Source organism: Sinocyclocheilus grahami, unplaced genomic scaffold (genome assembly GCF_001515645.1).
Source record: "Sinocyclocheilus grahami isolate Dianchi unplaced genomic scaffold, SAMN03320097.WGS_v1.1 scaffold63.1, whole genome shotgun sequence".
In the NCBI taxonomy this organism is placed as follows: Eukaryota; Metazoa; Chordata; class Actinopteri; order Cypriniformes; family Cyprinidae; genus Sinocyclocheilus; species Sinocyclocheilus grahami.
In genome coordinates, this window is record NW_015505242.1 from 263,301 (window position 1) to 315,603 (window position 52,303).

At 37.1% G+C, this 52,303-nt stretch overlaps 3 protein-coding genes across 5 annotated transcripts in view; 1 reads left to right on the forward strand and 2 right to left on the reverse strand.

Moving 5' to 3' along the window:
* Positions 1–1,367, reverse strand: part of LOC107584762 (serine/threonine-protein kinase 24) — a 37,047-nt gene extending 35,680 nt beyond the window's left edge. Inside the window, exon 1 of the mRNA XM_016271489.1 lies at positions 657–1,367. Coding sequence (XP_016126975.1) covers positions 657–698 — 42 coding nt within the window. The 5' untranslated portion in view covers positions 699–1,367. The remainder of the gene's footprint in view (positions 1–656) is intronic.
* A 12,632-nt stretch (positions 1,368–13,999) lies between these two features.
* On the reverse strand, positions 14,000–18,614 carry nr4a2b (nuclear receptor subfamily 4, group A, member 2b). Of its 3 annotated transcripts, none has more exons than XM_016271492.1 (8): positions 18,308–18,614; positions 17,892–17,977; positions 16,762–17,615; positions 16,004–16,133; positions 15,705–15,868; positions 15,311–15,513; positions 15,043–15,221; positions 14,000–14,958 (listed from the first exon to the last, which is right to left on the reverse strand). In XM_016271492.1, exons 3-8 carry the CDS (start codon positions 17,611–17,613, stop codon positions 14,723–14,725), a joined length of 1,764 nt encoding a protein of 587 aa, XP_016126978.1. In that variant the 5' UTR covers positions 17,614–17,615; positions 17,892–17,977; positions 18,308–18,614; the 3' UTR covers positions 14,000–14,722. The 3 variants fall into 3 exon arrangements, with proteins under 3 accessions (XP_016126978.1, XP_016126976.1, XP_016126977.1); XM_016271490.1 differs by having other exon boundaries at positions 17,882–17,977; XM_016271491.1 differs by having other exon boundaries at positions 17,857–17,977.
* A 1,058-nt stretch (positions 18,615–19,672) lies between these two features.
* Positions 19,673–44,034, forward strand: LOC107584813 (glycerol-3-phosphate dehydrogenase, mitochondrial-like). Its single transcript, XM_016271580.1, has 17 exons — positions 19,673–19,869; positions 21,834–21,938; positions 23,156–23,164; positions 24,493–24,664; positions 24,986–25,110; positions 26,152–26,249; positions 28,736–28,737; positions 29,620–29,784; positions 30,266–30,410; positions 30,526–30,719; positions 34,929–35,063; positions 35,711–35,886; positions 36,347–36,418; positions 39,159–39,271; positions 39,356–39,434; positions 42,756–42,854; positions 43,724–44,034. Exons 2-17 carry the CDS (start codon positions 21,840–21,842, stop codon positions 43,847–43,849), a joined length of 1,809 nt encoding a protein of 602 aa, XP_016127066.1. The 5' UTR covers positions 19,673–19,869; positions 21,834–21,839; the 3' UTR covers positions 43,850–44,034.
* The last annotated feature ends 8,269 nt before the right edge of the window (positions 44,035–52,303 follow it).

The following is a 52,303-nucleotide window of genomic DNA, read 5'->3' on the forward strand; positions in this document are numbered from 1 at the left end:
TTGAAACCGGCCCCCCGGTGCCCCCCCCCCCCCCCAGGGCCCCTGGGAGCACAAGTGAGTATAAGCGGGTTCATGAAAAAATTCGTTAGAAAAGTAAACGACATAACTAAATAAACATTCAAATAAAATAAAAAAAGATTTTAATAAAAACCATCTAAGAGCACAGCACTATAGTGAGCAGAAAAATGTAATGCAACAATATTTTAATAAATCTTATTCCAAATAATATTTCGCACATATTTGTAATTTAATCATTCCGAGTATAAATTGGATCCTTATGTATGAAAATACATAGCTGCCTTTAACATTTTTTTTAGAATGGGGGGTCCCTCGCACAAGGATGATCATATTTGGTGATCCAGTGGAATCTAAAAGACTGAAAAGCCCGAACAACTATAAGTTATCACCCCATCACCTCATCCTGCAAGTACAGAGCAATAAAACGAGCTTATCGATAAAACAATACACTGCATAACACATTTTTATGTTTACCATTATTTACAAAGAGGGAGTCAAACAGATTTCTGATATTCTGCAACTTATCAGAGCGTGAAAACTCTTATGCTAATAAAAGTGAGGGACATTACACAACACATATACACTTTATATGTTCCACGGTAGACCATAAAAGATGCTGTGCGTTTCTTTAACGTTACCTGCATCCCAGGCAGACTGCCCTGCACTGGAGAATGAGCCATGGCGTCACTTTAACCACTCAAACTGGCCAGCAAGTCAACAAAAAACACTGTTTCCGGACAAAATACAGCTAATGCACCGCTAGATCCCGTTTGCCCGGGTTTTAACGCGGTCTCAGCTATTTTACAGCTGGATAACGGAGCGAAGAGCATCCACGGGAGGACAGAAAGTGCATCTGAAAGATGACTGGCGTGAAAACCTCTCCTCCACTTCCGCAGCTTTAATGAGAACTGCTGCTCTTCCTCGCGGAAATCACCGCAAACACCAATCAAAACAGCGTCGATCGGACCGATCGCAGAGTTTCAGTCGATGTAGCGTGCGATCGGATGTTGAAAGGCTCTTTTTGATGACCCCTGGAGTGGGGTTTGGAGGTTCACGCAGGCCAGATCGCTCGTCGAGAGTTGATGGTCCTCTTTGCGCAAACGGATTTCCAAAACATAGCGCAAAAACATGCGTGCGTTTGCGTAAAAATGCCCCGGTTTCGGCTCCTAAAACAGATGCACGGAACATGAACTATATCGCGGATTGATCGAGGGGGTGGGTGGTGAAAATCCCGACTTGCTTGAGCTGAAGAAATGATGTTGACATCCTCACTTCCCTTCCCAGCTGGCCGCCATCTTGTCCGTGCTGTCATCGGGACATCAGGGCGGATCCGAACGCGTCAGATCCCGCCCCGGCAGCAGAGGGGAGGAGTTTGGGATTTTAATCATATGGCAAAGAGTACACGCAATCAGCATTCAGCACTGTATTTAAATTTCCTCTTTTTTTTTTTTTGCTTCACCATATTTTGTCAGGTGCGTCCACTCCTCTTTTCTGCACTACTTTTAGTGTACATCTATTTGATTGTCACGTTTAATGTACTTTCCTTGGTCACACCTTAGTTTAGGGACACATTCTCACTATTAACTACGAAATGTACCTCAGTAAACTTCTAATTTGCTGCTATTAATAGTTAGTAAGGTAGTTGTTAAGTTAGGTATGGGTATAGGTTTAAGACATCTAAAATATGGTCATGCAGAATACATGTCAATGCTTTTTAAGTACTAAACATCCAAGCATGCTAATAAGCAAGTTACTAGTAAGAATTGGTCCCTAAACTAAAGCGTTACCATTTTATTTTCCTTTAATATCCTCCTGAGAACCAGAAATAAAAAGCTTTGTGAATTTAGTATTTTTTCATGTCACTACACTGTTTAGAGCATAAGAAAAAAATGGTAAAATAACATTTTTGGAAAATTATATTTTATTCATAAGTTATGATATGTCCTCTGTAGAGGACACCAGGACTCAGTTTTTCTAAAAATAAAATGACAAGAGTAGACATGAAAAAGCTTAAACAATTGTTTCGTAACAGAAGCTCATATTTTGATTTGAAACCCCATAACATTTTCCTGAGATGTTGATTTATGACAAACAATTTGAAAATGAATCAGATTTAAATTATAATTACAAAATATGATCATATTTCCATAAGGATGTACAATTGTATCAAAAAATTAATTTTTAAAAACCAAGGAGAGGGAGTGGTGATGGTGAAACATCCAATCATTTTGCATCTCTGGAAAGCACTGAATGTGCTCTGTACAGGACATCCAGACTTAAAACTGTGACATGTGAGGTCTCAGAGAAATTCACTAAAATATAATGTCCACTACAGAGGCAAAAACTCCATAGCTGGGTCTCGGGAGCATATATGCTAATTTTTTTACTATATTTTTAATAGTTTGTATATTAAAATTAAATTAATATTATTTAACATTGCTCAAAAAAAGATCTCCACTGATTCTGCACAGATATCATATTTTTCTGTAATTACCTTTTTTCATTTATCACATTGCGAAATAGCGACACCTTTTGGCGACAGAGGAACAAGCACTTTAAACTGCAACAATCTTGATTACCACTAGATGTCGACGATGGTTTATTTTTTAAATTGATTCCCCATCTCTTCACAAATTACTGTGATTATTTTGTGCTCATACAGATATGAACTATAAACCCATTTAAGTCAATGACAGTTTTTTTTTTCCCAAAGAGTCACACATGAGCATTCCTCATTGTAAACACACCCATTTGATCTTTTACGTTTCGATTATTTGATTGATTCGGGATTAACACATAGAGAACGAACACTTTTCTTCCCCCCCTGCATTTCAGAATATCATTTGCTTTGCATAAAAGCTGAACTGTATGCCTACTCGCTTTGTCCAAGTCCATAAGCTAGTCAGTTCAACTCTTTATCTTCAGAATCTCTATTTACTGGAATGCTCGGCTGAGCTTCACCTCCTGAGGCATCAGATACTTCTTCAGCCGGGCCTTATGCTGAGAATAAAAACCTCCTAATCCTCAAACACTCTCAAATTCCTCCAGAGGGGCTCTTCATCGCAAATCTGCTCAATTTGCTTCAAAGCTCACCCAGACCTGTGAAAACTGGGTGGATATTTAGTGAGGACCGATCAAAACAGGCTTCAAGTGCACCACCCTCGAACCAATATACCTCCCGCACACACCGCTAAAGCAGCATGTGGATCTGTAAAATGCGGGTTTACAGGCCGATAATAAAATGTAAAGTTTTCCACAAACTGGGGTGTCGTGTCAATCACTTACAATGTTTACAGACCAATTCCCTGGGCGCTGCTTATCTACTCTTGGGCCTGAGCAAAATGCTTCTATTGCCCTCTTTCTTTCCTCAATTTCCCTCTCTGCCACACACCCTTAAGATTCACTCCCTCTCTGTGCGACAGTGACTGAGTCCATTTAAAGAAAATGGCTGCATTTAGCCCGATCATGTCTCTATTAGATTAGGGACATCTATAGTTCAATTTTAGACTCATTCACAGGCGTCACAGACAACAGAATGGGTATCAGAGGTTAATTATATTTTAGAAAGGCAGCATGAGGTGTACACTTCCCTAGAACAATTGCTGTGAAGACAGACTATGAAGATGTTGCTCTTTGAAATTCAAAAGCAGACAAATATGTCTAAATAAATATAAATAGAAAATACTGTTTTAAATGTATATACACTACTGTTCAAAAAGTTTGGTTTGAGATCCTTTTGTATTTTTAAAATGAGTCTCTCATGCTCACCAAGGCTGCATTTATTTGATCGCAAATATAGTAAAAACTGTAATATTGTCAAATATTATTACATTTTAAATAACTGTTTTGTATTTTAAAATATCATTTATTCCTGTGATGGCAAACCAAAGGCAAAAAACATTAAAATATATTTCAGGTTTTATAGGTTTTTTTTTTTTTTTACATAATGGCTATGGATATTCCAATAAATGAATAAAACTGAGAGGCAGAAAACTTTTTTCTTATATATGTATCCAATCTGTGGACCTCAGAGAGACAGCTGGTGTTGAATCATTTGCTTTGAGCTCATACTTTGATGTGTATCTCCCATCAGTTCTGTGACCCAGAAGTGAAACACAGAGTGACCTCAGTCACAAGAAGATCACACTCAATATTCTGTCACACTTCTAGCATACAACAGCCCTCCAGCAGTAGAATATACGTTGTAAAATAAAACCTTCAGTCATATTTTTAGTGCAAAATATTATTTTGTATACTGAGATTTGTTGTGCTGTTACACAATTCCACAGAATTTAATTAAAAAATGCTCAAAATATGTTTCTTATTCAATTACAGCCTTATTTGTTTAATCTCAAAACATGGTGTTTTTGCTTTAAAAGAGGCAGAAAAGCCAACTCTTTATATTCAGAGATTAGCCTTCCCGTTCTCTGCATGCTTAATTGATCTATGGTGTTACATTGTGGGCCATCAGTCTTCAGTAGAGCCTAATTTATTATGTTTGTGTGTATGTGTGAGTGCATCCATGCATATGTACAGGAGTATGTGTGAGTGTGCAAGATAAGTCTCTTACTAAGACACACTGCACCATGAATCACAGTGCTGCTATGCCGAGTATCTGAGATGTCATCGTAATTAATGGTAATACAAGGCAGTGGAAACAGTAGCAGACCTCCGAGCTCTTTAATTAGCTGCAGTGATGAAAGAAGACACAGAGCAGAACAAGAGGCTTGCGATGGTGATGAATAGACCGATGCTAGGAAACACCAAAAGCGCCAAGGATCCAGAAAGATCACACCGACAAGTCGTGTTGCATTGTCATGTTCTAAACAGGAAAAAATGGACAAGAGACCCTGGAAAGGACCAGAATCTCTGACTCAAAGCAATGTGGCATTGTTCATCAAACTATGGTTCTGTATCAAGGCGAAGGGAATTGGGAGGAAAAATTATGGATGCTGTGGTGGTATTTTGCTCAACAGAAGATGCACAGCTAAAGGGCAGAGGTACCGGTGTCTTAGCATGCTCATGTTAAGAGGCATTCGTCATTGCCAGGGGTCCTACAACTTAATTAAGCTCCCAGAGCGGCCCCTCTATGGGAGATACAGTTTAATCTGAATCACCAACCACACTGCACTGGGCTTTCCACCATCCTGGACTACACTTCAGTACAGTCAGAAAATGCCTACTGGGCAATGTAGTTCTGCTTTACTGCAGTGCACTATTTAGTCAGTTATATTACACAAATTGCGCTATAGGCATGTAAACATTTTCACCACAAATGGGATCTAATTATATCATATTTCATGTTGTACAATGGTTAGTTTTGGTCCTCGAATTTGATTGACCAAGCTTGCAAGACTTCTTTCAGTGCTGCCCAGAATCAGCTGATCTTATGCATATCCTTTTCCACAAAGCATGTTGAAGCATTGAGAAGATATATGTTAATTAATTGGACACTTGATGGCTATTTTTACAAGTTGACCCATATATACTGAACACAATGTCCAAGCACAAGTCAACTCTGCCAATAGGGGGCACTACAACTGAAAAACCCCTATAACTCCACAACCATTTGAAAAATTGGTATGCACTTTCTTTGTTGGATGTCCTATAATATCCTCTAATGCAACTCAGATACTTCAAAAAAACATGGCTGCCAGCAGCCAATCAAATTTCACATCTATAACAATGACTTCTTTTCTCCATCCAGTTATCTGAGCTAAATAAATCAGCTCATAATTCCAGTGGCAACCATTCCATACATTACTGGTTGCAACTGGGGATCAGAACATAAATCACTCCCGGTTTGGATTTTTTTCCCCCCTTAGTAAAATCACATGGCTTTTAATGAGATGCTTTTGACATGTTAGAACACAATTTCAAACTGCACACAAAGTGGTAGAATAATAATCAGATTTTCATTTTGCCAATAATTGTGCTATAATCAAAATTCTTATTTCTTATGAATCCCTGCGCTACAAATTTTTAATTAATATATATAAAATGTTGTCTGCCAATCTAATTTCTAATTACTTGTCTGATTGGCACAAAATTTAGTATGCAATAGTGAGCAAAAAAAAAACTGATTCATTTAGGTGGCATTTAACTGACACCTTTTTCAACTAAAAACTGAAAAGTCTTTATGCATTTTGCCTGTTAATTTACACAACAACAGCGTTTGGGGGGGCCTGAAAACACAAACTTTTGAAAATAGTTATTGTCTCTGTGTAAACTACAAAAATGTGAATTTGTGAAAACGGTGACATCATGCGCATGCATATTATGTGTTGAGTCTATAGGTGTGTGCGCAGGCGTGTATTGTTCTTTACAAAGGGACATCGCCAACTACTGGCCTGGCATTCAGACGTTCTCAGTCAGTATGCGAAAACTTGCAAACGAACCCTTAATCGTTGTGGAAATATAGGCCATTAGTGACCACACTGTTGTCAGCTTTGCATGGTACCTGCCCTTCAAGGTGACCTCTGGTGGACAGTACGCTTTTGTGCCTGAAGAAAATAGATTTTGTCTGTTGTTTCATACATTTCCACAGCATGTTGACTGTATATAGGATGCATTTCTGTGAGCGAATTAATAAAGCAGCTCATAACACATACCACTGAAGACTTTGTAGGCAAATTTCTTTATGAGCACACTGCACCCGAAGTCAATTAGTTTGACCTACATGGTGTTCTGGTTCACCAGGTTTTCCAGTTTATTGTTCCGATGAAAATTTGCTGCAAAAGTTACATGACATGTCGTGCCGTATCCTCGTCAAGGCTTCCTCCGTGGAGCTTCACGAAACTTTTCAAGTCCATGCAATGCACAGGCCGCTCCATGACCATGTGTCATTCTGCCAGTCCAGCAGTTTAATGATCTGAGGAGCACCGGGACCCTCATTGGCCACGAGTGTCAGTCCGATCTCTATGGGGAGGCTTTCAGAATGACCAGGCTATAAAGAAAATTTGACACTTAGATGAAGGTGGTTTCCTGAAAAGTGCTTTATTCCACAGATCAAAAGAGTTTGAAGACTCTTTTGTAGTCTGCGATTAACTTGAATATAAGATATATGGCATCAAAAAAGAGCACATTACATGTAATGCAAATGTCTGTTGCTTAACAATATTGACTTAGCTAATGATAGTGTGCTTCTTAAATCTTTGTCAGTGTAGTATTTAGTGCTTCACTCAGCCTAATAGCCTATTGCATTTTGATTGCTCTAGAAGAGATACCTTCATTGTTTTAAAGGACTCACATCATTAAAGATGCAATTAAGATAATTAGCAGAACCCTCTAGTGGAAGCTAATTGAATGGGTTAATGGCCAGGCAGGTGTGGATGTATAGTCTCTGTGGGGTATTCTGATGTTCATCTGGCCGGGAACAGAATCCCACTGTGCCTCTATTAAGGTTCATCTATGTTGGACAAGGGTTCCATTATGAAGGTCTATCGATATCCAAAACATTCATAGTAATCTACATACAGCATACCGTTCACCATCTTATCTTTGAATATTAATAATAGAGTCTTATTTAGATGCACTTATTTGTATGGTTTGCAGAGCTACAAGCTCTGCCCTCAGGGTTGAATTAGAGGAAAAAACTAAAAAAGGTTGCTTTCTAACAAACACTATGATTTCACACAGTGAATTTTGTTGTCTCATTGCTCAACTCCAGGTGGGACTCAAATGTCCCATGAGATTGAATGCATTTGATCCTAGCTTTAGGTTAGCTGATGGTTGAAAGCACAAAACACCAAGGCTATCATGTCCCTTGAGAAAAAAAGTGTGCTTAATTGTATTGAATGTGTAGTGTACTTTACAGCTTAAAATTATGTTTTTAAAATACTGTACTTTCAGATCATATAATAGCAAAATAAAAGGCCACTTAAGTGTATTTAAGTACGCTTTTATGACTATACAGTATGTTTCTTAACACAATTAAGTACTTTTAACACACTTTTAACACACTTGTAATCATGTCAAATTAAAAGTTTACTTTAAAAGAAGCCTAACTTTTAAATAATTGTTTTAATATTCTTTTGTCATGCTTTAAAGTACACTTATGTTTTGACTAACATGCTAAAAAGCACATGTAAAGTACTTGATTGTAATTTTAACTGTAGTGTGTTATTTGATATTCCTTAAATGTTCTAAATTGCAACTTCATCATTACAAATGTGTAATTACAAATATATTTATTTATATATTATATACTATATATATATATATATATTTATATATTTATATTTATACAGGACATACAGGTTTCAATAGAAATGACATTAAAGTATATTTTATTTTACCATAAATGCTTCTAAGTACATTCTGTAATACATTTGAACCATATAAGAGATAATTATGTAATTAAGTAATAATGAAATTATATATAAAGATGTACTTAATTCCTATACTTAAGTAAGACTTAAAACTCAGAAACATTCTTAAGTTCAACTAACTGCATTTATTTGTAAATGTGTCTGAAAACATTACATTCAGTTTGCACTTAAGTATATTCTTTTAAATTACGTTATATCTGTAATAAGTACTCTTTTTAAAAGAAAAGCTAAAGTGTACATTTACTCATTTTCACCAGTGGTCATTTCATCTCCAGTCAAAAACTCATTTTGTAAAGTTTTAGTTGTGACATAAAAATAGCATTTTAAGGTGTTCATTTATAATACACATTTTAAAAATGTGTCTCTGTACAAATGTAGATTCTGCTTATTCCTTATTTTGATGTGTACTTCACATTTCATGTGCTCAGCTGTCAATATAAGCTCTATAAGGATTTGTACAAATCACCCCCGTCATGCTCCTATCGGTCACAGATAGACTCTTAGTATAGGCCCTTATAGGAATCCTCTGTGTGAGTTCTGATAAGGGTTTTACTGCTTTGTAGCTGAATCAATACTGCCATCAAAAGCCCCCCAGTTCACAGAACTAATTCATGTGGTTAAGTGCCTTACAGACACCCCAGAACCGGCTATAAAAAATTAGTATGTTGGACAACATGTGATGTTAAGTAAGTGAAAAAAAAACATGTCCTTTACTGTGTTTAAGACAAGTTTCCCATTCATGTGGCAGCATCTATTAAAAGGTTGTCAGTGGCATCATGGGAATGTAGACCAATCAACTTTGTTTAGACGACTGTGTTCATGGTGGTGTCTCTCATCCTCAAGGGTCAACTGTTTGTTTAATGCAGTGAGACTGATCTATTATGGAAGATGACCTTATTACAGAACGTGACTACTTAAATTCCACTCACATTTCAAAGCTTGATTCCCCTCCATTTAATTTCTTTTAGAGTAATTAACAGCATCCACTCTGTCATATTTCATTTGTATGTATCCATGGTGATCGCACACTCGCCAACCCCCATGACATAAACCACAGGATGGATATCTGTATATGACGGAGGAGGTGGTGTTGAGTGGAGGGAGGCTCCTTCAGTCTGATGATGGGGAGATGGGTGGGGCTTGCCACAGTTTGATTTACAGTGCCATTCAAAATGCAGATTAATGGATGAAGAAATGGGTGTGTGGTCATTCTGCCCACAAGAGAGGCAGGGAGACAATAGATATAAAATATGGCTTATTCACTAATTTTAAATGGATAGTTCACCCAAAAATGAAAATTCTGTCATCAATGTCATTCTGAACCTTTATGAGTTTCTTCCTCAGTTTCTTTTTCTCAAAATATTGATGTTCTTCAAAATATCCTCTGCAGAAGAAAGAAATGCATACAGGTTTACAATGACATGAGTAAATGATGACAAATGATAGTTTATTCCTGTAAGAAAGATAACCAAAAACCTTCATGCATATTATTGCAACTTACTAGCTTCTGCTGACTGAAAATATTGGGTGGAGGACTAATGTGTGTGTGTGTTATCTCATGTTTAAGGGTGTAAGTGGCAAAGACTTCTAGATTTTCTTTGCAAAAAACTTTAAAATGAACTCTATTCTACCGATGAAAATCTAAATTTGCTACATGCGGTTTTACATAAGACAGCCTTGGCTCAATTATCTATAAATAACATAATAGTTATGGAAGGCAACTCAACCCTTGAGTGTTTTATCCTCTTTTTCTCAGCAGTGAAGTTAATTTTAGCATTAAATTCAGCTTTTATTTATGCTTATAGGTCATTTCTACACTCAGAAAAAAGATACAAAACTGTCACTGGGGCGGTAAAAGGTACTAATATGTACACTTTTAAAGTACTAATACTGTATGTACCTTTAAGATAACTAATACCCAGACCAATACCATTTAGGGAAAATAAGATACAAAGATACAACTTTTAGATTTTGTTGTACATTAGGGGTTATAGTTACACTCCAAAAAATGCTGGGTTAAATATAACCCAGCGCTGGGTTAAAAAGGGACAAACCCAGCTATTGGGTTGTTTTGACCCAGCGATTGGGCTGTTTTGATCCAGCGGTTGGGTTGGGTATATTTTGGCCCAGCGTTAGAGCTGTATAGATCCAGCGGTTGGGTTGTTTTGACCCAGCGATTGGGCTGTTTTGATCCAGCGGTTGGGTTGTTTTGACCCAGCGATTGGGCTGTTTTGATCCAGCGGTTGGGTTGTTCTGAACCCAACCGCTGGGTCAAAACAACACAATAGCTGGGTTTGTCCCTTTTTAACCCAGCGCTAGGTTATATTTAACCCAGTATTTTTTAGAGTGTATAGGGGTCATAGTGCTGGTCATTGAAGATTATCGAAAAACAAAAGGTTTTGTACATACATTTGTTATAAGTTGCATTTATTAGTTTTTTTGTGTCTCTGTCCTTAATGAATATAATTTGTGAATATAACCTAAAATATCTCTAATGGTGACAAAGATCTGCTTTAATCAATGAAATTGAATTCTGAAAGGGAGGAGGGATAGAGGATGTTGGCCTAGAGTCCCTTTCCTCAGATAATAGCAACCCTCTGCCATTCAATCTTTCCAGACATTTAAATTAAAGGTCACATGCAAATGAATCTGTAAAGGCATGGCACTCACAGTATTGTGGAAAACAGGAACATTCAGCCAGGAGAGTGAAACAATGTTAAGGTGTTTGCAAATGTGCAGTTTCTTCTTAATTGCACTTCACGTTTAATATAGTTGATTTCATTTACATTTCTGGGATTAAGAGTTTCCCAGCATTTAATGAAAATGGTTTCCATTACAACTCAACTCTCCGCAGATATCTGATATATATGCCTTTTTTCAGGTTTCTCTCTAATGCAGACTAATACAATATGTGTGTATGGGACATTTTGGGATGGTTATTAAATGTATTTCACAGCTTTGATAGATCTTTTTATGATTTTTTTAAGCACTAAAAGTGTTATACTTTACAGCTGACAATACAGTTATAGAAAACCTGATCATGTTTGCTTATAAATAAATTTCTGCCTTTTCGTTTTTCAATTATTTACACATTTCAATTATTGACGCACAGATGTGGCTCAATAAAATCTGGATTTATTGCAGGTTTAGTGGTCTGCTGTAGCTTTGAATCAGAGAATTCTCTGTAATGCTATTAACCAGATGAATTATTAATAAAGGCCGCATGAAACACATAACTGAACATAGTGTCAGTGTGCTGGTCTGGGCTCAGAGCAAATGGCATGTCCCTTGGTCCTTCTTTGATTCCAGACCGGCCATCTGCATGTTTAGACCATAGAGACTCCTCTGAGAAATATAGTCGCTGTGGTCTCGCACTGGATTGTGCACATTTTGCCACAGTCGTTTGACCATTTTATCGTTAATTGAGATTACAGTCAGAGCTGTGTTCATCTGGAAAATATCAAGGAAGTGATAAGAACAAATCTCAGTATTGTCAGCCCAAACTGACGCGATCGTTTGGCTTGACAAGGAGAAGGTTCTTGCTTCCTAATCCAAGTTAATATTACTTAATTATTTTCTGTAGGTTTAATGGCCATGTGCCAATCAAAAAAGAGTGTGTTTCTCATTCAGACGCACATCCATGCACACACATGTAAAGTATCAACATGACAAATCCATTGTCTATAGTGCATGGCTTCACTCAACACACACACACACACACACACACACACACACAGGCTGGATTCAGAGGAGGGTCTGTAAACCCCTCCTTTCAGACCAGCTCCCATAGGAACATTTTTGCCAGTCCTTCACCCTCATAATTATAATAAATTTGACATTTCTCAGATAATATTGATTTCTTTATTTTAACATTTCACAGTCAGTGATGGTCCAAAGCATTGAGAAACAGGATGTCTATTGATCTGGGGCTCATGAATCATTTCGTGTATGTGATCATTTTTATAAGGCCTTTCTACCAAACATAAATCAATATTTTATATTTCCAGCCTCGGAGAGGTGGGGTGGGGGGGAAGGGGTACAGGATCATATCGCTGGACAGAGACCTGACACCTGGAGAGAAACACCTAAACTGCAGGAATGTTTAATGACTAAGATTGAGAAAATGTTCTTGCATTCATAACTAAACATTTCAACCATTATTGCATTTGAACCATCTATCCACAAACAGATGGGATTATTCTTACAATCCTTTTGGAGGCTATCACATCTCAAAATGATATTTAGAGCTAGAGAATTCCATCTACCATGTTGATTGCATTCTAGCATCAAACCATTTGATGCTAGAGAAACATTTTTACTCGAAAACCTGATTCAACTGTTTTTCAGCCATCTTCAAATACATCTATAAATTAAGCAGTAGACAAAACTATTGATTTGTTTTTTATTCCATAATTAAATCATACATTGTTCAGAGGGATGAAATCGAATCTTGAAACAAATACTGTTCAAGGAATGGCCATCATTCATTTAACAAACTGAAATCTGGGACATTTGGACTGCCTTAGAATTAAATAAAAAATTCTGCAAAACACAGTCAATGGTTAAATTGAATGCCAGGGCCAAACAGAACGATCTGTAATGACTCAAGTGATTTCATCTGTATTTTTATCACCCAAATAATGAGAGAGAGGACAGATAGAAAAGAGGAAGAGGGCACAGACTTCTTCACTTAATGATCTTTACCAAAAAAGACAGTTTTAGGCCTATATCTTCTTTTATCTTTGCTGTACTTCAGCTTAAAATCCATATTTGCGTCCTTTGTGTAAATATCGATTCTTCAAATCTGGATTTTTGCATATCCTTCTTATTTTTCGGCATTAAACTTTCTGCTGTTGTAGAACAAATCGTAACGACTTGAAGGCACTGAGTACCTGTGTGTCTCCTCTCTCATTTGAAATGTCTCACAGGCTGTTGCATCCTGATTGTGTTTTGTTATTTCATCTGTTCAATAAAGATATGACCTTTTTAAAATTTCAGGCTACACTGAGAGACGGAACTGCTGTAAAACGATGGCACAGTTACTGTCATTTCACATAGAGCTGGAGGCTTGCTTGCTCTGCAAAATCGTCGTGGTAATTTGGGGAGAATGGCGATTATATTAAACATCAGCAAATGAGTATTAATTAAGAAAAAGGTTTCAAGCAGATTTAAAGGCTGACTTCGAAATAATTTAAACAAGATCGGTCGGAAAGCTACTTTTATATCCTACAGCATCTTAAATGATGTGTTTTTCGTAAAAAAAAAATAAAAAAAAATATATATATATGTATTTTTTCTTTCAAACAATACGAGGCAATTTCATTTGAAATTTTTCGCAAGACATTTTCAAGAATTCCTCCTTTTTGTCTTATGTAAATCGTAAATCTTCTGAAAGGCCGCCTACAAATGTTGCCATCGAAAAGATGCTATTTTTCAGGAATTTCTGGAATTAATGAAATGGTGTATGAAATACTTTACTAGAATGAAAAGGCTTTCGTAAGCAAATTCGAAAATGTAATAGAACACAAGTAAATCATATTGACAAAAAAAAACAAGAAAAAATATATAATAGTTCGGTTTATTCAGCAATACACTATGAGAGAAGCTTAACATAGAATGCAGTGTAAAAACCATAACATCATAGAAAACAATGGTCTGAAATATATAAGGATAATGTTAAGAATTTTAAACCAGTTGCACGTAAACCTCGGACATTATTTCAACATGAAATTAATACAAAGTGCTGGAAAATGTTAATAGCTCAAATCGAATTCCATGCATACCTTCTGAACTGTAAAAAAAGCGATTCATATCTTAATAGCAATCAATTTGACTAGTTAAACCATAAACACAAAAAAGTGCTCTATATGCTTTTTTGGAAATATGAAATGTTGCAGATAGGGTTTTAAAAATCCTCCTGTTCACTCAGTACAATCTCTATACTTAACGCAGAATGACTTAAAGTACCTTGTCAAAAGGATTTTGACCCCTTAAATCATTAGGCTACATCTTACACATGAGAAGTTGAATATAAATGCTTTGCAAGTAACAAACAAATATGACGCGTAACAATACAAATACATTTCCACCACACCGCATGTTTCTCAGTATATAACTGAATAGACTTTAAACAGGCATAAGAATAGTCCTTTTCTCTCCACAATATTTTCATTCCCAGTGTTTTATCAATATTCTATTGATATTATTTCCTCCGCGGTTGTCTCGAACAGGGCTGTTCACTTTTGTCCCCAGACAGCCATGCATCAAACTTAAAAATAAAAATAAAAATACCATCCGACAATATCGCTTCTTCAAGTCCGCCACATCGAGAAATCATGAAGGTTTTATGAATCTGTCGCAGTTCAGCCGATTGTTCAGAACGGTAAGGTATCGTGAAAGAGTTTGTCAATGATCGCAGGCGTGGGAACCAAATCCTCCAGTTTCAAGTAAAAGATGCGCTGCAGTCCCTGCGTGCACAGAGCGCGCACCTCCGGCAGCTTCTCCAACAGTTTAGACAACTCTCCACTGCAGGACACCTGATCCTTCAGACAGTTTATGAGCTTGTTTTGAAGATCCTCGGTTTTCTTGGACTCTTTTAGTCCGTGTCTCTCTATGGAGATAAGAAACAGTCCGTCAGAGGTGAAGCATGCTGTATATTCTGTGCATCACTTGGAAAAGGTCAGACATGTCTTACCTGTAACTATGGTGAGAGCGGCTATGCAGGAGAAGGCAGAGACGTCTATGCGCATGTTCTGAATGTTGGAAGAAAACTCGACGATAGAGTCGATCCACTCCCCAAAGCCTCGCACGCACTGCAACTTGTGTAAAACCACTCCATTGCAAAAAACAAGTTTGTCCTCTGTCAGGTTAGATCTGGAAGAAATTGTTAAAGTGATTATTTGTCTTTCGAAAAGTAGATCCGTTTAAAAACAAGCGAGTCCGTTCAGATTAGGTCTGCATACCTGTAAGCCAGACGCAGCACAAAAAGCTCAAGGAAGGCTGACTCGAAAAGCAGTTCCTGGTCGCATTTGGGCAGGTCAGTGAACCCGGGGATGTTTTCGGCCCATCCGCGAATGATGCTCATCGAAGCAGTGAGAAGATCGTAGAACTGCTGAATGTGCAGAGATTCATCTCCTCCACTATGATACTCTGGACTCGCCTGAAACTATAATTTAATACAAAAAGAAAAAGTGTCAACAGAATAGAACAGGCGAAATGATAAAAGTTTAGCATTAAATGCAACTTTACCCTCTTATAATTTTAGTGCAAATTAGACAAATTCTACTGTTAATTGAGTTGTTAAAATAGTACTTCATTCATTAAAGCTTAACGTTTTACACAATGTTTGATGCTTACTTTAGAGTAGTCCAGTCGGGCCATAGAGGGGTTGGAGTCCATATGCGCTCTCACTAGGGCGTTCAGGAGGTTGACGGGTGTCATAGAGACTGGAATGTCCTGCGGACTTTTAGGTTTGGAGGGGAGGCGACCTCTTCGACCTTTTAAACTGGCTGTCCTCACAACTGTAAAAATATATATTGGTTATATAAATTGCACTACTATATTAGACCACATCCCTGTGATAATACAGTGTAACATGCATCATTTTAACGAAACATTGGAGATGTGAATACAATTGAAAAAGTGCTTGACATTACCTTCCTTTACCATCCCTACGACCAGGCACTTTTGAAATCGGCAATACTGGCATCGATTTCGCCGTCTTTTATCCACAGGACAGTTTTTGTTTGCCAGACAAACGTATTTGGCGTTTTTCTGCACCGTGCGCTAGAAAGAAAAAGCACATGTATGTAGCGTATTAATCGCATGCAAATATACTCCATTCGCATGGACGACTTGAACTGCAATCACAGTGTGAAGTTATAATGGAATAGGACACTCAAACCCTGCACTCCAGCCCAAAGCTGTGTAATACATTCAAGGGCCGGACAGAGCAGACATTCGGTAAATACAGATCCGTGGGCAGCCATAATTTGGGGTCCCCCGACGCTCTCTCCGCGACCCCTCTTGTCGGATTAGCGAGATTATTCTATCACGATGGTGACATAAAGAGCTGTCTTAATGTCACCACTGGGAGTTCCGTTACGCTCGGTTAGGCGCGATAGGACCCTCAGCACAAACCAATTTAATTCTAGACGAAAGTAATGGTGGCAGAGATGAACGGAGGTGTCCCTAGGTGCATATTGGGTCAAATCAATACAACTGAGATAATTAAGGATAGCCTACTGTAGACCAGTTCTAAACCATGCATTTTCTTGTTCCAATCTCTAGTTAGGCTGGTAACATAGGTTCGGACCCTCCACGAACTATAATCATTTACCCCAGTGGGACTATGCCTCTAATAAGTGTCATTTGGATAAAAGATTTGTAGAATTAGTGATTTTAAAAAGTGTACCTTGAAGAATCCTTTGCACCCCTCGCAAGTGCGCACCCCGTAGTGCTGGCAGGCTGCGTTGTCCCCGCACACAGCGCATAAACCCTCACTGAATGGAGATCCTCTTGCCTGGGGTGAGGCCACCGGGCTTTCCAGTAAAGGGTGTCCGACATTAAGCGAGTGGGATAAACCCACAGCGTGCTGTTTATGTGCCGGTAATGCAAAACTGTCCAGCGCACGATGCGCACCCGGGGTGTCCGGGCCCATGGACACGTGCAGAGATCCATCGAAGCGCATCTGGCAGCTTGACATTGGCGTGTCCACAGGAGACTGCTTGAACGAGAACAACCGAGACATCGCGTTTTTACGCTGCTGGTCTATCATGTGTGAAGTCGCCAGGTAGTTCTGATGAAAACTGTGAAGGGATCCGCTGTCTTCCCACGTGTGGTGTGGAGGCGCCGGGAAACTGGGTGATTGGGAGATGTTTGGGGAGGATGGTTTATAGTATATAGGTCCGGTATGGGGTAGGCTCTCCTCAGCCTGGTGGGGCTGATGTTGATGCTGCTGCTGATGGTAGCTGTGTGCGGGTCTCTCCTCCACCTTGATGGACAGCTGATCCCCAGAGTGGGACATTTGGTAGAGACAGGGAGGCTTCACGTCGTAGCTGGAACTGTAGGTGTCCACAAAGGTGCTGAAACTGGGGAGCGAGGAAGTGACAGCAATTTCTGCGTTAGTCAGGTCCATGCTAAACTTGACAAACTCCGGTGTTAGGAAGTCGCAGCTGTACTCTCCCGTGGTGCTGTAGCTGTAACTCTGAGATGCAGGGCTGGCTCCCGGAGGTGATGTCCCATACTGAGCCTGGACGCAGGGCATGGCTGCAGTGTTAGAGAACTGAATTGTAAAGGCTTTCTCTGACAAGGTGCCTAATATTTGTTTGATAGTTTTACACTTTTGGAAATTAGTGTCTATTTATATGCAACATAAAAGATCATTTATTCTTAATTTATTTTGTTTCTGTTTTAAATAAAACCCCTTTATTTCCTCAGTTAACCCTCTGTGTAAGAAGTAGACATATATTTTCCATCGGAAAGAATGTATGCAAACTTTCTGACATACATTTCCCTGGCCTGCTTCAGTTTACCTCCGCACACCTGCTACTTTTATCTCTCGTGGAACAATCTCTGAAGTCAGTAATAGGGGCTGATGTCAGAGCGTGTCTCTCCGTGCGTTTGATTTTCTGCGAAAGAAATATTATGTATCATTAGTGATTAGTGATCTATCTTACAGTTTAAGCATGTCAGTGCGAGTTACTTGATATATTTTAGTAACATCAAGGCACTCAGATGACTTCAACTTTACTTTGAAAATGTATGCTAAGGTGTTGACAAGATTAAAATGAGTATTTTTTAAAAACTAAAAATAAAGGCAAAAGTTAAGAAACGGGCGTGCATTTTTAGTAGATGCATTGCTTTACAATCTTCCCACAAACTTGGTTTTTAAAAGCAGGTTTAAACGCTTTTTCATTAAATAAAATACATGTTACTATTATACAATTACTGTTACATACCTCAAATCGCTTTTAAAACAGTTGCAAATTACGTATCCATGTAGCTGTTCCTGTTGGTAGAAGTACCGTCTGCATGTAGAGCCAATGTCTTTGCGCACCTTACTCCTTCGACTGCACGCGAAGACTGGTGCCCGAGCGCAATGTGCCTTTGTTTATGAGAACTCTGAATGCCACAGCCCACGTGCTAAGAGGGCGTGACGTCAGCTAATCGCTGGACAGAGGGACTGTTCTTCAGCGCGCTCATTGCGCCCTGTGCGCAATTCAATCGTCCGCGCGTTTCCATACGCGGGACTGTCCGCTGGGTCAAATGAGTTGAATTTCCTACACATAATCTGTTGCGCAAAAACATTTCCCAATATAGAAACCACCTACAGGAGATCAGATCGCACTGATTTGAAGCAATGAACTGAATTTTTGCCACTATTTTGGGGACTCGCCAGTCGGGCATAATAAATCAAAGACATTATCTTCTGTTCTATCCAGTTCGTAAATGAATGCAGCAATAAGTGCTGATTAATTAAATGCCCCCCCCCCCCCCCAGACACACTTAAAGAAAGGAAAACCGCAAATTAGGAATAAAAAATAAATAAATAAAATAAAACTATGATTATGGAGAAGAGTGCAAAACACAACAAATTGCTCTACTGTTGCAATATTCTTACAGAATTTAGCGGAAAGGGGCAAATCCATGTAATTCATTAAAAATAAAAAATATATTAAAGAAAAAATGTAACCACATGCAATAAAATGTCGCTTTATAACCTTGAATCTAAAGATGCAGGGCTAGAAACACTGTTCAGTATAGTGACGCTATATCTGTTTCTACCTGCATCATGCTCAGGGAACATTTCAATAGATTAGGATGTGTTTCATCTGATTCCACTGCTCTCTGAGCGGTGAAGGGTTTCCATTGTGAGAAGGGAATCCCGCTGTAACAGAGGCAACTTTGTTTGGCCTGCGAGCTGCGTCATCGTATCGTCAGCAGCGTCCAGCTCCATGACGCTTGATGCGCTCGCGCTGAACTTTTTCAGGCTGAAAGTCTCACCTGCGCAACTGACACGATAACGTGCCTTGCAAAGAATCCACTATTTTTTTTAAATTTTTTTTAACATTCTAAAGTGCGTGCAGTATGCATAATTAAGTAAATGAGCTGTAAACAATTGAGTAATAAATTGCTCTCGGATTAAAATACTCGTCTAAACTAATGTTATAGCTATACATGTGGTCCAAATCCATTTGTTCAATTATACTGTTTCACTGAGAGTTAAACAGTGTCTTAGGTGAGTTTGTACACCGTCCCTCATAAAGAATGGTCTTACAAAACACCTTTCTATTCTAAGTGCGTCTACAATTAGACGCCTGGACACGCCTTCCTAAAAATGATTGGACGAGAGCTGTGAATCCTCTGTACTGATTTGTCCATCCACCTGTCTGTCAAATCCTTCCTGTCATTGTACTTCCTGGATTCCTGAATAAGTAACATTGTAAACATCACCCAGTTGATACCTTCACTGTCCATGATTTTCCTTTTTTAGACATCATCGTCACCATCGCCAGAACCAGTAAGTAAAAACCAGTGGTCTTGGCATATTACTTGCTGTATTATTTGACGTCGATCATCGAGGCTGTCCGATCTATTCTTGGATGCGAGCCAGCCACTGTTGCACCAGCCCCATAGTGTGTGAATTCTTGAAATACGTGTTATAGAAATCGCTTCATCATAAGTCAAATTCCCAGCTATGGGCTTTGCTTTATGTTATCGCACGATGTGTTTGTCACGAGCTGTAATTAATGTGAGTTCATGTGATGCAGCGGAGACACTATACGAGTCTGTATTCATCACTGTTGACTTTCAGAACTGAGCATAAAGGGAACTGTTCTGTTTTTTCTAATGAAGTGAAAACGGTTTGAGGTATGATTTTAGAGATGTAATATATTATTGACTTCAGCCTGAATTACTGTACATGTTTGCACTCCAGTCCAGGAGTCTCATTCTCGTACACGAACTGGTAAAATAATAACCATGTAAGATCACTCATTGTGAACTCGCTCTCTCTCTCTCAATTCAATTCAAATTAGCTTTATTGGCATGACTTGCACAGTATTGCCAAAGCATTGTCCATTACATGAATAAACAATTATATATAATACATAAACAAAACAACAATAGATATGTAAAATAATTAAGTAAATAAGTACGTGTACTTTGTTTTTCTTTTCTTTTTTCCCACAAACGAGAAAAATATTAAAGACATTGTTTAAAAAAAAAAAAAAAATTAATTGCACAGCAGTACATGTAAGAAATGCTCTTGCTTCAGTTTTGCCCACTGGCTGACAGTCTTAGTTTATGACAGGCTGATACATTTCTTGCTGCTGTTAGGATCATTTTGGAATCTTCCCCTAAAATGTGACTTAATTTTTCTGTATTTGGTAATGCCATAAAATGTGGTTTAATTTGTTGGAATTTGGGGAAATATGCAGCTCTAATGTTGTGATAGTAATCACGGTGCAGTAAGAAATGTTCCTCTGTTTCCAGCTCTTTCTGTGAGCACAGTGAACACAGTCCCTGTTCTCGCGGCTGCCATCTCTGTCTGTGTCGTCCTCTCTCTATAACCAGACAGTGATCACTCAGTCTGTATTTTGTCAGTGTCTTTCTTAATTTGTGATCTTTTACACAGCTCAGGTATTCTGCTGGTTTGTAGTCTCTTTTCAGGTCTAAATACAGCTCCATCTTCTTTTGTAATTTAATCTCTCTCTCTCTCTCTCTCTCTCTCTCTCTCTCTCTCTCTCTCTCTTTCTTGCACATGGTTGGCTATACACAGACCATGTGGGACAGGCGTGAATTCAAACAGTGTAGTAAGAATGACTCATTCACTTCCTCTAGTATCATGTAGTGAAATGACTTGCATCCCTACCCAGAGCATTAGGTCGAGATTGATTATAGCTTTACTTTGACCTTCACCAGAGATTGTGAGTTTTTGGATTCGTAGTTTACACAACTACTGGACATATGACCGTTTTGTTTCATTTTGACACAAAACAATGGTGAGTTGTGAACAAGTGTTACGGGTTTGTTTAATTTCTCCAGGCCAAGGTCAAGGAATGTGAGGGACTGAGTTTGATTTCAAGACATCAGAAAGGAGGAATTTATAATACAGGCAATTATGAAACAGAATGAACTTCAAAAAAGCACTGGACACAATGAAATTATGTTAAATCCTTGTGTTTAAAAAAAAAAAGTGTATATGTATATGTATGTGAACACACATACTGGTAAAAAATGTATAGCCTGAATGTACTGTAAGTCGCTTTGTATAAAAGCGTCTGCTAAATGCATAAATTATTATAAAATTATTATATATGGAAATTATTTATCCGAATAATATACATTATAAATACACAGTACATTGCAAAAGGCTTATCAGGATTTGGAAAAATGAAGTGATACTAACATGATGTCTTCTGAACTTTTTCTGTTTCCAAAGGCATTTATTCAAAAATCTGCTTAACTTTTTTAATGTTTCAGGGATCAATGGCTTTCAGAAAGGCAGTGAAAGGAACCCTAATAGGGGGAGGAGCTGTAGCAACAGCCTTCGGCCTATCACAGCTCTTCGAATACAGGAAGAATCAGGTATTGATTTAAAACCATCATTGTTTTATTCGGTTTTGGCCAATTCTTTTGACAAATACCAAGCATTTTGTTTTCACGTTTCACATCCACACAGTGACCCCTACAGGTTAAAAGGCAGAATACACTTTATGTAGAATGCAGCTGTTCACACCCATCTGTACCACACAGCATGTCTTGTCCTGACTCAGGAATGTCCCCTATGTGTTTATACAACCTTAAAGATACAGCCATGTTCAGCTCACATAGTACAACTCGGGCCCCGTATTTTGATCGTATAGCTACGATCAATTTATAGCTATTTATAACTATTCCCTATTTATAATTCATAAAGTTTGATTCTTGTTTTCATGTGGTCACCAACCATATAGGATAGATTTCTTGAATGAGTGCTACAAATCTCATTAAGATTAGACCTAGCAAATCCAGATACATTAGCAAATCTCATTTGTACCTTTCGGGTACTATCTCAAGTCTCCAAACTTACCCCGTTCTCTCTCTAGGGTAGACTACCGTATTAAAATGAGGTTTTGTTTGCTAAAGGGAGATTACACTTGAACAGTGATACACACATTGTGTCAAGGATCTTTCTTGAATATGTAATCAAGAACAATCTGATCCTCATTCACGCCATCAGGGAGTGTGTCACACACCATGTTCTGTCCGTATTTAAACTAGTAAGATCCCCAGGGGTCTCGTCTGTTTAGATGCTATATCAAATAACGGAAGGTCAAGTAGATTAAGATAATCAACAAGGCTTTCTGAAACAAATGAAGAAGAAAAAAAGACAGACCCTTGAAGAGCAATGGGAGTCCTGATTTTCTCTCTCATCATTTATTTAAATCTTACCCAAGCCCAATTTGTCCATTATCTTGCATCTCAACTGTTCCAATCCCAATGAAACTCCAGGGAGCGAGAGAATTAGGCACTCTCAAGGACATGGTTGTCATGGAGATTGTCACGACATGATTAATTTGTCAAAAAAAAACTTAAAGATGATCTTGAGTTTGAACATTTTTTTCTAACCGTCTTCAAATTTAAAGAGATTTTGTTACCAATATGAACACTCTGCAAAACTTCATTGGATGTACTGCAGCAGTAAATCAGATCACCTTCACGTCACATTTGCATCCCATGTTAAGCGTTTCACTGACACAAACTTTTGTTCTGATGTTTCTCCATTTATGTGTTTATTTATCCCTCATGTCATCTCAATGCAGCCTAAATGGGTAAGCAAAAGTCAAAAGAGAAAAGAATGAATTTCTTCATTGCTTGCAATCATGCATGTGGCAGATGCTAATCTTTGAGATTGTAATGTTAATTTGGTGAGCGTGTGTGTGTGTGTGTGTGTTTGTGAGTGCCTGTTTGTCTCCTCTATGGCAAGGGCACTGTTACACTCTGGCTGAAGTATCACTCTGCGGTGGCCGATTGCATATTTGCATGAAATTCTCCGTTTCCGTCATGCACTTGTCCTGATTGCAGGACAGCCTCTCTTAATAGTGTGCGGATGTTTTAAATATGTCTGTCCTTAGAAATAGACACTAATTACTGAATCTTGTTTTTACATGCTATTACTGTCTAAATTGCAAATGTCTGGGCTCATTTGGTCATTTGCAAGTCAAATGGACTCTACGGGCTTTTGGGGGCAGATTGATGTAATCATTTAGGCCAAATGCTAACGAAAAAAATGAATAAAATGTTTCATTATGGCTAAAACCCTTGACACCTAGCTTCGCCCAGGCTTGTTTTCTCTTAATTAGAATTTTGCGCCTTTTTGCCTTCATGTGACCGATAGATTGGCAGCTGTTCATTCACAATTTCAAACTGTCAGTCTCTCTGTTTGACTTTATAATAAACTTTAGATTCGCTGTTAATTGATAAGAGGATTTATTGAAAAGCACAGTTGATTTGGGGAGTTTAAATACCTAAAGTGAAATCAAGCTTATGTATAAAATATCACACATATAATATGAAAGGTCACAGTGCAAGTTGCCATAAAGAGTGACCGTGTCATGATTGCAAATTTTTATTATTATTTTTTTTTTAGTTTAACCCCCTTGAAATTAAATCTAGAACTTACTGAATTAGAACTTTGATAACCCAACATTTGAGATGAACAATTATGCATTCTGCTTAATTCTTATGTCTTGGCATGCTGACTAACATAATGTTTCATGAAATATATTCAATGTCATTTTGATGTGGAGTGATTAATATGAAAAGTGCATGTTCAGTGTTTCTCTAGTAATTTTCTAGACATGTTTACTTGTCTTATTTAATTCATCTAAATTAATCTATTATTAATACTATTAATAATTTAAAGATCATTCCAGAAAAATCCTTATGTTTGGATGTCGATTTAGCAATGACAACTTGCATAACAATATAGGGCATCTTAGAATTGTGATTTTACATGCAATTGCACAGTAATGCTTATGAAATGTCAATTCTGGATTGCGTCTTTAAAGAGCATGCAGGGTATTGTAATGTCTTTAACCACATTGTCTTCTTATTTTGGTCCTTTTTTCTGTTTTGTGTACCTGCTGGATTTGTTCAGGCTCGGCTGGCATATGTTGAAGCGCAGGGTGAGCTAAAGGTGCCGTTTAAAGATGCTCTCCCAACAAGAGAGGAGCAGCTTTCAACACTGCGAAACACAGAAGAGTTTGATGTTTTGGTTGTGGGCGGCGGAGCCACGGGCTCCGGATGTGCTTTAGACGCTGTCACGCGGAGTATGTACTTTTTAAGTTTTGTGATATTTATTGATATTATTGTGCAGGTCAGTTTTGATTTGTCTCGTACATTTTTTAGTGTTCATTTAGTTTGTTTTTAATTTTCTTTCTTTTTATTCTCATTAGACGTTGTATTCATCTCTGAAGGCCATGGCAGAATGTGCCTGGGTGCAATAAACATGTTGTGATATTACAGATAGTGGAGAAAGCCATATGTAAATGACAGCAGCTCCAGTCTAAATATTTGGCACCATAAGGTCTTGAAATGCCAGTGCATTGTCTAATCCGTTCCTTACCTGTCTTTCTGCCCCCTCGTACAAGATCTGAAGACCGCCCTGGTAGAACGGAGCGATTTTTCATCAGGCACCAGCAGCAGAAGCACCAAGCTCATTCACGGCGGAGTCCGCTATCTGCAGAAAGCCATCATGAAACTAGATTATGAGCAGGTGAAGGCCCCATTTTTCCCTATTTGCCCCTAATATTTAGAAGAAGGATTGCAAGGCCGCTTATGCCACCACTGTGACATTTTGAACACATCAGACAGACAAAGAAAAGCACAAACATTTAGTAGGATACTGCAGATCTGAGGCATCAGTGCGGAGGTTGAATAGCCAAAACTTACAGTAGCTTGATCATCAACTGTTTCAATAAGTAAAGACAAAAACGATACTGTAAATTATAATCGGAAATAGCAGCACTCTAAAATCTTGAACTCAAAACGACTGCAGTCAAGATTGGTTGTTGGCCAACTTAATGTCATTTTAAAAATGCATATTTAAAATATGATTAAGTATTTAATTGGGAATAAAATGACAGTAAAATATAGGATCATATTTATATTAATTGCATATATGTGACCCTTGACCACAAAACCAGTCATAAGGGTCAATTTTTCAAAATTGAGATTTATGCATCATCTGAAAGCTGAATAAATATTTTTTTTATTGATGTATGGTTAGTTAGGATAGGACAATATTTGGCCGAGATACAACTATTTGAAAATCTGGAATCTGAGGGTGAAAAAAATCAAAATATTGAGAGAATCGCCTTTAAAGTTGTCCAAATGAAGTTCTTAGTAATGCATATTACTAATGAAAAATTACGTTTTGATATATTTACAGTAGGAAATTTACAAAATATCTTCATGGAACATGATCTTTACTTAATATCCTAATGATTTTTGGCATAAAAAAAAAATCAATCATTTTGACCCATAAAATGTATTTTTGGCTATTGCTACAAATACACCCCAGCGACTTAAGACTGGTTTTGTGGTTCAGGGTCACATATCGGTATTTGCTGTCAAAAGCCCCCAAATGAAGATAATTCAAAGACTTGAATTTTCTATGGGTTTTTAGAGTAGAGTTGTTGTTTTTTTAAATTTATGAGTAAATTGACCTCTGTGGTTAACATTGATTGAAGACATTTTCATGTTTTGTTTCAGAACATAAATTACATGCTTAACAGATTTATTTCTACTTGCTTAGTACATGATGGTGAAAGAGGCCCTTCATGAACGTGCCAATCTGCTGAACATCGCTCCTCACCTGTCTGCACCTTTACCTATAATGCTTCCTGTTTACAAGTAAGAAAACCAGTTTTATCTAATTACTACTTACTACTACTCTGTTGACTAATTTACACGTCCGACAATAAAAACACTGATCTATGAAAGGGAAAAAATATATAAAAAAGGAATGGAAATATGGGGTTTAGACAGAACAAAGTTAAAGAGACCAGAGACATACTAGATTCATAAAAGACAGGTTTTGTATTTAAATCCATTGGTAAGTTCACAGAAATGGCATTGCACCTTTCATATGGACCCCTGCAGCAGGTGGGGTTCGGATATTCTGTGGATCAATGCTGGACCTCTCGTCTCCTCAGTCTCTGCCCCTTGTCATTCTGGGTTTTTAAAGGATCTTCCTGTCTTTACCATCATCATTATTAATTACTCGTGGCATTTATGCCTTGCTCTGATATTTAAAGCAACCGGTGAAGTGTGAAAGGGTCACAGAAATGAGAAACCTCAAGATTACATCATTTGCCTGTCCGATTTTTAAAAAAACTTAAAACAAACATGTCACAAGGTGCTATATGACTTAGTGGCACTTGGACAAATCCAGTTCTGCTCATGGAGAATATATCTATTTTATTTAGTAATACACCCTGCTTAAAAAAAGCCTAAACCAACCTTACCTGGTTACTTATATAGGCTAACCAGCAAAATGCCTTTGCCAAGCCTGTGATAGGGAGAAAAGGGACAGAGATATTATTTTTCTTTAAATAAGAAAAAAATCTTGTATGTCAGTCCAAGATTTGTTATCATGAAAATATCATAACTATTTTCATTTGCGGTTTTATGTGGCAATAACTGCCATCTCATTTGTCTCTGTGACATTCCTCCATAATCTTTGTAAAACCGTCACCGGCTGTTGCGGCCGAACTCATTGTGCTCGTGTCTCTGTTGGCCTGTCTGCGCCCTGCGCCGCCCGAGGCTGCCACCAGGCAAAACTTCCATATGTTCCTGGTTAGTCTGGGTGTGCAGAATGTGTCCCCTTTATTCAAGGTCCCATCCGTGGCAGCACAAACCCCGCCCACCAATCCTGCCTTCCGGTGCTTCCTGTCAAACTACATTTGGCCTGCGTTGACACACATGGTCCCTCGCAGGGCGCCCGGGCAGCTTATATTCAGGGGGAGCGCGGCGGCTATCTGAGCAGCGATCTGTCACATCGCGTCCATCTGTGGGAGAAACAGAGGCAAAGAGACGTCTGGATGCTCTGTTCCCTGCCGTACCATGTTTACGTGCTGCCAGTGACTGCGTTAAATAGCGTCTTCATTTGCGTATGTATGTGTGTGGAGAATCGAAACCGGCGATTGTAATGACAGTTTAGAGGTTTTATTCGTTCTTCTCCCCACGTCTGTCCCCCCCCAACCCCCCATCCCTTCTTCCCCTGGGTTGTCAGCCGGCTTTTCTCTCCAATTATTCAATCTGGAACAATCACGGCCGTGACATTTCCGAATCTGACCTTCTCCGCTGGAGATCGCAGCCTGCCTGTCGCTATTTGCCTCCCTCTATTTCTCTCCCTCTCTCTCTCTTTTTCCTCTACTCGCACTCTCTCGCTTCTTCTCTTCCTGTCCCTCATCCTCCTTGAGTCCTCTCTCCCTTTCTTTCTTTCACTATCTCATCCACATGCACGGCCTCCCATCACATCCCTCCTCCACTATGATATGTCATTCATTCTTTCTGTAGGTCTTTTTTTATTAATCTAATCTGACGCTAAAACTCCCTTATCTGCGTTTTCAGTCATTTGTAATGTCGCGGTTTCTTTATTTCATTAGAATCCCGCTTGCAGCACAAAAGCCCTGCTCTTTTCACCATACCTGCGAGCTGTACTCTAATAAACATTCAAGCTCAGCCAAGCGTTTCTTGTCTACTGCTGTGGGACACAGCTTTCCGTGTGAGCTGTGATTTGTCCTCTTACATGATATTAACAATATTCCAACATGCATATGTGTGTATTATCCTTCTTTACATGGATATTTTCCCTGTATCATGATTTGAGCGCAGAGCTATGAGCACTGAGGCAAACCCAGGTTCATGGGATCTCTAACAAAGCATGCTGGTGCCTTCACTGCACATTATTCTTTGAGAAGTGTGCCCTTTAAACAGGCTTCCTGCCTGTGTTATTATTTCATTGTCTGGTAGAGTTGCCCTGAGCATGTGTTAGCATTAGACATGCTTACGTGGGTTACCTATCCCTCTGGTTCTTTAGCATCGAGAACACAGACCCAGAACACAGAGGCTTTTTTTAAAAATCTAGTGGCTCTTTAGTTGCCGTAATAGAGTGATATCGCGTTGGCTTCAAGGTTTCCTGTAATTCATGTTTCAAATGTGTCTGAAATAGTTTAAATGCCTCAAAAGGCCCTATAACAATATTGAACACCGTCATACCACTTCAAACACTGCAATCATAAAGCGAATCTTAACTGGGTGCAGTGGCCTCTGGCAAGTACAGAAAAACATTTTGTACCTACTTAACCATGTTTTGGGTATGAATTTGTACCAAGAGGTAAACTAAATCTGACGCAAACCTCCCAAAAACCTTCTTTTAGAAATGTCTTAATTTTTAAAAACTATATATAAAAAAAAGTAAAAAAAAAAAATAATTTTTAAAAACTATATATAAAAAAAAATAAAAAAAAAAAAAAAAAAGGTAAAAATGCAGAAAGTTTTCTGTAAAGGTTAGATTACTGTATTTTTAACTGTATATAAAAAATAGAAGTCTATAGAATGTCCCTGTTTATATGTATGACTGTGTGTGTGTGTGTGTGTGTGTGTGTGCGCGCGCACTGGTTTGGGTGGTTTATGAGGACAAAAAAATGTGTATAATGACATGGGTATGACACAGGTATTACAATATGAAAGTGGTTTATGAGGACACTACCTGTGTCCCCGTAATTCAAAAGGCTTAAAAAACATACTAAGTGGTGTGTTTTTTTTATCTAAAACTGCACACATTTCCTGTGAGGGGTAGGTTTAGGTGTAGGGTGATAGAAAATAAAGTTTGTACAGTATAAAAACCATAACACCTATGGAGAGTTCCCGTAAACCACCAATACTAACATGTGTTTGTGTGTGTGTGTGTGTGTGTGTGAGTGAAGCTACTGTATAGTTTCAAGAAGAAAAAAAATTAGCTAAAGTTAAGAGGTTAATTAATTCTAACAAAAACATTTTTAGAGATTCTAGTTCTGTGGGGAATGTGGTTTATTATGTGGTTTACATAATACACTGTAAATGTTTTTTTTGTTGTATTCTAAAAATGCACAAAAAAAAAGCAAGCACTTATACATAGCTTTATTTACAAATATTTCTACGGTACGTCTCATTTATGAACAATGTTTGTTTTTTTGTATATGAGTATTGTGACACATTCTGCTCCGACTCTTTTCAGGACAACACAATGATGCCCGGATGAACCTGGCCATCACTCTTACAGCGGCCCGCCATGGTGCTGCTATTGCCAACTACACAGAGGTGGTTCATCTGCTAAAGAAACCAGACCCAAAAACAGGCCAAGAGAAAGTTTGTGGAGCCCACTGCCGAGACATAATCACAGGTGAGATATGCCCAGACCGAAAACTAAATTAACTGTTTTAGTTATTTCGCTTATGAAATGACAGCTTACACAGAAGTACGCAGCTTTCTGTTGGTCAACGCAGTGGATCTGTGTGATCAACTTAAATTGTGAAATGTATGCATGGAAATCTTTCGCCCTTGTACGAAATTCTGATTGCGTGGATTTCCATTGAAATAACCAGATTTTGCGAACAAAAATTTGCAGAACAATGGTAAATGTGACTGCACCTTAAGACATGAGATGAGATCTTAATATAAAGTCTATGTAAAGACTATTTCTTGAATCTTTGCTTTCTTTTAAAGTTTCATTTCCCCACAACCCAGCAACTAATCACCTTTCAGTAAGCCCTTTAAATTTTCTGCTTAGAATCCTTTTATGAAGAGATTTGTCTTCCATCCTCAGCAAATAACCCCAGTCAGCTGCGTTGAGTTAGTCTAACACCTCACACTGCCGTTCACAGGGCAGGAGTTTGACATTCGTGCCAAATGTGTCATTAACGCTACCGGCCCCTTCACTGACTCACTGCGCAAAATGGACAGCCAGAAAACTGCCAACATCTGCCAGCCTAGTGCAGGAGTGCACATTGTAATCCCTGGATATTACAGGTACTTACCTGAATCCTGCAATCATATTGTACCTTTTTTTCCTCAAGTGTAATTTTATGGTTTTAACAGTGCATAGAGAGATTACATACATCTGTACTCTTCCTACCAATTATAGCCCAGACAACATGGGGCTGTTAGACCCTGCCACCAGTGATGGCCGTGTCATATTCTTCCTGCCCTGGGAGAAGATGACTATCGCCGGCACGACAGATACACCCACTGAAGTCACCGCCCATCCAATCCCTGTGGAAGATGACATCAACTTTATCCTGAGCGAAGTACGAAATTACCTCAGCCCTGACGTAGAAGGTAATATTACCACATCCATGCGTTTTCTTTTGAATGGTTTTTGAATGTTATATGTTGCTACACTTTGAGCAACGGGAAAACTGAAAATCTTTTTTAAAAAGCAATAGTGCACGTTGATTCTACACCCCTAGAGTCCTGGTTCACTTGGTGCCCTAGGCGAAATAAGATCTTTTTTTAAAGACAGATTCTTCTTAATGATTTCAGTTCCATTAATTCTTTTAGAACTTGAAAGATCTTTTAATGTTTTTGAAAGAAGTCTCTTATGCTTACCAAGGCTGGGTGATTCATAAAATGCAAGTCAACAGCTACCGTCACTTTGAGAGTCAAAAAAGCATATCAGGCAACACAGAATTAATACCCGTGACTTCTAGCAATATATTGCGATCTTATGAAGCAAAACAATCGGTCTGTGCAAGAAACTGAATGTTATTTATAACATAATGTGCCTGTATTACCATTAGAGGTGGAAATAATTGCCATTAAGTCTCTATTATACTGGTTGCGGTGTATTGTTTTCAATAGGACTCATTCCTTCATTCAGGAGTTGTTTGAATTACACTGGTTGCACTGTATAGTTCTTTCCTGTGGTGTCACTAGGGATTCTGGGATCCCCCTTGGTTGACTCTTGGTTATAACTCTGTTTCACCATTACCCCTGTCTGACGCTCCTGGTTCTTGCTGTACAGTAGATTCAGTAGCGCTGTTGTGGTGCCACTTAATAGAGAAGCAGGAAACGCAGGAAATGCTTCCAGAGTACTGTATTACTGTTCTGTTCACAATGGCAGAAGAACATATGTGCAGGAACAGTTAATGGTAATCAATTTTTTTTTAATTTTTTGTATGGAAAAGAGCATTGACATTTTAATAATACATTTTTTGTTTAATGGGGAAAAGTCATACCTGTTTTTCTCAAAATGAAGATGGCTAGATTAAGATTTTTTTTAAGTAAAGAGTTTGCATAAAGTGTGACTCAACTGAACCGACCAAATTTATATACAGTATGCCTTGGTTTAAAAAAAAAAAAGTTTTTTTTAATGTTTTTGAAAGAAGTCTCTTATGATGACCAGTGCTGCATTTATTTGATATAATAAAATAAATGTAAAATCTTTAATATTGTAAAATATTATTACAATTGAAAATAACCATTTTATGTATTTCATGCATTTTAATATATTTTATAATATAAATTATTGCCATGATGGCAAAGCTGAATTTTCAGCAGCCATTACTCCAGTTTTCAATGTCACATGGTCCTTCAGAAATCATTCTAATATGCTAAATTAGTGATAAAAAACATTTCTTATTATTATCAGTGTTGAAAACAGTGATGCTGCTTGATATTTTTGTAAAAAAAAAACATGATGCATTTTTCATAATTCTTTCATGAATAGAAAGTTCAAAAGAACAGCATTTATTTAGAATACAATTTTTGCGTAACAATGTAAAAGTCTTTACTGTCACAAAAAATGTTACTGACCTTAAACTTTAGAATGGTATGAATGGTTGGTTTCGGCCACAGTGTTTTAGACAAACATTTACTCAATAGTGCAACTTAAATATGAAAGATGCAAAGAACTATTTTGTAAGTTGCATAAAAAATCCACTGGACTAAAAAATCTGAAGAGGCCTCTACATACTGCATGCATGTTAATGAACAAACAGACAGCACTGTAGACAAAATGGCTTGTATTGGTTGTGTTGAGTCTAGTAACTGCTAGTTGGGACTGATAACTATTCCAAGCATCTTCCTATTCCAAGCGGAGGTATTGAATTTTGAGCGCAGCCCTCTAATTGTTCAAAGCACCGTGTATGCGGGCTTGATTGCTTGATTGATTAGCTTCATAACTAATTTTTCCTCACAAAAAATGCTTCCTTCTTTCTCTGATTGTTGGGCAAGTCGTTAAGAGTTTATTGAATCTCGTTATCTCATTCAACGCTGCATGTGTCTTTCTGTAGAAAGTCATCCAGCTGTCTATTATTAACATAAACCACAATGTGACGGCTGCCGTGTGTCTGGGTGTCTTCTGCTTTGTTCCGGGCATGAATGAGCAACCAAACGACTCTGTTGACCTGGGAGGGCTGTATGAGAGTGTGAATAACGCAGATCATGGAGAATGAGGATGGATTGAGTGACGGAGGAATGACACCGAGACCTTGCCTAGATGGAGGGTTGAGGCTAGACTGGACTCGGCTCTAGTGAAGGCAGCTAAAGGGATTTGGCTGTGGGAGATTTGTCACAATGACAATGTAGGGGCAAGATCTTGTTGTTTGTCCCTCAAGTAGAGATATTGTGTGAGAGAGAAAGAAGGATGATTGCATGAGATGAACAGAGAGATTTGAAAAATCTGGACTTTCTTATTTTTTTCTCATTCAGAATGTTTTTACATTGGTCCTAATTTGATCAATCACCTGTTTAAAGGAGGGATGAAATGCCAATATAGATTTTTTTTTGTTGATTTTTAATAATTGTTTGATGTTATTGATTACTGATATAATGGCTGATATACTGTAACTCTATAAAATTGTAACATTTAAACACTCACACTAAAGCTCCAATCTAGAATTTTAAAAAGTGAAATCATGCATTAAAATTCATTATATTGTCCTATAAAAAGAAAGAACAATAGTTGGTATCAGTGAATTGTTATCTAAATAATGCCACTGAAATGTAAAGCCAGCTGCATATTCTCATGTGTGTATGCGTACAAAGACAATATGTTATTTCATAAATTAAATAGTTGTTTTTTATTTGTCATTATACTATAAATATAAAACAAAAAGACTAAAATATCTGAAAATATATATTTTTTCGTAACAAGTGAATAGCATCATTTTTCAGCCCATTATTTAAAGTGTGCTATGTTTTCAGTTCAGTTTAAATTTATTTGCATAGACGTTTGTTGATAAATGTTATTCAAAGCAGCTTTACAGGAAATGAGTCATAGTGTGCAAGCTGAAGGCGACAGTGGAAAAAAAAACTCCCTCGAAAGATACCAACAGACTATTCTTAAATGTGTGTACAGTATATTGAATGGAAAGAGATATGATTTGCACACCTGTTTATTTATTTATTTATTTTTACTTTTAAATATTTTTATCTCAAATTCTTCCATAGCTGTCCCAGGAAATTCACAGAATGTTAAAATCTATAAAATCTTTCCTGCAAATATCCATATATATATATATATATATATATATATATATAAATTGGTAAGTGCTGAAGGGTATCTCATTCATGTCAGAGTTTTTGTCCTGAGCAGCTGCGATGAACTATATTACATTTAGTCAGTCGCTTAGCTTAATTTAATTAACTTTAATATTGATTCGTAAGGTGGGAAGCCCCACCCACACCGAAAAATCACTGGGACCTCTCCTCATGTATATTGATCATCAGACATGAATGAAGAAAGAAATATTTTTATGCAAAAATAAAAATTATTATCTTCCATTCTCAGCCTAATTAACCAATGACGGTAGTTTAAAAAATTGGCCTATACTGATATGGTTGCGGATATATTGCGAATGCCTCGGTATGGTGATTGTGATTCTTTGAGAACTTCGAGTGCGTTCTACAGCTTGGAAATGGACTGAATACTTCCCTTGAGAATTTGATTACTTGAATGCATTCGACAGCCCAGCGGTCTATTGCTGAGGTTCATTTAGACTCAAGGTGTGTGTGTGTGTGTGTGTGTTATCGGTCTCCCCAGTCTGCTGTCTGCTGAGCTCCCTAGCCTTGTCATAAATGTTTCAGAGATGCCCTTTGATAATGAGAGTGCTGTCTCTGTTTTCCCCCCCATTCAGAAATATCAACCTGCATATTACAGTGGCATGTGTACCGCAGATCGATACACAACTCCCTCTTAATAATTAATGTTTGAGATGTCACCACAATAGGGAAATTGACTCTGGAATCGTACATGATGTTCTAGTAACAGTTTGTTGGTTTAACAAAGTAATAAAGCAATTCCAGTTTTTATGGACAGTCTCGCGTCCCATGTTTCCCTATGGTCATTTGCCAAACAAAATAGCTTTTAATGCAGACATCACTGTCATTTTCATATATAAACAGTTGTGGGTGTAACTGTAGACAGGACACTGACTGCATAAATACAATAGTGTAGCCTATTGTAGTCCTGTCAATCAGATACTCGACACACACACACTTCAGCTGTCAGAGATTGTCAGCGTCTCTGGTTTCTTTGGTTCTCAGTGCGGCGAGGGGATGTCCTGGCGGCCTGGAGTGGTATTCGTCCGCTGGTCACCGACCCCAACTCCAAAAACACACAGTCCATCTGTCGTAACCACATCATCAACATCAGCGACAGCGGACTCGTCACCATTGCTGGTCAGTGCCATTTTTTTTTTTCTTTCGTTAAGTGGTTTAATTGGATTTGTACAGTGTGAAAAAGTTTGTAATTATTGTAAAAAAAAATAAATAATAATAATTACATTTGTAGTAATAATAATCATAATAATAATTATAATTCTTATATTGTAGTCATATTGATTGAGATATAATATATATGAAAGCAAATTTTTTGGCCTTATTGTGCAGCCCGGCTTCTTATTATCAATGTTGAAAACAATTGTTCTGCTTAATATTTTTGTGTTCATTCATTAAACGTATATATTAATATTAAACGTTCAAAGCACAGTGTTTATTTAATGTAGTATTTTTGCGTCCCTTAATGCATCCTTGCTTAATAAGAATATTCATTTCTTAAAAAAACAACATCAAAAAATCATACTAACCCGGTAATTATTAACTTATTAACTTATAAACATATAATTATAATTTTTTAAAAATTATATTAATAATTAAAGACAAAAATTATAATAAAACAAAATAAGTAAAAAATATGAAAACATTAAATCTTACTTAAAAATACAATCATATACACAGTTTTTTTTCCTTTTAAATGAGGAATTGGGTTACTGATAATTGTTACACTAAGGATGTTTAAAGGTTTCACAGCACTCTGTCTTCTGTAGGTGGGAAGTGGACAACCTATCGTTCTATGGCTGAGGAGACCCTTGACGCAGCCATAAAGGCTCATAAGCTCTCAGCTGGTCCCAGCAGGACTGTCGGTCTGATGCTGGATGGTGGGAAGGACTGGACCCCCACCCTGTACATTCGTTTGGTTCAAGACTACGGCTTGGAAAACGAGGTGGGTTTTGAAGCCCAACTACTTAGAATTCTGCCAGTCAGAGCTCTTTGGAGCAGGTTCAGCTGCTCCATAACGCTTCAGTCCCCCATGATTCTGTGGGGGAGAGAAAGTCTGGCAAACCCTTGTTTGGAAGCGTGAGAGCTTGATGGAGCCGTAGCGCTACCATGGATGTTGTTTTGCCAGCATAGTTAAAAAGGTCAGCATGCAGATATTTTTGACAGCACTTGACCTTTGGTGAGAGATATAAAAGAAGAGCAAAGTAAACGGGGCCGTTTTATTTGCCTGAACTATTCATAAGCTAGTAAAGAAAGCATCTCTACAGCCTAAGCGAATGTTTAAAATCTAGCTTTGGTTACAGTGGGTTTCCTGTATAAGGAAAGAAATTTAAATCATGTTAAATCATCTATTTAATAATGGTTACAGCCGTAAGGAATAACATTTTTATTTTCTGAACCCACAGGTTGCTCAGCACCTGGCAGCAACCTACGGAGGAAGATTTACATATTACAGTACTTTAGAATACGGACTGACAGTGTTGTGTGTTGTGTGTTGTGTGCGTGTGCATATGCATGTGATTATTTAATTAAAATGAAAGCAGAATACACTTTAAATTCACATTTAGTATACATATTAATTCAAATCACAATTCAAATGTATTCAAACATTTTGTTGGCAATACTTGATTTATTGAATTTATTGATTGTGCAAACCTGCTACCCTTTACCTGAACACGGCTATTTTTGACTGATCTAAAGCTAAAGGTCTCAGTGAGGTTAATTTAGGTAACAGCTAATAATAGGCCTCAGCTATTGTTAGTGTGACTCTCTTAAATAGTTTTTTTAACAAGGAGTCTCCACTTCAGGATAAGATCACAATTCAATTGTGCAATGAACGCCCAGCACAACACCTCTTGATGACTATGGCTATTACGTCTGTGCGCGCACGAGTGTTTGAAAGTGTGTGTGTAGTGCGTTTGTAAGAGGGTGATAGAGTTACTCCAGCTTTTGCACGTTGGTTGTTGGTTTCCTGTCTGATAAACAGAAGCACTAATAATAGCACATATCACTGTGCAGCTTTGATACTGTTCAGTTCCCATGAGTTGAGAACTCAGATCTGCTCACAATGCAGGTGCACCACACCCACCACACACATGCACGGACACAGACACAATGCTCTGCTGGGAGCCTTGATCCAGTGCAGGTATATCACAGCTCTCTGCAAGGCAAGCCAGAATTCTCATGTTGCTGTATTTCAGCTGCATGAAACACCTTTTGAACTTTGGCTGAATTTGAATCCTTTTTACTGCCTCAAACACTCTCATTCTAATGTGAAAATATATATATATATATCAGTATCCACTGGTAGCTATTACTGGTATTTTCTAATAAAACATGCTCCAATGATCTTTGCTTTATTTACAACTTAAAAAGAAAAATGTTGAAAATATTTAGTTTAATTAGCTTTTTATCAGTCTGTTGAGTAGAAATGGAAAATAAATAAATACATAAATAACCCCCTGAGGGGAAAAAAACATAATTTACTTTTATATGACTGTATTTCACATTCTATCTGACCTTTAAAATTACATTTATTTTAATTAATTAATTAATTAATCAATCAATCAAATAATGTATTTTATTGCTGTGCCTTTAAGTCTTCTATGTAAATGCCTTCTTCAGACATGAAATGAAACAACACAAACCCATATTTTACAGTTTAAAATATTTAGACTTATAATGAGGCATTTGGCAGAATGCTGAGTAAAACATAGAAAAAAAAATATATACAGTATATATATTTTTTTTAAAAGGGTTGGCTTTTCAGGAAATAAATCCTGTAGTTTACTTTTATATGACCGTATTTCACCTTCTATCTGACCCTTAAAATTAGATCGTTTTATTTATTTATTGCTTGAGGACTTTTTTGTAAATGCCTTAAAAAAAAAAACGAAAAACATCAATTTGATACAAATTCTTTTTTTTACAGTTGAATGTGAATATATGTGGCAGCCTAGTTAGAAGAATTAGAAAAAAGAAAATAAAGTTTTTTTCTTCAGGATAAAATACCTGTAATTTATCTTTATTTGACCATATTTCACCATCTATCTGACCAGTATTTATTTATATATTTATTTCTGTGCCATAGGGCTGTCAAATTTTTTTTCGAATTTCGAATATTCGTCGAATTTAAAATAAAAATCCACATTCGGATGCAAAAACGTTGCATTCGAATTTTAGGTGTGCGTGTGCGTCAGGTAGCCTTATCAGTGGCGCACGAAATGCGATGACGATGTAAGTGTCGTTGCATTATAATGTTTTTGTTAGTCTATCCAGTTGAACCCACTAGATGCGGCGCTGCTACGTTGATCATTTAAAATATTGCGGGAAAATAGAACATCAATGCGGAGATGATGTTGTTTACGTCAAAACCGAAACCAAACCGTTCACACAGAACGCATATTTATAAAATTTTCTAGAGGGACATCTATCACTGTTGCACTCGCGTCTCGCACAAGAGAGCCACATGTTTAGAAAGCTATGTAAAATTATTGTGTAAGTTCAACTTTTTAAAAACATGTTTCAAGACTTTATGGCGGGGTTTCCCCGTCCCACTGCATCTCATGTTTTTAAATGAAGAATGTACTCTTTGTGATTTGGTTTTCAGTCCTTTGTATTAAACTATACATACATGCGTGATTCTGTTTTGTTTCTAATTGTTTAAGCAATTTTAATTATATAAGGTTTATAAACCTTATTTTAAACATTGTGCACTTTTTTCAAAGATAATCGTGTTATTTTATTATGCTTTGAAGAAACGTAATAATATTTTGTTCGATGCGCCCCCTTTTGGCCTCAGGAGAGAAGCCAAAAGCTTTTTCTCCCCTAACTGAAATTATGCCTTTTAAATCCGAATATAATTAGAATATTGATAATATTTAAGTACAAAATTCGAATTTAGTTTTTCAGCCATTTTAATAGCCCTACTGTGCCATGAAGACTTCTATGTAAATGCCTTCTTCATACAAGAAATGTGAAACAACACTTTTACACAAACTGTTGGGTCCAATATATCTTTTAACTTGCCCATCCTTCAGTAACACCCAATTTGCAAAGCATGCATTATACTGTAATAGGTTTACAAAATAATCTGTGCTGAAATGTGCTGCTGTTATGATCAGAAAAAAAAAATATTTGATCAAAAATACATTTTATTCACTTGTTTCTAACCTTTGGAAAGTTACTCAGTCTGTTTTTGTTTTTTTGTGTCTGTAGGAAGAGCTGGAGGCAGCAAAGAAGTTCCTGCACCTGGAGATGGGTTATAAAGCTCGCTCTGAGCAGCTCAGCAAGACAACAGAGATCTCACTCACTGCCCAAGAGATAGCGAGGTATAGGATGAGTGTGTGAGTTTAAGTGTATACAAGATCCTATAGCTCTGACTCTTCTAATATTGTCATTATTATGATTGACAGGTATAAGAAGCGCTTTTACAAATTTGATAAGGAGAGTAGAGGCTTTATCACAACAGTGGATGTCCAGCAAGTGCTAGAGGTGTGTTATAATCTCTCATACAGTTACAGTCTCTTACAATTACAACTGAGCTTCCTTAATATTTTAGATTGCAAAAATATACTGTTATACTATTTGTTCTTAGCAGCCATTACTTTTTCCTGGAGTCCATAATGTTAGTTAAGATTTCTTGCACTAACAACATCATGTAAAATGTCTTACATGTAATTCATCAGGTTAGGCGAAGTTGGCATTGATATAAAGAGATGAGGGGGCTTTTTATGTATGTTAATTCATTTTCATTACTTTTGGATTGCCACAAGGTACGCGATTAAACTGCAAGATGACCTGTACTTAAAGTTCACCCAAAAATGCTGTCATTGTTCACTCACTCTCATGTTATTCCAAACCTGTATGAGCTTCTTTCTTCTGCTGAACCCAAAATATGATATTTTGAAGAATGTCTATGGTATAGGGAATACTATGGAAGTCAGTGGCTACTGTCAACTGTTTGGTTACCAACATTCTTTAAAACAATCGTCATTTGTCAGACAATCATAATATTAAAGGGCCAGTTCACCCAAAAATTTAAATTAGCCTGTGTTTAACTCAACCTCGAGGCATCCTAGGTGTATATGACGTTCTTCTTTCAAACGAATCCAGTTCGAGTTATATTAAAAATTGTCCCGGCTATTCCAAGCTCTATCATTGCAGTCAGCGGGTGTTGCAGTTGAACAGTCCACAAGTCGTCAAATAAAGCGCGCGCATCCATAATAAAACGTGCCTCACACGGCTCCGGGGGTGAATAAAGGCCTCCTGTAGCGAATCCATGTGTTTTTGTAAGATAAATATCCATATTTCAAACTTAATAAACACTTTTCTCTCACTTCCGTTATCTGTCATACGCGGAAGCTGTTCCGACGGATGACGTAGTACGTCGGCATTGCGTGATTAGTGACGAATGCGGAGAGAGAACAAAACAAAACGCAGGTCACGAATTAGAAGTATAAACCGAGGATTTGTGAAGAAAAATGTCGGAGGATTTCGATATAAACCAAGAGGAGACTGTTTTTCCTTTGCTAAAGTAAGGAGACTTTGCTTCCTTTGCTCCTATAAACAAACTGGCGAGACTAGCATATCTCAGAGGCGCACGCGCTGCGCATAAGTCCTGCTTAGGGCTGTGAATCTTTGGGTAGACAGCAAATCGATTCGATTCACAATTCATAGGTTTTCGAATCGAATAAATTTTATTCGATTAACGGTTCGATTCTGCATTCTTTAAGTGCATTCACAGGATTATTTAAATGCTTCCCCTAAATTCTTTAAATGCTTAGTCAGGGGGCAAATTACACGGCAGCCTTTATGGTTGGAGAACAATAGGTTACAGAAAAAAACACTTTTGTCCATTGTTAGATGCTAGTTTAATGATGCTATGGCATGACATGGCATATGTAGAAATTTATGTAAGCCAAGATTTTAAAAAAGAGCTTTAAAAGTATTATGTATAGGCTAACATTTCGTCACACCAGGGGTGTAGCTATCATTTCAGAAGTGACAGAAATGTCAAATACAAGGAATTATTTTTTTATATCTTACTTTGACTTTGCTATAAGAAATTAAATACACTGCTGGACAATAATCAAACATTTGTAATCTATAATTTTTTCCTAATGGCGATTTTATGATCGTTTTATATACTACAAACAATTATTCAAATTTTCTGCACAGAATCAGGTAGAAAATATACTTTATAGTTTCTGTACTGTAATAAATGATATGTCCATTAGCACTGCATCATTCATAAATTGTATTTATTTGTTGTGTTTACTGTCTTAACGTTTCATCAGTGCATTCTGCTTTTTATTCAGTTTAGCTGCAAATATAGCCTGGCACGTCTTAAGTTCTATGGACGCGAGATCACTTCTCTTTCAGTGCGAAAACTTCTTTATCTAATTTTCATAAAATAAAATGCTATAGTATTGAACTTTTCCTCTCCATCGGCGAATGATGATTCTGAAAGAAAAGGACCCCGATGTCTGTTTGCTATAGCAATGAACGCTACTTTCATGCATCTGATTATCAGACAAACCTTGCGCTCTTATTTCAAGGTTGTTGTTAATGCTGTGGTTATTTTAAATTTTCAGTTTTCTTCGTACATTCAGATTAACGACACTTTAGACACTTACATTTTTGTTCCGTCCATGCAATAAATGCGCAGCCTTCGACTACTCAGGTAATGTCGTCGGTATGACAGAAAGCCATTGAAAAACTACAGAAAAGCAAAACTACTTCACTTTAGCATTACTGGCCACGAGTACTAAGGAGAGATCACACATCAGCTGCTCAAAAAATGTGTCAGTGAGACGAACGGAGCACGAGAGCAATCTTGTGACAGTCACAGGCATTAAATAGTGGAGCACGTGAAGGAGAGATGCGAGGGCACGAACATTGTTCAAGGTCTCCATTAATTTGTGCTTGTAGTAATTTAATGTGTATATATTTTGAAAACACTGAATCGCTATAGAAATCGCGATTCATTCGATTCTTAGCATTTTAAATCGATTAAAATCCGAAATCGACGATTCACAATTCAAAATCCATGTTTCAAGATCGACGCATTGCATCGTCAGGGTTTGTAATCGATGCATCGAGAAAACGAGTGAATCGTTACACCCCTGCGTCATCCGCTGGAACAGTATGACAGATAACAGAAGTGAGAGAAAAGTGTTTATTACTTTTGAAATATGGATATTTTTCTTACAAAAATGCATGGATTCACTACAGGAGGCCTTTATTCACCCCCCGGAGCCGTGTGAGGCATGTTTTATTATGGATGTGCGCACTTTATTTGACGACTTGTGGACTGTTCAACTGCAACACCCGCTGACTGCAACGATAGAGCTTGGAATAGCCAGGACAAGTTTTAATATAACTCCAACTGGATTCGTCTGAAAGAAGAAAGTCATGTACACCTAGGATGCCACGAGGGTGAGTAAAACACAGGCTAATTTTCTTTTTTGGGTGAACTAACCCTTTAAAAATGGTTTTAAATATAAAAAAAAATACAACTGTATAGGTGAAAGCATTCTGGGGTGCTAAAAAATGGTTTGACCACAATTTGTTTTCAATGTGAGTGATGGGCAGAACAGATGGCAGCAGTTTCACGAGACTAAAGTATGCGTTTGTGTTTATCTTTATTACCAAAGAATAAAATTTAAATAATTCCCTTCGTGAATTGCTTATTAGCTGTCATTCTCTCAGCTCTCATTGTCTTTGGTTTATATGCAGTCCTTAACATTTTCGTCAAGCCTCAGTCTAATGTCTCTTAGACACTGATTCTGTCGCTGATTTGTGTTCTTTCAGAAACTCAGCATTCAAATTGATGAGAATGCCCTCCATGAGATCCTCAATGAGGTGGACCTCAACAAAAACGGACAGGTGGAACTGGATGAGTTCTTACAGGTATGAACCCTTAGAACCTGTAAAAATAGCTATTTATAGGCTACAGGTTGTCTTGGTGTCACTCTGGTTTTCAGGCAGGATTTGTAGTTGTAGGTGTGAAAACCTCTAAATTAAAAGTGCTTGTTATCTTCATGTCAGTATATCCATGTTTTGTCATAAGCTGACTAGTTCACAGTGATTAATCGCTCTGAAATGTCATACCTACGTCAGAATGAGTATAAAGTAGATCTGGTGTTTCGGTTAATTAATAATGAGCAGCACTTTTTCTGTACTTTTTACTATAATGAAGCATGAACTAGATATATACCATATATGGGTCAGGAGAAAGGTGTTAAAAGTAATAACGTTTCTGGGGCTTGAACCACTAACCTTTAAATTACTAGCCCAGGCTTTAACCAAAGTCAGTTTAGGTCAGGTCGCTCACTTGAGGCCATATTGGTAATGTCTTTGGACAGCTAGTTCCAGTCATGTAAGTACAGCAAAGCAGTGGATCAAGATTACATTTAATGAAAAAGTTTGGGCCCATTTTTATTTATTTTTTTTGAAAGAAAGAAAATTGATCAAAAGTGACAGTAAAGATATAATACTGTTCTTTTGAACTTTCTGTTCATCAAAGAATAGCATCAAATCAGCATATTAGAATGATTTCTAAAAGGACCATATGACACTAAAGACTGTAGTAGGACTAATGTCTAATGAAAATTCAGCTTTACCACCATAGAAATAAATTGCATTTTAAAATATAAATGCAAGAGATATGATTTAAGCTTAAGAGTCGCCTCTTAATCTTAAATCATACAAAGTAATGTGGCTGTAACCATTAAGCTAGGTAGTGATTATGCATATGTTTTGCTCTCTGATTGGTTCAGCTCATGAGTGCGGTCCAGAGAGGCCAAATCTCTGACAGTCGTCTGGCTATCCTGATGAAGACGGCCGAGGAGGGGTTGGATCTGAGAGGACCTGTCTCGGTTGACCGCAGCGGAGGCGGTGTTTGAATCCCAACTACAAACCAAAACATTCACCAGACAACGGCTCCCACCACAAAGTTGAATAAACACCAAAAAGCGCTGTGCCTACGCTGGTCAGATCGCAAGCACATCCTCTCGAGTCATTAACTCACCCAACCAGCTGGCTGCCTTTGACTACAATCTTTTTTTTTTTTTTTTTTACTTTTGTTTTAGCATGCTTGTTTGCATTTATTTTAATGAAAAAAAAATATTAGAGCAGAATATATTCTTTAAAAATATTTCAAAGCATATTCTAGAATCTTTATTTTTATCTAAAGCATGCAGTGCCATGTTGTGTGACCTGGTAAGGATGAATAGATGATCTCTTTAATGTTTCTCTGAACAGCTTTATCCAGTGAGCTTTCTGTTGTGCCATTTTATTAATGCAGATTATTTGCTACTGAACACTGAGGTGAGATTTAAGGGCTCCTGGTGTCTTCTGAGGTAAATAATGCACTATATGTGAATTTCGCAGTTTTACACTGCATACTGCTTAATTATTACTGTTCTGAACTACAGTAATGAAATCTGTTTTTTGTTGTTGTTGTTGTAGTAGTATTTTAATAATTTCAAATTTTTTATTTTCTGAAAAAAGTATTTATTCAAAATCTATAATTTCCATCATACTTTCGATAAATCCTGTCTTGTTTTTAATTCATGTGATTAAGTATACAATTGTATTACTGTATACAGATCCGTTATTTTAATTTGTCTTAAACGAGTTGTGTACAGTGTTACTTTTGCATTGGCTCTGGTTCAACATGAGGGTTTTGCAAATTATAATGAAATGTAAGGGCTCTTGTTTGAATGTTGAACATTTTATCCCTTATTCAAATTCATGAACAATTGGAACTCCACTTCAGTAGGTTTCCTATAAATTCTTGCCTGTAAAGGTAATTGATTATCCATTTGTCATGAAATAATAAGGGAATATTATAACTGTAAATTTTATGTAGAGCATAGCAGGGAATGTACTTAATGTGCCTTGCTTCTTAAAGGGATAGTTCACCCCAAAATTTACTCACCCTCGTGTAGTTCCAAACCTTCTATGACTTCCTTTCTTCTGCAGATCGTAAAAGAAGATATTTTAAACTAATGATATTTTAACTAGTTTTGACTTCCATCGTATGGAAAACTGAAAAGAAACACTGAAATATTTCTTAAAATGTCTTCTTTTATGTTCTACAGAAGAAATAAAGTCGTACAGGTTTGGAACAACATGGTAAATAACACCGTTTTCATCTTTGGGTGAACTTAAACTTTAAAAAGACACTTAATGAACTTTGCATGTCCAAACGCACAGTTTGACACACACTAAGAGTGTAATCTTTTACTTGACTACATATTTTTGCGGTTTAACATGCTTATGTATTTTTATATTCATACTTTCAGCAGACGGAAACTGCTTTTAAGTTGGATGCTTTAACCTTAATGATATAAGGGAAATGTGTTTTGTACAATGAGATTGCTCAGAATTTATAATCCGTTTTGGTTGGTTATTCTCATGTAATGAACTTGTTAGGCACATCATGATATATTTGGGTTTTTTTAAGCTAAAAAAGACCATAGAGATTGTCATAGATCTTAAGAGGATCAGTGTTGTTTGACGGGTTTGAAAATGGGGAACTGTTAAGAGAGGAAGTGTTGGCTTTTTTCACATAAGAGCAGAAGCAATTAAACGAATTATTGTTTGTCCCGACAGGATGTAATTTCAGCCTGATCCTGATTGAAAAAAATTCCTATTGTTTGAAAAAAATGTATAGTAAATCAATCTGCAAAGCCTGAGAAACACAATTCTGTAATTAAATATGTCTGGTTGCCATCTGCATTGTTTGGACGTGCCTTTATTTTGTGAGTGACTGTCATTATGCTCAATGACTTCATATTTCTCACATAACTTTTGCGCTAGTTGAAGCTTGTGATGTCTCCTACCAACATTCTTCAAAATATCTTCTCATGTGCATACAGGTTTGGAACGATATGAGGGTGAGTAATTGAGTAATAGATGGGCCACAGTTAAACTAAAGGCTGAAGGCTAAACTACAGGCTTCATAATATAATAACATTAAAGGAATAGTTCAAATATTAATATCTGCTGAAAACTGACTTAACGTCAGGCCATCCAAGATCAGAACAGATTTGGAGAACTTTTGCATTACATCGCTTGCTCACCAATGGATCATCTGCTGTGAACGAGTCCATAATCCACAATAACACTTCCTCCAGTAAAAAAGTCCATCTCCTGTTGTCCTCTCACATCAAAATACACTGGCATTTGTTTAGGACTAATTTTGGACTGTTTTTGCTTATAAACAATGCTTGTTCTGTGCATATTTCTCTCCTGATTCAGGTGAGACAACTTTTTTACTGGAGAAAGCAATATTATAGAGGACTCGTATTTTAGCTGGAAGCCACGGTTTGAAGTTAAAAACGTCTTTATGAATTTGTTTAATACAAACACACAGCTCTTTACTTCAGAAGATGTTAATTGATGGACTGGAGTTGTGTGGATTGCTCGCGGATTACTGTGATGTTTTTATAAGCCGTTTGGACTCTCAGTCTGACGGCACCCATTCACTGCCATTCACCATTGGTGAGCAAGTCATGTAATGCTAAGTTTCTCCAAATCTGTTCCGATGATGAAAAAAGTTTTTTTCTCTCTCCATTTCTGTCACTGATTGAGTTTTGGTTTCTTGCCACTGTCGCCGTTGACTTGCTTAGCTGGGGACACAATTTCTGGCAACAATTTCTGTTGACTTTACTGCACAGACACTGTTGAAAGAGAACTGAACTGAGCTGCAGGATGACATTACTGAATCAACAATGAACTGACTTTTAACTGATAAACTTACTGTTTTCTATTGTCCTCTTGCATTAACAGCACATGTTTTTCCCGTTTTTCACTGAGCTGCAGGATGACATTACTGAATCAACAATGAACTGACTTTTAACTGATAAACTGACTGTTTTCTATTGTCCTCTTGCATTAACAGCACATGTTTTCCCCGTTGAACACTGTAAAGCTGCTTTGATACTAGGGCTGGGTAATAAATATTGATATCTCGATATTAATCGATTCTCATTTGTACTAAACATATCGATTCCTAAATCCCAAGAATCGATTGGTCTAGCCTGTTTTATTTAAACAATAAATGCCATTTTGGCGCTGTGAGCTAATGTGGAGTGACAGATCGCTGTAGCGCCTCAGTTCAACAGAACGAGGCGCAGGTGAACTAATCATCAAAATAAACATGACTAAACATACGAAGGTAAGTTAAAAGAAAGAGTACAACTTTACAATCCGTATCCTGTCTCATGTAATCGCTCAATCTGTGTTTCAGCCACGCATAACGGCTTGTAAACAATATGTCACATAGGTAATGTCACATTTACCTTAGAAAAAAACATATTCGGTGACCATAAACTCATTAGTCGGATAGAAAAATAAACTGTAGAGAGAAGCGTTTTGCTTAATATATGCACCATATAACATATTCATTATAATTTTTACTGTTCTTCAATGTTTAATTTATGTTTGAATAAATCCATCAAGTTTTTATGACAGTCACCATTTAAATGTTTATATTTTTAAAAAACGAACATGTAACAACATGTAATTGTAACTTTATTATTGTAAAAACTTTTAATTTTAACCTTCAATATTATAGTAATGTTGTACCAACTGACTCTCATATATATTTTACAGCATTAGTTTAGATTTTTTTCCTTGAGAAAATTTGGCATGTACTGTACCTGATATATATCCAAAATAATCTATATTGAATCGAATCGAATTGGTAATCGAATCGAATTGCAAGCTTGTGAATGAGAATCGAATCGAATAGTGAAATTTGTGTTAAAACCCAGCCCTATTTGACACAATCTGTGTTGTATAAAGCGCTATATAAATAAAGGTGACTTGACTTGACTTGACTACATCTTGGACAGCCTGAGGGTGAGTAAATTGTCAGAAAAAAAAAATTGCTTTAATTTTAATGGACATTTTTTAAACTTAAAACATTTAATAGATTTCTCTTAAATGACAATTGAATTAAATTTTTACCAACGATATGAGAATGATACTTAATAGAATCATGGACATTTAGAAAAGCTGTCCCAAACACTGGAATTGCAGTGCCCACATGTTGATTTTAATAAGCCCAGAAGCTATTGGTTCCTTGTGTCCTCTATTTTACTGACAGTGTGTCTGCGGAGGTGCTCTGTACTGGCAGGGACTGGAGGATTCCCTTTGTCGGCATGCCAACGAGGTGATGCACAGCAATGAAACAAAGCGTTGTGGGATGTGGAGGAATTTGCAAGTCTTTCCAAGATTTTGCTAGAGACATCTTTGTGTTGCTCTGCTATCAATGCAAGATCTCTGTTTTGTTTATGTTGCAGTGTGAATGGATATGTGTCCCTATTGGTTTGAGGCTGATGAGTCAGACAGTCATCAGACCCACATATATGTGACACTGGGCGGAGAGAGAGAAAAGATTATTACAATGTGGATACAGTTTTTTGTTTAGAGGTGAAATATTATATATCCATTAAACAAAGAGAAAATATTATGCTGACAATTTAAGAGTGACATTTATGATAGGGTAAATTGAAGATGTTTCAAATGTTTAACAGAATATAATATTCATATTATTATGTAAATATTTGAAAAACCATTGATTGACCCTATGGTAACTTTTTTTTAATTGTGAGGAAAATAATATTTAAGTTCAAGGTGTTACACTATCGGACATTAAATTGCTAAAAAGTGAAAGTAAAGGCATTTATAACTCTGCAAAAGTTATGTTCCAAATAAATGTTGTTCTTTTGATCCTGAAAAGAAGTATCCCCCATATTCACCCTCATGTTGTGACAAAACATTTTTTAGTGGAACATTTTGCAAGATGGCTTTAAACTGTTCTTTTGCATAAAAAAGCAACAAAACAAAACAAAAAAGCATGCAGTGTCAAACACCAAAAAGGCACAATAAATGTAGTCCATATGACTTACAAAGTCTTTTGAAGCTATATAATAGCTTTGTATAAAGAACAGACTGAAATGTATATTATGTATAATCTCTGTCATTGCTCTTAAATTTCATTTTGTGCTTAAAAATAGTAATTAATATTATAAACAAATCATTCTAAATTTTATGTTGAAATGAAAGAACCAAAGGTTTGTCATCATTGACGTCAAACCTGGCGTGGTGCGTTTTGAGAGCTTCTGAAAACTCTGGCAACTACACCTTCCATTTTATACGAATATGAAGTATAAAATACGAAGTATTTTATGCAATTTAAAGTATTAATTAACCCATTTAAACACTTTTGATTTCTGAAATATCATATTCTTTGGTTACCCGCCTTGACCCAGCCTCTCTCTCTCACACACACACACACACACACACATTCACACGCTCACAGAGGCTTTGGCATCCTGAGCAGAGACAGTGTGCTGTCATGCCGTTTCTCTGTATGCAGCTGAAAGCACACTGACTGCACTAAAGGTCAATTGTCAACAATCCCAATAGCCGGGCACACCTCCCTGTCTGCAACACCCCCACACTGCATACAGTGCTGCTGACACACACACACACACATACCTTACTCCAATGCACTGATATCCACAAGCACACGTCAGTCTTTTGCTAATACACTGGTCGAAAGTTTGGAATAATTGTGATTTTTAAAATGTTTCTTGATTTTTTTAAATGTTCTAAAATGTAATTGATTGCTATGATGACAAAGCTGAAATTTCAGCATCATTACTCCAGTCTTTAGTTTCGCATGATCCTTCAGAAATCATTCTAATATGTTTATTCTATATATAATAATCAGTTATTTGTAGCTCAGTTATATATAATGGTACTTAATAATATCAATTTTAAAAACAGTTTTTGCTGCTTAATATTTTTATTAATATGTATATTTTCAGGAGTCTTTGATTAATTGTAAGTTCAAAGGATCTGATCACTTATTTGAACATGAAATCTTTTGTATCATTACAAATGTCTCTACTGTCACTTTTGCTTTTGAGCAATTTGATGCATCCTTGTTGAAGTTTTTATTAGACTGGAGTAATGGCTACTGAAAATTAAGCTTTGCCATCACGGGAATAAATTATAAGAATAATAGGAAAAATATTTTAGAATATATTCCAATATAAAAGAGTTCATTTAAATTGTAAAAATATTTTACACTATATTTTTTACTGTATTTTTATTTTTTAAAAATGCAGCCTTGGTGAGTATAAGATGTTTTAACAATAAACATTAAAAATGTATTAATTAATGATTAATTATTACTACAGTATACCAACTTTTGACTGGTAGTGTGCATACAGGTTAAACACACATTCATATAAACATCAATAGAAAAACATCTTCTTTCATGTCTTTTTTAATATATTTTTAAACCTTTGTCACCTTTTAAAAACCTAATTGACATGAACCTGATTAACTTTGTCTAGGCCCTTAAACCCCATCATGTTAATATGTAAATAATAGCCGCGAATAGACTTTGTTCCCAGTTTAGTAATTCCAGGACGGGACACGTGTATATTAGTCATCATCATCACTCAATGACAATGAGAAAAGTCCTGCATGTTGTCTACCTATGATGACACTGGCTGACCCTGCTGACAGCACTTTCCAACCTTAAAAAAAGGGATGAAAAACCAATTAGACCTTTTCCTCCAGTTCCTGCAAATAGAGGAGAAGAAACGAAGCACCACTAAAGGTCATCTGGAGATATGAATGACAGCGTTAAAGTCTTCTGCTCCTAATTTTCAGTGTTTGCCATAGCTTTGCAGGGTTGTCTACTTTCGCTGACCCCTCCAGCCCGAACAGCCATTAATTGTGGAGAATAATCTGGTACAAATCTGGCTGACATGCGACCCGGTGCCCTGTGTTGTGGCAAGGGTGTGAGAGGATTAGGACGGGTGTAATGAAACCTGCAGGATAAGAAATCAGAAGAGAGCAGTTCACTAAAGAATATGATGACACTGAGAAGATATGACAGTGATTATAATAATCATAAGATTGTGAAACTACATACAAGTTATTTTATTTAGTTATAATTTCAGGAACATGGGTAAAGCATCTGAAGGCAGATTTTCTATTAAAATGTTCTCTTTTGAGTCAACAAGCATATCAGGTAGGCTGGCAAAAGTCACTTAAAGGGATAGTTCACCTAAAAATGAAAATTCTGTTATTAATTACTCACCCTCATGTCGTTCCAAACCCATAAGACCTTCGTTCATCTTCTTCAGAAAACTAATTAAGATATTATTGATGAAATCCGAGAGCTTTCTGACCCTGCATAGACAACAATGCAATTGACATGTTCAAGGCCCAGAAACGTTGTAAGGACATTGTTAAAATAGTCCATGTGACATCAGTAGTTCAACAGTAATGTTACGAAGCTACGAGAATCCTTTTTGTGCGCAAAGAAAACAAAAATAACGACTTTATTCAACAATTTTTTCTCTTCCATGTCAGTCTTTGACGCACATTCATGAGAGTGATCTTGTGAATTAGCGAATTTTACTATACAAATATTTTTTAATTGGATGTTAAAGTTTATATGGGAATATTACATGACACGCTGATCTTTCAACAATGCATTGGCGCAAAAAACGCACACCTTTTGGACAGCACTTTGATCTAGTAGCATACCGGCATCGTCAGATTGACAGTACTCTAGCCCAATAATTTTGGGGGATCCAGTGGGGACGGCAGTCATATTTCAGGGTGACCGTGCCACTCTTTATCACAACACTACTAAAAGTGCCAGTACGTGCGCTCATTGGCGCCCCTTCAGCTGGTGGCACCCTAGGCGACCGCCTAGCTCGCCTATGCCTAGAAACGGCCCTGAGAGTACCACAACACATGTGGTGGTGCTGCTGACGCAGGAGCTGCCTTCTAGAACACGCATGTGTTGCAGCTTGTTTACAAGCAGAGGAATGCGCACGCGTTATGGTTGAACCACTGATGACACATGGACTATTTTAGCAATGTCCTTACTACCTTTCTGGGTAGTTGCGTTGCTGTCTATGCAGGGTCAGAAAGTTCTCAAATGTCAACAAAAATATCTTAATTTGTGTTCTGAAAATGAACAAAGGTCTTACGGGTTTGGAATGACATGATGAGTGAACTATCCCTTTAAGGCAATAAAAAAAAAAGTGTATACGGAGGTTCTAGCCCTGCATATAAAAGAACATTTCCATTTGGCAATAAAACTCATATGATACAAGTTGAACTCTTAACAAGGCACGTTGTCACATTATAAGTAATTACAATGAGATCCTGCTGTTTATTATGGAAGCCCGTTTCCGCCACTGAATAAAAAAATATAATTCTGTAAGTCATAATAATGAGAAACTTTCTCAAAATTATGACTTAGTATCTCGTTATAATGAGAAACTTTCTCGTAATAATGACTTAGT

Bases quoted from the DNA above. Each gene is read 5' to 3' on its own strand.
- nr4a2b (XM_016271492.1), bottom strand. From the start codon at position 17,613: ATGCCCTGCGTCCAGGCTCAGTATGGGACATCACCTCCGGGAGCCAGC. The intron at 15,869-16,003 runs GTAATGTCAAGC...ATATTTTTACAG, and splicing joins CGTAGGGATGGTAAAGGAAG to TTGTGAGGACAGCCAGTTTA. The intron at 14,959-15,042 runs GTAAGACATGTC...TTATCTCCATAG, and splicing joins CGCTCTCACCATAGTTACAG to AGAGACACGGACTAAAAGAG.
- LOC107584813 (XM_016271580.1), top strand. From the start codon at position 21,840: ATGGCTTTCAGAAAGGCAGTGAAAGGAACCCTAATAGGGGGAGGAGCT. The intron at 25,111-26,151 runs GTGAAGGCCCCA...CTACTTGCTTAG, and splicing joins TGAAACTAGATTATGAGCAG to TACATGATGGTGAAAGAGGC. The intron at 39,272-39,355 runs GTATAGGATGAG...TATGATTGACAG, and splicing joins ACTGCCCAAGAGATAGCGAG to GTATAAGAAGCGCTTTTACA.